Raw genomic sequence first — 72,089 nt, 5'->3', positions numbered from 1 at the left:
ATCCAATGAGTGGGCATGCCTTAAATTCCTGTACATTTTTTATAATGTGTGTAGCTCATATCACCTTCTTGATCCATTACACCCAGTTATAAGTAAAACATATATTTGTACAGTAACTCAGTAAGGCTGACTACAAACGTGTGAAGCAGCTGAAAGGGGTTGAGTGTGGTTGGCAGGGTCATCTTATATATTGGACTGGAGAAATAGGGTCATTTTATTGGCCAGGCTCACTTATACACTATAATTTATGGTATCTGTTACTTTGCAGCTAGCAATAACCAGCTGAGTGCGTTATAATTCCTTGGGGTATCCTTAGCCCTCAGTAACAGAAAAGAGATGAGGGAGTTAGGAGGGAATTCTAGAATGTATAGAGATGCAATGGGAATCAGAGGATGAGTATTACACATCAGCAGTGACTCACTGTTGTTTCTGATCTGGGGTTTTGGGGTCAAGTCCATCTCTGGTGTCTTATGGCCATGAATCTGGGCTAATGTTCCAGTGCTGTTGATGGTGTTGTCTTTTGGATATGTGTTAAACTAAGACCCTGTCTTCTCTCCAAGGTGGATAGAAAAGGTTGAGTGGTGTTCTCTGAAAGAAGAGCAGGAGAATTATCCAGCGTGCCCAGGACAACTTTTATCTCCCACACGTTTAAAAGAACACAGTTGACCTGGTGATTATCATATAACCCTTTGGGGGAGCTTTCTGTGTGCAAATTTTCTACTGTATTTCCTCCATGACTACATTTCAGAAGTACTTAATTGTCTACAAAGGGTTTAAACTGTGCAGATATAATTGCATGTCAATTCTGTTGCACGTTTTTGTCCATCATCCTGTTACCATCTTCCATTTGATTAAAAATAATAGCCAATGCTTAACTTCTAGTAGCATGTCATTCACAGTCTGAAATCATGAGGTCCACAGAAGTACAGTTTCTTTATCAGTGTCAAGGAATAAAATACATGTAGACCTATACTCTGTCTTGCTCACTGCTCCATTCATCCTGTGACCTATATTACAAGGACATTATAATTTCCGTAAGGTTATCGTCACTGCTGTTTCAAGTTTTGATCAGTCACAAGATTCACATGAATACTCTGTGGACTGAGTATTAAATATACCGTGCAAAGTATAAAGTGATCTATGTGAAACTATGTCATATTTAAAAACACTTTTACAGGCAATTTTGCTTGCACATGTCCTCAAGATAATGTTGTAGATCGGTTGATTTGTGCATATGGATTATAGCACAGAATTGCTCAACTAAATTTAAATTCTTGCAACACACAATTATCATTTCTCAGCTTTATTGTTAAGCTTCTGCCTATCACCCTGAAGTTGTTTCCCCTCACTTGTCACAACTATCCAGCTCAAGCACTGAAAAGGACATTTCATTCTGGTATATAAGAAGGAAACTGCATTTAGTTAGGTGTGATGCATGTCCTCGTCTTATCCCAGGGTCACAGAGCTGTCTTTGCAGCTTATCATTGTTGCTTAATGGATCGGAGGCATAGAGCAACTTTGCAATGATGTCACAGAGTGGCACCTCACTGAATATAAATACAGAGTGGGGCAGAGTTAGAATATTCTGTAGGGAACCCCATGGAGGTTACACTTTACAGTCTGAAACTCTGCAGGAAGAATAAAGGAGCTGAATATTATTTAAATAGGTGACTGCAGATACCTGTAACACAGAGGGACACCGGAATCCTTGTACTTGAATTGCAAAAAAGCTGCATCCAAGTTCAATGGGTCTTAGGGAACGTAAATTGAATATTGGTCTTTATTTCAAACTGAGTGGAGTTTAAAAATAAGGAGGGCTTGCTAAAATTATAAAAGGTAGTAATTAGACCACACTTGTAATAGCCTGAACATAGTTGGTTCCATTGTCTAGGGAAAGATATCCTGGCATTGGAGGCAGTCCAGAGAAGGTCCATCAGGATGATCCCAGGTATTGCATCCTGAGGAGAAGTTGAGTTGGATGGGCCTGGAGTTTAGAAGGGTGAGAGGGAACTTTATTGAAACAGGTAAGCCTTATGGGGGCTTGACAGAGAGTTTGTTTCTTTTCATGGGAACCCAGGATCAGACGGCATAATCTGAGAGGTAAGGGTTGTCAATTGAAGGCAGAGGTGAGGAGGATTTTCTTCTCTCAGAATTCTTTGCTGCAGGTGGCTGTATAGGTTGGGTCAAGTATATTCAACGCTGAGTGTCGTGGAAGTTAAACTGACTCGACTCAGATGCTAGCAAGAGCAAAGAAAAAATTTATTAAAAACTGCATGCAGGGCCAATGCACTTGGCAGAAATGCCTCATGTAAGGGCTTCGAACCAGATTCACATATTCTTCTCATACCATTCTTATCACCCGGGGAACATTCGAATCTTTGTTTTTACTATTCCCTTGCTGTGGACATAACTGTCTTTATGTTTTCCTTAGCTCAGATCTGAAATCGACTGCTCACAAGGCCAGTTTAAATGTTTACAAAGTTCCACTGAGACAAGCTGTCTCTCGACTGCAAAGTTGCAAAGTGTCAGAAAAGTTTTAAATTTAGTAAAGCATTCTCTTTCAGATTTCAGAGTAAATGGATTTCAAAGTAAATGTTAATTTTGTTAATTTTCCATTACACTGAGATAGACAATATCTTAAATCAATAAGGGGGGAATTGAGGATTATGGGGAAAAGGCTGGAGAGTGGAGGTGAGGATTATCAGATCAGCCATGATCTCATTGAATGGTGGAGCAGACTCTGTGAGCAGAATGGCTGCCTTCTGCTCCTACATTTTATGGTTTTACGGTTTACCTACTGAGGGGTTACCCACTGTCATTTGGTCAGTATCCTGGAACTCCCTCCTTCAGGGCACCTGCATCACATGGGGATCTGCAGCATCTCAAGATACTGGCTCACCACCAATTGATCAGAGTGATTCGTGCTGAGTAAGAAGTATTCACCTTGTCAGCAATTCTCACATCCCGAGAATTAAATTGTTGCTATCAGGACTTCAGTTGCTTGCTTTGGACAATTGAGACTGACAGGAAGTGGGGTGTGTGTTTGTCTGGGTTCCTGATACAAATTCCTGGCATGTTTCACAACTAGGAGAGGGAATTTGTGAAACTTTCAACTTGACAACATTTCTCACAAGAAAAGATACAAAGCAAAAAATTCTTGCATTTAGAATTATTCCAATTCTAATGCCCCATGGCAAAGACTGTCAGATATTTTCAACAGACTTATGCATCATGTAACGCACAAAACTCTTTGAAGTATAAGACACGTACACTTGGCCTCAGCTGGAGTATTACATCCAGTTCTGAGTACAGCACCTTTGGTTAAATGTAAGGACCTTGGAGAAGGTGGAGAGCAGATTTTTTGAAAATGGCTTCAGGGTTGAGGAACTTCAGTTATGAAAATCGATTGGAGAAATTAGGACTGTTTTCCTTGGAGTACAGACAGCTGTGATGAGGTCTGATAGATCAAACCATGAAGGATCTGGACAGGGTAGACGAGAATGAGAGGGTGCAGGTATAGAGTAATTGACAAAAGAAGCAAAAGTGACAAGAGGAGATAGGATTTCCACACGATGTGCTTTAGACTCTAGAATGCAAAGCTTGACTGTGTGGTAGAGGCAGATTGAATTGAAGCATTCTAACAGGAATTGTGTTGTCGTTTCACAAGGACGAATATGCAGGGTTACAGGGTGGCTTATTGATAAATGCTCACTCGGTTCTGCGTGGGTCAAGGAAATAAAGTTTTTTATTTGAGCTCATACAAGGGAGAAGCTCACCTTGGTCACCCAAAGAGCATTTTAAAAATACAGAGGGCTCAGCACACATTTATAATTCTCAACCTTGCACAGGCACCTATTCCCTCAGCCTTCAGCCTTCAGCCTTGGATCGGCCAGCTTCCATGGTAACTGGACCATCCTGCCTAGCTTTCAGTTCACTTACCTCATGGCTCTGTGGAGCAGCGAATAATATTTACACAGAATGTTTTTGATACATTGTAGCGTAAATTGAGCATAACGACAGCACTTATTTAAAAACTATCATACGCATTAATTTTAACTTGACTAACATTAACTCTCTCATGCCTGCTTCACAGGACTATGGTATGACATGAAGTGTGCATTTTAGAGAGCTTGAAGGATATGATGGGCCCTATTGTTCCCCATTGTAATAACTCTGTGATAGCTTCATAATTAAACACAGGTTTGGACAGATTACAGAACATCTTGGGATGCTTAACAAATGTTATAAAGTTAGGTCAATCAAATAATTGAAAATTGAAAATGCAAAGGGATAGATCTGAGGCTAGAGTTGATCTGCTCTGTCTTGCTGTATATTCACAGGAGGTTTCTTCACTCCCACTTCACTCCTTGCCAAGTTTCCCCGAGAGGTTTCCCACAGATAGCTCATGTTCTATCTGCCGCTGAATGGCCTTGATGATCACTGCCTCATTCTCTTTGCTGACCCTCCAGCTCAGCTGCCCTTTCCAGCCTCTGACAGAAATTGGCCAAGATCAGCCCCTCTTGCTGAAGAAATCTTGACGTGTTTCTTTAAGGAGAATTCAAACCCGTGTCCCATTTCTTACATTTCTGTTCCAAAACTGGTTTTGAAAATTTCACACTTGGAAGGAAAGAAAACATGCTTTATTTTGGAATCATTCCACAGCACAACGAGCATCTTTGATTATCTGTGAAACTGCATGATGGAGAGAAGCAGATAGGCAGCAATGTTTGAAGTCCTTACACAATGATGTTCATATGAAGGACTATACTTCGGATAGCATTTAAGTGATACCGCCAATATTAAATGCCATTCAAGTCACTTTAACAGATTCAGTAATGATCTGTAATTAGTTAAAGGACAATTGTAAATTGCTTATCAGTCTAAGAAAGGATTCAGACACATTGCAATTTCCCATGAGCATTTGTAATTTGTAGTTACCCCTCCTCTGATTGTTTGCCCCCTCACCCTCCTCTGCAAAGCACAGACTCAATACCTCAGGACACCGGCTCCCCATTGTTCTTCACCTCTGGGGCCATTCTTCAAGGTCCAAGCAGGACATGTCAGTCAACTGTATAAGGCTTCACATCCAAATTTCCTTCTCTCCTCATCTAACGTGTGCTAATGGATACTTGCAGACAGAATGACCACTATTGATGGGCAGGGGCTGATTTGCTCCCTTCTTTCTCACATAGATAGTTTCGACTGACTAGTTTTGAGATGTAACCTCACACATTTGGAGCAGCTGAGACTTGAACCCAGATCTTCTGGCCCAGAAGTAGGGGCATTACTATTACTATTAAATGCCACAATTACTATTAAATGCTTACCTTTGAGGTGGAGGAGGAATGGTTGCTAGTGGTGATGACCTTGTGATATTGTGGCTGGATTAGTCATTGAGAGATCCAAGTAATGCCCCTGGGTTTGAATCTTGCAACAGCAGGTGGTAGAATTTGAATTTAATAAGAATGCAGAATCAAAGATCTAATATGGACCTTGAAATTGTTGTCAATTGTTGTAAAACCCACCTAATTCGCAAATGCCTTATAGGGAAGGCAATGTATCATCGTTATCTGGTCTGACCAAATGTGACTCCCACGGCAGTGAGGTTGACTCTGGACTGTCCTCTGAAGTGTTCCAGCAAATCACTTCATTGTATCAATCACTGCAAAGCTAAAAGTAATGAAAGTGCATGGACAACATCTCAGACACCACCATCACCATCCCTGGGTATGTCCCAATAGCAGGTATGGAGACAGGAGGGAGTTACTCTGGGATTCATAGAGTCATAGAATTGCACAGCACAGAAACAGACTTTCTGGTCCAACTCATCCAAACTGATCAAATATCCTAAATTAATCTAATCCCAATCTCCAGCATTTGTCCCAGATCCCTCTAAATCCTCCCTATTCATATACCTGGGCGGCACTGTGGCACAGTGGTTAGCACTGCTGCCTCACAGCGCCAGAGACCCAGGTTCAATTCCTGACTCAGGCGACTGACTGTGTGGAGTTTGCACGTTCTCCCCGTGTCTGCGTGGGTTTCCTCCGGGTGCTCCGGTTTCCTCCCACAGTCCAAAGATGTGTGGGTCAGGTGAATTGGTCAAGCTAAATTGTCCGTAGTGTTAGGTAAAGGGGTAAATGTAGGGGAATGGGTGGGTTGCGCTTCGGCGGGTCGGTGTGGACTTGTTGGACCGAAGGGCCTGTTTCCATACTGTAAGTAATCTAATCTACACATACCCATACAGATGCCGTTTAAATTCTGTAATTGTACCAGAATCCATCACTTCCTCTGGCAGCTCATTCCATAAAGCAGCACCCTCTGCATGAAAAAAGTTGCCCCTTAGGTCCTTTTCGAATCTTTCCCTTCTCACCTTAAACCCATGCTCTCTAGTTTTGGACTCCCTTACCCTGGGGAAAAGCCCTTGGTTATTCACCCAATCCATGCCACTCATGATTTCATGAACCTCTCTAAAGTCATAATACCCCTCAGCCTCTGATGTGTCAGGGAAAATAGCCCCAGCCCACTCAGCCTCTCCCTGTCGGGCCAGTGTCAACTCTCTCAGCCCCATGAAAACTCATGGCATCAGGTTACATGTGGGCTTGGAAATCTCCTGCTGGTACCATGTACCCCTATCCCTTCAGTTGATGAATTAATACATGTCTCTGTATTGACGGTAGCGAAGGTGAATAATACACACTGGGTGACTAACCTCAATGTCCATCACCATGAGTGGCCCAGCAGCACTATTACTGGCCAAGTTGCTTTATTCCAAAGAACATAGCTTTTAGGCTGGGCGTCTGGCAGGCGGAGAGGGAACCAACAGGAGGGAAAATCCTGTTGATCTCTTCCTCACCAATCTGCCTACCTCAAAGTGTTGACTCCATACTGAAAATAACCTCTATTGTGTTGTGTGGCAATACCATGTGATAGATTTCAAACAGATCTAGCAACAGAAGACCAAACATCCATGACCACCAGCAGCAGACTCTCACTCTAACATAATCTTCAATCTCATGGCCTGGCATATCCCCCACAGCACCATTATTATCAAGCCAAGAGACGAATGCTGGTTCAATGGAGAGTGCAGGAGGACGTGTCAGGAGCAGGACGTGTGTACCTAAAAAAGAGGTGTCAACCTGGTGAAGCTACCAAACAGGACTACTCACATGACAAATAGTATAAACAACAAATGGAGAGAAGTGATTCCACAGTCAATGGAGCAGATCTGAGATCTGTGCATCTCTGTCCTTACACATCCAGTGGTGAATGGTGGTGAACAATTATGTAATTCACTGTAGCTGCAGGGGGCAGGCTCCACAGATATCCCCATTCTGGTGAGAGGGTGAGAGTGACTGCCCTTGACACCAAAGCTGCATTTGACCGAGTTTGATATCAAGGAGCTTTAGCTAGAGACAGTGGGACTCAGCGGGAAAACTCTCTGCTATTGGAGTCGTCTTAGGAAGATGGTCATCGTTGTTGATTGTCAGTCATCACATCTCTGCAGGTGGTGTCCTCGGCCTAACATCTTTAGTTACTTCAAAAATGACCTTCTCCCCATCATGAGGTCAGAAGTGGGGATGTTTGCCAATGATTGTACAATGCTCAGCACCATTCACGACTCCTCAGACACTGAAGCAGTCCATTTGCAAACACTACAAGACCTGAACAATACTCATACTTGGGTTAATGAGTGTATGTATGTTACACTTGTGTCAGGCAATGTCCTCTATAACAAGAGAGATTCTACCTACCATCCCTTGAGATTCAAAAGCAATTCTATTGTTGAATTCCCCATTATCAACATCCTGATGTTACCATTGACCAGAAACTGAACTGGATGTGCCTCATAAATGCAGTGATTGTAAGAGCAGTTCAGAGGCTAGTATTACTGCAATGACTAACACAGCTTCTGAATCCTCAAAGCCTACCCAGTATCTACAGGCCTCACATTAGAATTGCGATGGAATACCTCCCACTTGGCTACGATGAAGCCAGTTCCAAAAGAAAGCAAGAAGCTTGACTCCATGCAGGATAAAGTAGCCTACTTGATTGAGTCCAGGTCACAAACATTCAGTCTCTACATCGCTGACGCTCAGTTGCAGCAGTTATTCCTATCCTGAGAAATTCAGGGTCTGTTTTCATACTGTATGACTCGATGACTCATCAAACTCATGCTGCTTTCACCTGAGATGGTTCATCCTGGACACACAACCTGCTGAACCTCAGTACTGCCAGCGTATCTGATGCACTTTCCAATGAATTAATAACAAATGGAGTTCGGCACAGTCTGCACACTCTCCTTTGGCATCCTCTCCTTTGGTATCAGAGTTCAGTTCCAGCTCCCACAGCTCAATTGAGTTTGTCTACTTTGTAAGCTCTCAAATATCTTTTATTCTTCCTTGGAATGTGGCTGTCACTGGAGCAGTGTGACGAAACCATTGTGGGTGATATTTGAGAGGTTTGAAGCTCTGTCCCCAGAACATTAGGGCAAAATACTGTGGAAGCAAGTTCAAAGAATGTTGCTGAAATCTGGCAGGTCTGGCAGCAGCTGTAGTCATGAGGTGGAGGAACCGGTGTTGGACTGGGGTGGACAGAGTTAAAAATGACACAACACCAGCATATAGACCAACAGATTTATTTGGAAGCATTAGCACTGCTCCTTGATCAGATAGCTGTTTTTCTCTCTTATTGCAGTGAGAGACAAACAATGTTAAGGTTTTGAGTCCAGTGTGACCCTTCTGCAGAAAAAAAAATTCAGAAGAAGAGTCATAACAGACTCAAAGCATTAACTCTCCAGCATTCTCTGAGTTTGTCCCCCTGATTTGTCCAGCCCTTTGTCCAGTGATGTTACCATTAAGCCTCCGTTCAGAGAGTTCAGCCCCTGGGGATTGTGTCTGGGGCAGAAACTAGCTCTGAGTTAACAGCTTCTCTGGTATGGAGAGTGGCAATATGCGGAGACATACAACTTTCCATATCAGTGAGACTAACAGACATAACAGCAGCAAGGCTAGGATGAGCCACTCCAGCCCGGAGTCTCCCAGTGAGTGAGGAACAGGTCCCAGTCTGACTCCCCCTGCCCAGACCTACAGGCCAGGCTGAGGGTCTAGGATTGCAGCACCCAAGGAGAGAGAGTGGTCTTGGCATGGTGTGGAGGTCTCCCTGGGTGGTGGTCTTGTCGCCGTATGGAGGTCTTCTTTGTCTTCTGTGCTGAGGTATTCTAGCAGCCCGACAGGTGGTCTCATCCAAGAGTGATGGTCTTGGCCTGGCATGCCGGTATTCTTTGGCGGATGCTTCCGATCTCGTATCCAGTGTCTCAGGATGGTGGCCTCATCCCGGAATGGTGGTCACATCCCGGAATGGCGATCTCATCCCAAAATAGCGGTCTCATCCTGGAATGGCAGTCTTACCCTGGAATAATGGTCTCATACCAGCTGCGTCTTTAGGGTATTCCATCATTCCTAAATCAGCTTTCCCTTAACAGTGATGAACTTTGACTTAATTTTACCTTTTTAAAATTATCTATGACTTCACTGATTGATGTAGGTGCCATGGTGGGACGACTTAGAAAACTTTTCACTGTAGTTTTTATGTAACAATACATGTGACAATAAATTTCTATTCTATTCTATTAATTATTGGAGCAGAGTTGAAGAAGTGACTGACTTGATTTTTTTTCTGACCTTGATGCTGGCAAAAGAATGAAGGGAACTTTTCCATTCATAAAGCACATTTGATGTCTCTGGGCCAATTGTTTCCCAGCCACTGGCAGATATAGTTGCTATTCTGGACACAGCAAAGAGTCATGACCCATACCATTGTTTCTAGGGTTTTGGTATATGGCTAATTGTGGGATCTGGAGTGGGGTGAGGAGGTGGGAGGGGGGAGCGCAGTTGGATACCTGTTCTATTTCAAAAAGTGGCATGCAAGTTTTAACTGTGATGGTGCCGCTGTGGGTAGGGAGATGGTGGGAGCACTCATTTGCCCCAACACTTACAGCTGTCTTCTTTCAGATAGTCTCTCCCACCTTGCTTTGAGCAGATATGGATGTCTGGCACAAACTGTCCACAACTCTGATCTAACTGGCACCCATCAAAGATCTGGAAACAATCCAGGAGGGAGATTGGCCTGGGAAATAGAAATGGATTAGCAAAGCTTTTTAAGCTAAGGCTTAATCACTTTGGATGATATTGGCTTGTCTGTCCTTAATAGGTCACTTGCAGGATCCTTGACATCGCATCAGTTGAACTTGTGGTATATAACTGTGGTGCACATTATGTTCAGCAATTTCAGCTTGACCGAATGCTGGGTCAATGTTTATTCACAATGTCCTCCTCAAACAATGTTGTAACAGGGTGAAATGTTGCATGAGGGCAATGATGAGAATGTTGTTTGGAAGTTCCTTTCTGGGAGAACATCCTTAGTGAATTAACCCAACTGTTTAGTGTCTGCAAGAATGGAAAAATGCTGATGTACTTTTACATGAAGACAGCACACCCTTAAAAATGACAAACTTGTTTTGAAGAATTGAGTTGTAAATCATCTAGCACATCTGCAAGCAGCTGGGGTTAAATGACAGTGCCAGCATGTAATTGCTGAAACACTCTGCAGCATCTAACTGCTACTGCAAACAGTACTGATGGTGCCGGTTCATTCAAAAGGAAGCCCCTAATCTTCCTTAACTTTAATCCTAAACCTAACCCTAACATTAACTCTGACCCTAACCCTAATCCTGACGCCAAAACTAACCCTAACTCTATCTCTGACCCTTACCCTGACCCCAACACTAACCCTAGCCCTATCTCTGATCCTAACCCTAACCCTGACCCCAACACTAACCCTAACTCTATCTCTGATCCTAACCCTAATCCTGACCCCAACACTAACCCTAACCCTATCTCTGATCCTAACCCTAACCCTGACCCCAACACTCACCCTAACCCTATCTCTGACCCTAACCCTAATCCTAACCCCAACATTAACCCTAACCCTATCTCTGACCCTAACCCTAATCCTGACCCCAACACTAACCCTAACCATATCTCTTATCCTAACCCTAAGCCTGACCCCAACACTAACCCTAACCATATCTCTGACCCTAACCCTAAGCCTGACCCTAACCCTATCTCTGACCCTAACCCTAAGCCCGGCCCTAACTCTGGCTCTAACCACAACCCAATTCACAACCCTAAGCCTAACCCTATCTCTGACCCTAACCCTATCGCGGAACATGAGAGGGACATTCTGAATGGGATATCATGAGGATAGACTTCCTTGTTGCTGTTAGAATGAGTGTAAAGGGCACCCTTCCTACAAAGACGGACATCGTTGGCAGCTTTGGCCTCAGAATCTTCTTAAGAAAAACGTTGGTGGATGGTAAAGGAGCCATACTCCTTGGTGTGATTGAATCTATATCCCAGCTTGTTGGTTAATGAGTATATTAACTGCTATAATGTAAGAAAGGTAGTTTCCAGTTTGAGTACAAGACCATCAGACAAATCTAATAAACAACCAGAAATTCTATGCTCTTGTTTGTCTTTGAATAGTGCCATTGGAGCTTTTAGGTCAAACTGAGAAGACAGATGGCACAGGGATTTAACCGCACATCTGAAAGAAGGTACCTCCGGCAGTGCAGCACTCCCTTAGTGTTACATTGGAGTGTCAGTCCGGATTATGAGTTCAGGTTTCCGGACTGGGTGTTGAACCCATGACTTTCTCTCTCAGAATAAATGTTCCCCTACTCCAACCTCCACTTGTGCAATATATGCCCCACGTAAACATTACTTAGAGCTCCAGAGAATTTGTAGCACAGGCCATTCGGCCCTCCAGGGCTAAGCCAGGATTTGTGGATGTGCATTATCCTACTCCTTTCTCCGTCATGTGCTCATCTCATTTCCCCTTAAAGGCTTCTCGGATACTCACCTCAGTCATTCCACATGGAAGCAAGCACCATATCTCAAACTCTCTCTGGGTATAAGAGGTTTTTCCTGAATCCCCCTTTTAGGATCTAAACTTTTAACAGGGCATGAGAGACTAGATGCGTGGAGGATATCTATTCTGGGGTGGGGAGTTTCGAATCGGGGACACAGCATCAGGTTATGGGGTAAGCCATTTCGGACTGAGATGAGGGAATCTTTTTTCCGCTCACAGGGTGGTCAACCTGGGGAATTTTCTACCACAGGAGGCTGTTCAGGCAGGTGCACTGCGCATATTCAAGAAAGAGATCAGTGGTTATTTTAGATAGTAAAGGGATCAAGGGGATTGCAGAGAAAGTGGGACTCTGGTGTTGATATAGAGGTCCACTGTGATCATATTGAATGGTGGAGCAGGCTCAAAGGGCTGAATGGCCAATGTTTAATCTTGGGCATGAATTGAGCGCCCAGCTGAGCTCACAATCGAGTTCCAACCTGGAAAAGTGTGAAGTCATTCACTTTGGAAGGTCAAATTTGCATGCAGGACATAGGGTTAAAGGCAGGATTGTTGGTAGTGTGGAGGAACCAAGGGACCTTGGCATCCATGTCCACAGATCCCTCAAAGTTGCCACCCAAGTTGATAGGGTTATTAAGTAGACATATTAGCATTAGGATCGAATTTAAGAGCTGCAAGATTATGCTGCTGCTCTATAGAGCCCTGGTTAGCCTACACTTGGAATATTGTGTTCATTTCTGGTCGCCTCATTACAGGAAAGATGTGGAAGCTTTCTAGAGAGCGCAGAGGAGATTTACCAGGATGCTACATGGACTGGAGGGCATGTCTTATGAAGAAAGATTGAGGGTGCTAAGGCTTTTCGTATTGATGAGAGGTGACTAGATAGAAGTGTACAAGACGATGAAAGGCATAGATAGAGTGGATAGCCAGAGATTTTTTTCCAAGGGCGGAAATGGCTATCAGAAGGGGGCATAATTTTAGAGTAATTGGAGGGAGGTTTAGTGGAGATGTCAGAGGTAGGTTCTTTACACAGAGAGTGGTGGGTGCGCGAAATGCATTGCCAGCTGTTGTAATAGAATCAGAGACATTAGGGACATTTCAGTGACTCTTGGATAGGCACATGGAAGTTAGTACAATGAAGGGTATGTAGGTTAGTCTGATCTTAGAATAGAATGAAAGGCTGCCACAACATTGAGGGCTGAAGGGCCTGTCCTGTGCTGTAATGTTCTACTTTCTAGGAAGGGGAAGCTTTACATTACATGTTAAAAGTGCAATCCTGTGGCTATAGGAAGTCAAATCAGACATTCTGGAAAGATACAGGAAGTTAGCGAGAGCCTGTGAAGATCAGAGAGAGGCTTCAAACAGTATTAATATCCCAATATAAAACTTGCCTGCTCTTTTCACATATCCTGACTGACCTGCTGTGGTGATTGCAGTATTTTCTGTTTCTATCCAAGTCCTTCACAACTGGGCTATGAATTTTTTTTCTCTCTGCAAGAACCAATACAGCACCATAGCAACACCACCATGCACAGTCCAATTAACTCTTGCTGGGCTGAACACAAAGGGCTCCACGAAGATTGGAATTTCCAGTCTCCTGGCCACATGTGCACAGTTCTGATCAGATTACACAATATCAGAAGAAAGACTGCTGCGTGTACAAAGTAGGTTCATGTCAGGAGGGCAATCCCTCTGTCCTGTGCGGTAATGACTGTACACAACCGTAACCTAGAGACTCCTGTAACATCTCACCGTTGTCAACAGAAACCCCGCTCTGATATTTTAATAATAAAGCAACTTATATGCCCATCTTGTTCCTTTGCAAGTTTCTAGAATTCCTTAACCGATCAGGCTTTCTGCACTCTGATTTGTTTCGCTGTAAATCCTATTTGTAACCAAGTCAATGAAAGGGTTTAGAAAGCAGAATTTTGTTGTTGAGGGCAATGCCAACCCAACATGCCCAGTGTGTTTGCTCAATTCCCCAGCCCATTAAACCCAAACCTTTGGTCAGTTTGTGCAGTTTCACTGCATATCCCAGCTATCTCCAAACAAACCAATCCATCTTTGAACCTTCATAACTAGCTGTTGTTTTAATGGTATTTCTTAAGTAAGCTCAATGATGGCCAATAGGATAATAGTAAATTGCAAATACTATACCTCCATTTCATTCACAGGAGAGGAAGATGTAACAATACCTTGATAATTGATATCAGGAAGTAGGCACATGGGGGATAGAGAAAAGACGAGTGTACAGGGTGGGTAATGGAGAGGGAGCATGGAATGGGAAATGGAGAGAGTGTGCAGGGTGGGGAATGGAGAGGGAGAGTGTACAGGGTGGGGAATGGAGAGGGAGAGTGTGCAGGGTGGGGAATGGAGAGGGAGAGTGTGCAGGGTGGGGAATGGAGAGAGAGAGTGTGCAGGGTGGGGAATGGAGAGGGAGAGTGTACAGGGTGGGGAATGGAGAGGGAGAGTGTACAGGGTGGGGAATGGAGAGAGAGAGTGTGCAGGGTGGGGAATGGAGAGGGAGAGTGTGCAGGGTGGGAATGGAGAGGGAGAGTGTACAGGGTGGGGAATGGAGAGGGAGAGTGTACAGGGTGGGGAATGGAGAGGGAGAGTGTGCAGAGTGGGGAATGGAGAGGGAGAGTGTGCAGGGTGGGGAATGGAGAGACAGAGTGTGCAGGGTGGGGAATGGAGAGAGAGAGTGTGCAGGGTGGGGAATGGAGAGGGAGAGTGTACAGGGTGGGGAATGGAGAGGGAGAGTGTACAGGGTGGGGAATGGAGAGGGAGAGTGTGCAGGGTGGGGAATGGAGAGGGAGAGTGTGCAGGGTGGGGAATGGAGAGACAGAGTGTGCAGGGTGGGGAATGGAGAGGGAGAGTGTACAGGGTGTGGAATGGAGAGGGAGAGTGTACAGGGTGGGGAATGGAGAGGGAGAGTGTGCAGGGTGGGGAATGGAGAGGGAGAGTGTACAGGGTGGGGAATGGAGAGAGAGAGTGTACAGGGTGGGGAATGGAGAGGGAGAGTGTGCAGGGTGGGGAATGGAGAGACAGAGTGTACAGGGTGGGGAATGGAGAGACAGAGTGTGCAGGGTGGGGAATGGAGAGGGAGAGTGTACAGGGTGGGGAATGGAGAGGGAGAGTGTGCAGAGTGGGGAATGGAGAGGGAGAGTGTGCAGGGTGGGGAATGGAGAGGGAGAGTGTACAGGGTGGGGAATGGAGAGGGAGAGTGTACAGGGTGGGGAATGGAGAGGGAGAGTGTGCAGGGTGGGGAATGGAGAGGGAGAGTGTACAGGGTGGAATGGAGAGGGAGAGTGTGCAGGGTGGGGAATGGAGAGACAGAGTGTGCAGGGTGGGGAATGGAGAGGGAGAGTGTGCAGGGTGGGGAATGGAGAGGGAGAGTGTGCAGGGTGGGGAATGGAGAGGGAGAGTGTACAGGGTGGGGAATGGAGAGGGAGAGTGTGCAGAGTGGGGAATGGAGAGGGAGAGTGTACAGGGTGGGGAATGGAGAGGGAGAGTGTGCAGGGTGGGGAATGGAGAGGGAGAGTGTACAGGGTGGGGAATGGAGAGGGAGAGTGTGCAGGGTGGGAATGGAGAGGGAGAGTGTGCAGGGTGGGGAATGGAGAGAGAGAGTGTGCAGGGTGGGGAATGGAGAGGGAGAGTGTACAGAATGGGGAATGGAGAGGGAGAGTGTGCAGGGTGGGGAATGGAGAGAGAGAGTGTGCAGAGTGGGGAATGGAGAGGGAGAGTGTGCAGGGTGGGGAATGGGGTGGGAGAGTGTGCAGAATGGGGAATGGAGAGGGAGAGTGTACAGGGTGGGGAATGGGGTGGGGGAGTGTGCAGAATGGGGAATGGAGAGAGAAAGTGTACAGGGTGGGGAATGGAGAGGGAGAGTGTGCAGGGTGGGGAATGGAGAGGGAAAGTGTACACGGTGATGGATGACTGTGAGTTAGCTGAATATCAATGGGTCTCTGATTCCTAGATTAAGTGAACTAACATTGACATCCCTATCTTATGTTGAAAAGAAATGTTTCTTTAGAGATATCCTGGTTAAAAATACTTTTATTCCCCTCTTGTCTCTACAGTTTCCACCTCAGCATCGCAAACATTAATTTGACATTGTTTGTGTGAAATTGCTTTGCGAAAATGGACTCTACTTACCTTATATTACAACAAAAATTATTTTACTGGCACTAAAGTACTTTGTGATGTCATGAAGCTGTGATGGACACCATCAAAATAATTATTTTTCATCTACTTTACCTGTGCATCACATTGAGACAACTTTGTAAGTTTCTAGGAGAAAGTGAGGACCTCAGATGCTGGAGATCAGAGTTGACAGAGTTGTGCTGAAAAACCACAGCAGGTCAGGGAGCATCTGAGGAGCAGGAGAGTTGATGTTTCAGTATAAGCCCTTCATCAGGAATGAGACTTGTGGGCTGGAAGGCTGAGAGATAAATGGGAGGGGGGTGGGGCAGGCGGAAAGGTAGCTGAGAGTGCAGTCAGTCGATGAAGTTGGGGGCGAAGGTGAGAGGTCGCCACCACCATCACATTTATCTCTCAGCTCCCCCAGCCCACAAGCCTCATTCCTTTTGCCCGAAAAGTTGATTCTCCTGCTCCTTGGGTGCTGCCTGACCTGCTCTACTTCTCCAGTACCACACCCTCAACTTTGTAAGTTTGTAAGTTTCCCTCCAGGAACTTGTGCTAGCTATCTTGAGGTATTTGTGTAAAGTTTTGTGTTTTGGTGCATACACCATCTGCATGTATTCAACAAAAAAATAATGACTTGACAAATGTCTAAGTAGTTGGACCAACGATCAGTCTTCATTTTGAGGTGCTTAATTTTGTCAGAAAAATGGGAAATAAAAAACATGGAGAGGATTGAAATGAAAACTGAGCAGAACAAATTTTCTTATTTTCATCGAAACACAATCTGTATGAAGAGAGGTATTTCAAATAATTGAACAGATATTCTGTCTATGTGATGATAAGATTAGCAGGGACTGAATCAGAGAGTCATACAGCACAGAAACAGACCCTTTGTTCAACCAGTCCATGCTGACCATGTTGCCAAACTGAACCAGTCTGACCTGCTTGTACTTGGTCCATATTCCTCCAAACATTTCCTATTCATGAACTAATCTAAATATCTCTTAAATATACACACACACACACACACACACACACACACACACACACACACACACACACACACACACACACACACACACACACACACTCCTTCTCCCCTCACATTCAAAATCTGACACCAAGCTTTGAATTCTCCCACCCTAGGATAAAGACCTTTGTCATTCACTTATCTATACCCCTCATGATTTTCTAAACTTCTGTGAAGTCACCCCTCAACCTCTGACGCTCCAATGAAAAAAGTCCCAGCCTTTCCAGTCTATTTTTATACATTCCTGCTCTTCTCCGAATAGTGCCTTGTGATATTTAATGTTCAGATGCCTAAGATTGTGCAATAAGTGGTATAGCATTCCTTCAGTATTACCCAAATGTGTTAGCCTGAATTATTGCTCAAATCACTGGATTGGTGCTTGAATTCACAATTTCCTGATTTATGGCAATTACGGAACCAAAGTTGACACTGAACAGGGATTTTTAACCAGAAATTCCTAGGTTTAGAAAACTTTTGATTTTAAGCTTAATAGAAAGTTGTGTCCTTTAATCCATTTACACCCTGGCCACCCACTCCAGTACAACACTGATGGAATGGCACACACTCAGATGTACCACCTTTTGGATGAGAAGCTACCCTAAAGAAACATCTGCTGTCTTGTGGCACCGCTTTGCAGAGGTCCAAACACACTCTCCCTCGTCTCCCAGGTAATCTGCCAACCAGTACCATTATCTGTTCATTGCCACATTGCTGTATTTGGGACTTAGCTATGTGTGAACTGGTTATGGTGTTTACTAATTTATAACAGTGACTCCACCTTAACACATACATTGTTGTTTGGCAAGTGCTTTGGATCATCCTGGGGTTATGCAATGATATCAGATTAAAAATGACACCAGAGTAAAAATGTCCCTTGGTGACAATGAAGAAAACATTTTGCATTCAGTTTGAGGGAGAGTAAAGTGGGATCAAGGCTAAATAATAAGGACAATTGTGAAGTCATGAGAACAGAGCTATCTGAAGTGAATTGGCAAATTAGGTTGAGATATTAGTCAATAGAAATCAAGTGGCAAACTACAAATTCCAAAATACTGGAATAAATACATTCCAATGGGTGAATGGTGTCAAAGTGAAGAAAAAATATTGCACAAAGATGGACGGCAGGTTAGATGATTGAACAGAATACCAAAAATGAGCAAAGAATGACTAAATGATTAATAGGGAGACAAAAAAAAACACTTGAGTGAAAGCTAGTTAGATATATAAATACAGACTTTAAAAGTTTCCATAAAGGGTTATAAAAGCAAAGAGTTAACAAAGTGAGTGTTGGTTCTAGAGAAAGCTAAGTAGGACAGGTGACCATATACAGCAGTCCCATTGTACAAGGTCCAATTGGAGTATGACTTGCGATAGGGCAGTTGAGAACTTACCTGTGAATGGAATTGATTTACTCCTGGGAATGAGTTAGCAGTAGTGAAAGTCATAGCATCACCTATAATCATGGAAAGTCCAGTTGAGGTTAAAAGGTGGAACATTTGCAAGAACAGTTTCTGGGTATTTTTTCATCATGTGTAGGTGACCAGAACATTGACTAAACAAAGTCCAATACCATAGTAAGTGAGTGTTAACAATGAAGTTATTTAAAAAGAAGCATTTGGCACGTCTTCATTAATTGAGAGCTCAGGGAATAGATGTAGAATAAGATAAATAAGTTGGCACAAGCAGCTCACACCGAAGGTATTGTAGAGTGCTCCTATATTTGAAATGGGATTCTGCTGAAGTGTTGGAGATAACCTCACAGACCTGTAGAGGAAGAAGAAATGGATTTTCATCAAATAGTTGGACTGACTTGATAGCATGAAGGGATATTAGAAACAGCACGTGGAATTCTTATGACAGGACATCGAGCAACATGGAAAACACAAGCCTCAATAACCAGATATTTTACAAGGCAAAGTCTTCAGAAAGATGTTGTGCTATTCTGTAAGACATATCATACGCACCAAGTAGTAGGAACAACCTCAACATCTAATTCAACCAGCATCTTTGAAGCCCAGGCCAGTTTTTATTTCTATGTCCAAGGTATCTGCTAACTCTCTTAGTTTAGTCTTAATCAGACTAAAATAATCCAATTTTGCCTTGTACCCCCAAGAAAACTCTCAGCACCATTCAAAGCCATTTTTAAGGTCTAATTTATACACTAAACTTGATATAATATTCTAGCTTTATCTTCAAACTGTCCACATACTTGCCCCTTTAAAAGAGACATAAGCACATCTGAAGTTCAATGAATTCCAATCCTGGAGCAGTCCACACTCTGGTATGATTCCAGCTGATGGTAATATTGGACAAGTAAGATCCCAGAATGGAACTGGCTTGATCGATCATATGTTTAATCTTTCCACTTCATGAAAGAAAAGGTTTGGCAGTGAAATAAAGAGATTCTGCAGATATACTTTAACAACAGAGCTAAGTTCACTAACAAAAGAACAATGACAAATAAAGTGACACACACATAGAACACAGACCTTTACACATGAGTTCTTCTAAGCACACAACTCTAGGTACATGTATTCTTGAATCTGATTTTTTTAGGCCATTGATACCAATTAACTTTCTGGGGAAAAAAAAAGCCCTCACAGAACTGATCCACATCCATCTGCCTTTATTTTGAAAACCAAATCTCAAAGTATAGCTTATTGTGCATTTCATCACAGCAGATACAGCAGGTAAATAGAAAAGAACAAAGAACAACACAGCACAGCAACTGGCCCTTTGGCCCATCAAATCAGGCAATTCCTATTCCTTATGTAGGACCACTACTTACTGTGCATCTACAGTTTCTATCCCTCTCTTCACCTCCCGTTCATGTGTCTACCAAGGTACACCTTAAACATTGCTAATGTGCACCCTCACTGGCAGGCATTCCAGGCACTCATGACCCTCTGGGTGAAAGATTTTCCCAACACTTTTCCCCTAACCTTTTCCCCCTCACCTTGAGCCACTTATGGTTGACCTTGCCACCCTGAGAAAAAGTATCTGAATTGCCATCTTACATGCCTCTCATAATTTGTAGACCTCTATCAGGTCACCCCACAGCCTCTGTCTTTCCAGTGAAAACAATCTGAGTTTATCCAAACTCTCCTCATAAGTAAAATCCTCCAGACCAGGCAAGCCCCTGGTAAACCTTCTCTGCACCCTCTCCAAAGCATCCACGTCCTTCTGGTCGTATGGCGACCAGAGGTGCATGCAATATTCCAGATGTGGCCTAACTGAAGCTGTAACATAACTTGCCAACTTTTACATTTGATGTGCTGGCCGATGAGGGCAAGTGTGCTAATTGCCTTCTTGATCACTTTATCTACCTGTGTTGCCACTTTCAGGGATGCATGGACCTGTATGCCCAGATCCCTCTGTATGTCAATGCTCCTAAGGGTTCTGACATTTGTATGTATTATTTGCACCTGCATTTGATCTTCCAAATTGCATCACTTCGCATCTATCCAGATTAAACACCATCTGCCATTTCTGTGTCCAAATCTATCGATATATCGTTGAATGCTTTGACAATTTTCCTCACTGTCTGTTAATTTCGGTGTCACCTGCAAACTTACTAATCAGAGTAGCTACATTTTCCTCTAGATCATTGTGGGCGGCACAGTGGTGCAGTGGTTAGCACTGCTGCCTCACAGCGCCTGAGACCTGGGTTCAATTCCTGACTCAGGCGACAGACTGTGTGGAGTTTGCACATTCTCCCAGTGTCTGCGTGGGTTTCCTCCGGGTGCTCCGGTTTCCTCCCACAGTCCAAAGATGTGCGGGTCAGGTGAATTGGCCATGCTAAATTGCCCGTAGTGTTAGGTAAGGGGTAATATGTAGGGGTATGGATGGGAGGCAGGTTGGTGTGGACTTGTTGGGCCAAAGGGCCTGTTTCCACACTGTAAGTAATCTAATCTAATCATTGACATATATATTACAAACAACAAGGATCCCGGACTGATCCCTACAGAACACCACTAAGTTACTGATCTTTAATCTGAAAAGCACCCCTACACTGTTTCTTTCTGTCTCCTATGACCAAACCAGTTCTGTGTCCATCTAGTTAGCACACCCCGGATCCATGAGACTTTTGTATCAGCCTGTATTGAGATACTTTATCAAATGTCTTACTAAGGTCCAAGTAGACAACATCCACTGCCCTTCCCTCATCATTCTTATCATCTCCTCAAAAGGAGGTGACACGGTGGCACAGTGGTTAGCACTGCTGCCTCACAGTGCCAGAGACCCAGGTTCAATTCCTGCCTCAGGCAATTGCCTGTATGGAGTTTGCACATTCTCCCGTGTCTGTGTGGGTTTTCTCCAGGTGCTCTGGTTTCCTTCCACGGTGCAAAGATGTGCAGGTTAGGTGAGTTGGCCATGCTAAATTGCCTGCAGTGTTAGGTGAAGGGGCAAATGTAGGGGAACGGGGCTGGGTAGGTTGCTCTTCAGAGTGTCGGTGTGGACTTGTTGGGCTGAAGGGCCTGTTTCCACACTGTAAGTAATCTAAACAAAACTCAATCAAGTTGGTGAGATGTGATCTTCCCTGCACAAATCCATCTGCTATCAAGTCCATTCACTTCCAAATGTGAATAAATCTTGTCTCTCAGGAAGCTAAAGGAATGTTGTAAGTATTAAGAATACTGGACTAGGGAGGTTAAACTTCAATTATATGGACCACTGGTGAGTTCACACATTTATTACTACGTAGACTTTGGTTTCCTTATTTAAGGAAGGATATAAATGGGTTAGAAACTAAAGGCTTGAATGGGTGGGTTGTCCGATGAGGCATGGGGTAAGAAAAGAAAGGGACAATTTGATTGAAATATATGAAATCCTGAGGGGACTTTACAGAGTAGATGTGGAGGGGATGTTTCCTGTTTGGGAGAACACAGAACAAAGTTCTGTCATTTAAAAGAGAGCTGAGAATGTTTTTTTCTCAGAGCAGTTTGCGAGTCTTTAGAAGTTCATTAAAACGCGATGGAATAAAAGTTCTTGGCTACTTTTAAGGCAGCGGTAGATAGGTTCTTGGTAAGCAACAGGGTGAAAGGTTATTGAGGTAGGTGGGAATATGGAGTAGGTTCAAAGGTCAAGTGGCCCTACACTTATGTTTAATTTGGTGCTTTGTAAGTAAATAAGATACAAGCTTTGTCTTTTCAGATACATGACTAGGTATGTTCAAGAGCAACGTGGATGAAGGAAGTCAGAGAACAGTACAAATGTGCTTACAAAGACTTGACCATACAACTTCACTCAGCACTAATTCCTCGATGTGGTGAAGGACTACGGGCCAATAGGATTATGGCTGCTAGACCATTCCACTGATACCTCTTCTGATTTCAGATGCGCGCAAACCAATCTTCCTTCGGGGGAAAACTGAAACCTTTGAACTTCACGAACCTTGACTGAAGTTAATTGAACGATTTTTGCTTTGAAAATATTAAGCGGAAAGGGAATAAGCAGTTGAGAAAATGATACATCGGAAATAATTATTGCAGAGACCATTTTATTTACTGTTACCAAATCAACTTCAATGCTTTATCTCTAAGTGTTTAATTGATTGTGTCCTGCTAAAGAAACACTTGATGCCAAGATACGTTCCCAGCTGGTAGCATTTAGCTGGGCACTCATGAATAGCTTTTTTAGGACGATGCATTTATATCCAATCCCCAGGAGTGCGACAGTGCTTATTGAAACAAACCAGGAAACTGTTAAGGAAAACAGAATGCCAGACAAATATTGAGATCAAAGGCTGCCTAGAGACAGTCTGTCCTCTGCTCATCATGTAAACCACTCACAGTTAAAGGCCATCATCCTTCAAACACCCTCCTAATGTTTTTAATTAAAGCATACTGATTAGTTTTGAATTACAGAATTATAAAGTGAGAGACATTATTTTTGGGAGGTTATTAGCCAAAAATAAATGTTTCTGCCAATTAGGTTTTAAAGTGCATGGCTGTAATGAGGTGCTTTTAGACTATAATGTCAGGAAAACATTGTGTACATTTTAGCGAAAATCAAAGCAGCTGTTGGGGAATTATGAATAAAATACTATCAGCTGGTGGCTGCAAATGCACTCTTGACCAGAGTCAATTAACTTAACCCTTTAACACCTGGGTTCTTATTTGATCTCTTAAATTGGGTGCATATTGCATGCTGGAGGTGTTGTCCCTGTACTGTTGGCCCAGATAGTGCTCTGGGGATCTGAGTTCAAATCTTGCCAGTGTAGGTGGTGAAAATTGGAATTCATTAAATATCTCAGTAAATGAGTCTAATGATGACCATGAAATCATTGCTGGTTGTTGGGAAAGCCTATCTGGTTCATGAATGTTCTTTAGGGAAGGAAGCTGCCATCCTTACTTGGCCTGGCCTACATATGACTCCAGACCCACAGCAATGTGGTTGATTCTTAACTGCCCTCTGGGCAATAAATTCTGTCCCAGTCAGTGATGCTGACATCCCATGAATAAATTTTTAAAAAAGATATATTGGATTCAAGGAAAGCGGGGACAGGAATTTTGGGAATTGTGGGAATGCCAGCGCATGAGATAAACACACAATTTTCCAGTTCAACATCCACCTCTTTCAACATTTCGAGACATGTGTAACAGGACAATGCTGGGTTTCCCAGGAAACTTCTACTGCTTTATTTATATTACTTATACTGCTTTGAGTACAGAAACCTCTACTGCTTATGTTGTCTGTATTGGTTTTTATACAGAAGCTTATACTGACATATGTAGAAAGACTGGATCAACTGGGCTTGTACTCACTGGAATTTAGAAGAATGAAAGGGGATCTCATAGAAACATGTAAAATCCTGATGGGATTGGACAGGCTAGATGCAGGAGAATGTCCCCGCTATTGGGGAATTCCAGAACTAGGGGTCACAGTCTAAGATTAAAGGGTAAGCCATTTAGGACTGGGATGAGGAAGAATTTCTTCACTCAGAGAGTTGTGAACCTTTGGAATTTTCTCCCACAGGAAGCAGTTGGCCCCAGTTGATTTGATATATTCAAGAGGGAGCTGGGTGTGGCCCTTGTGGCTAAAGGGACCAAGGTGATGGAGCGAAAGTGGGAGTAGGACATGATCATGTTGAATGGTGGGACAGGGGTTTGAAGGGCTGAATGGCCTACACCTGCACTTATTTTCCATGTTTCTACATTTGAGTGTGAGAGTTTAACAAAAATCACAAAAACATGCAAATAGAACCACAGTTTACAGTTATACATCACATCTAATACAATAGGATGCCCCAAGGCATCTGACAGGAAGATAATGAGACATTGAGCCAAAGAAGGAGATGTTGCAGGTGAATACACAATTGGTCGCCGAGAGAGGTTTTAAAAAGTATCTTGAAGGAGGGGAAGGAAGACTAACACTTACCAGATTTTTTTACTCATTTTGCATGAATTGCAATATTGTTGGCCTTGATTTTTTGGGGAAAATAACAGCATGCCTGACATGGAATGTACATTATAAATATTTAGACTTTTACAACTATATTGAGACATATAACCCTGGAATATGCTGTGAGCAGACAAGTTAAACTGTATTGCGCATCCTGTAATTTTTAAGTTAAAATGTTTTGCAATGTACTTTTACAAATATTAAGAATAAAGTATATTCCTGGGAAAAAAATAATAGGGAGTGTTTGAGTGGTCAATCTTATTAAAGAATAAATCAGATGCCAACTTTCAGTGTTTGCGTCTGAAGGTGGGAATCAAGATGTGCAAATATAATAATGCCGACCAAGGAAACTTATTTGCTGAAATTACACTTTTATTTTGGCTCACTCTGAATTATGTTGAGTATTTTGTAGGGGCTCCTGCTGTGAAATATAGTGAGATTGCTCACTATATCTTCCCTCATTCATTACACACCCTCAAGTCTGATTCTTGCACAATTTAACATGCAGGAGAATCGACGTGTGTGTATGTGTTTGTGTGTTTGTGTGTATGTGTGCGCGCACGGACGTGTGTGTGTACATGTATGTGTGTGTGTGTCTTTATGTGTGTGTGTGTGTGTGTGTGTACGTGTGTATGCACGTGTGTGTGTCTGTGTGTGTATATGTACCTAAGTGTGTGTACGCGCGTGCGCATGCGCGTGTGTGTGTGTATGCGCATGTGTGTTTGATGTAACAAATAATTTGAAATGTCGATTCTCCTGCTCCTCGGATGCTTCCTGACCTGCTGTGCTTTTCCAGCACCACACTCATCGACTCTGATCTCCAGCATGTGCAGACCTCACTTTCTCCACATTTTGCTATGTGTTATTTCCTGAACAACTCCCCCCCAACCCCCTCAGAGGATATGCTAGAATTCAGTGGCATCCCTTGTGCCCATGACATCCTTAAGGAGCCGCTGTGCTCCCGGACAATCACTGTCATTCCAAGCCTCTCCACATGGTTCCTGACATTTGCCTCAGCCATGGCACACAGGGGCGCCCCTTTTTTGTGGACACTGACTTGAAGGAGATGGTGCAGAGGTGGAACATCCTCTTCCTCAGGACCATCAGTAGATGTCATGACACTAAGCCATACTGTCCTGGTCCTGGGATGCCACCGGGTCAGTGAGGTGCCCATTATCTGGAGAAAGTGTCCAGCAATGTCAGAAGAAGGTCCGTGATCCTCTCCACTCCACCAGCGTTGAGTGCCATCATCCCGTCTCTGATACCTCACACACACTCTATCTCTGCTGCTTTCCCCAGCTCACACCTTCTGCCACTCTCACTAAGACCTGCAAACTCCTCTATCACTTGCTGACACCCACCCTAACTCCTGACTGCACTAACTGTCTGTGCTGCCTACTCACTTGCTCAGGCCACCTCCACCCCAGCAGTAACAGCTGTGCCAATCACTTGCAAGGCCTTTTGTAGCTGCCTCTTCCTCCTTCCAGGAGGAATACAACCCCTCTAAAGGTGGCAGTTTGGGAGGCGATGGCCTAGTGGAATTATCACTCAACTATTAATACAGAAACTCAGAATAATATTCTGGCGGCCTGGGTTCGAATCCAGATCTGGAATTAAGAATCGACTGATAACCATGAATCCATTGCTCATTTAGGGCAAAATGGTGGTTCAGTGGTTAGTACTGCTGCCTCACAGTGTCAGGGACCTGGGTTCAATCCCCACCTCAGGCAACTGTCTATGTGGACTTTGCACATTCTCCCCATGTCAGCGTAGGTTTCCTCCCACAGTCCAAAGATGTGCAGGTTAGGTGAATTGGCCATGCTAAATTGCCCATAGTGTTAGGTGCATTAGTTAGGGGTGAATGTAGGGGAATGGGTCTGGGTAGGTTGCTCTTCAGAGGGTCGGTGTGGACTTGTTGGGCCGAAGGGCCTGTTTCCACATTGCAGGGAATCTAATCAGATGTAAACAAACAGGTGCAGGAGATCTATCGGTCTTTAGCTATATCAGTTTCCCAAGTCAATAGATGTGAAGCTGGGAAAGAACAGCAGGTCAGACAGCATCCAAGGGGCAGGAAAGTTAGGTTTTGGCCTCAAACACTAACCTTCCTGCTCCTCAGATGCTGTTTGACGTGCTGTCTTTTTCCAGCCTCACATGTATTGACTGTGGCTTCCAGCATCTGCAGTCTTTATTGTCTCTCGGCTTCTGAAGTACTTTTATCTCCCATGACAGTTGTTATGCTTACGTATCCCCAAGACCAGTCCAGCCAACTCCACCCTAACTTTCATGTAGGTACCCTTATTTAAGGTCAGCACGGTTGATTCTGACCCAAGTTTCTCACTTTCTAACTAAATGCAAAATTCTGCCATGTCATAGTCACTGTTCCCCAGGCCATTGTGTACTCTGAGGTAATTTATCAAGCCTGTCTCATGATACATTATCAGATCCAAACTCTTCTGGTCACTGGTTGAGTCCACAACATATTGTTCTAAGAAAACGTCTTGAATACACTACATGGATTCTTCGTTATGGCAATCTTCCCAATCTACATGAAGATTAAAGTCAGCCACAATCAGTGTACTATGCTTTTTACATACTCTCACTATCTCAGGGTTTATTCTCTGGCCTGCAGGACCGCTATTTTTCGGGGACCTGTGGACTCCTTGAACCAGTGTCTTCTTATTTCTAACCTCTACCTACGTGGATTCGGTATCATCTAATCATAGATTTTTTTAAATTAGATTCCCTACAGTGCAGAAACAGGTCCTTCGGCCCAACAAGTCCACACAGACCCTCCAAAGCGTAACCCACCCAAACCCCTTTTTCCCCTCTGACTAATGCACCTAACATTACGATAATTTAGCACGGCCAATTCACCTAACCTGCACATCTTTGGACTGTGAGAGGAAACCCATGCAGACACAGAGAGAATGTGCAAACTCCACACAGACAGTTGCCAGAGGTTGAAATCGAATCTGGGACCCTGGAGCTGTGAGGCAGCAGTGCTGACCACTGAGCCACTGTACCACCCTACACTTATTCTGTCTTTTATTAACAGAGCGACCCTACCTGCCTGCCCTTGCTGCTTGTCCTTTTCAAATCTCATGACTTTTGAAGAATTAAAGGCCAGCTTTGATCTTCTAACCATGCCTCCATAATAGCTGTATGATCAGACCTATTACTCTCTATGTGCACCATTAATTCATTTATTTTATTCAGAATACAATGTGTATTTAAATAAAAATCATTTATTTTTCCTTTTTTGCCATATTTTCCGCCTTTGATTCTACTTGTTGCGTTTTTCTAAAATGCTTGTACATGCTCATCCTGTCCCAGTCTGGATATTGTTATCAAATAGTTGTCTTGCAATGTGACCATAGCTTTTTGTTTTGTGAGTCTATATATTCCCACGCCCTGAACCCTAATTACTTTAAAGCTCTCTCCTCAGCTCTCATTGTTTTGATTTGCCAGAATACATTGATATTTGAAATGTTGGTCTGGTAAACTTTCTTCAGCTGGTTGTGTAGTTCTCAAATTAACAGCACTTGCCTGTGTCCAATGACGTATATCTGTGGGATATGTTTTTATTTTTGAGCTAAAGAGGATGTTTATTACATCTCACAGTCGGTATGTGTGTACACCTTGAAGAGATCTGTTCACATTTTAGCATGTGATTTCAGGGCAAAAATCTTACATTTTCCATTATACTTAGGATCATTTGAAGCATGGTACTGTATTAGCAGAATGCTGCTCTGTTGTATAACTTCATATTAGCCCTGATATTTATGGGCCAGGGGAATATAGTATTTGTATTTAACAGCTAGCTGTAATACCACAGTACCCATGCCAATTTTTATATCACAGAAGATTGCATAAGCATTTCAGCATCAGTTAAATCACATAGTAAACTTTTTGCTTGTCTTCAGTTTTTGACCTAGAATTAAATGTTTAAACTGAGTTACACTGAAAATGTTTTCTGAAATGAAGTGATCTGTTGGTGTATCACTTACAGTTTAGTCAGTCAATTGAAATATCCTACTGTGGTCTTTTCTTTTAGTAAAGCAATTTTGAATGCTCAAAATACTTAGGTTTTTTTTCAAAGTTTATTAAAGAAACTAAAGTAACATCTGTTTTAATTGTAGCAATTTAACTTTAAATGTACAAATTCCTTTAAATTTGATATTTTGCCCATTTTTTACATCACCCATTAGACTGACCCCTGTATCAGGTAACGATGAATCAGATTGTGGGCCTAACAACTGAGCCGCAAAGCCTCAATTTAACCTGGAGCGATAAACTAACTTGGATTTTATCAGAAAAAATTGGCGGACTGTTGAGAATCAGATAAGGTTTGTGTGAATACCATGAAGAATGTAATCTATTCATGTATTAGTTTATGTAAGATGTAATTATAACCGCAGGATAACTGCAATTTTATAAGAGTTAGCACCCAACTACTGATGATGCAGTGGAAAAACAGCCCATAGTGCTCAGTTGCCAAGTCATTAAAAGCAGGGGTAATTTGTCCTTTATTGGACAGAAACCATTCTATTCTGATTTGATGGGGAGAGGAGATGGTATAATGGACAACTACCAATGGACAACTGTCAACTACCAATGCTAGGCTTAGACTTGCGTCCCCATCTCTCCATAGCAACTGTTGAAGTTTAAGTTTTAATAAAATCTGGAACATTTGAAACCCCCATTAATTGTAAAATAAAAGCTCATCTGGTTCACTAATGTTCTGGAGGGAAGGAAGTCTGTCATCCTTACCTGGTTATTCCTGCAAGTGACTTCAGAACTATAGCAATGGGGTTGAATCCTAACTGAGCTCTGACCCAGCCAAGGGAAATTAGTAATGGGCAATAAATGCTGGCTTCTCCAGGGATGTCCACATCCTATGAAAGAACAAACTAACTCAGACACATCTGAAATACCTATTCTCAATCCTCTGTTGGATGTTGTCATTACAACAGGACAGCAAGTCCCTCACAGGCTGTTGATTCTTGCAGTTGAGAACAAATGCCTGCAACTTTGAACTGCGCTGTTTCATTTCCACTGCATTCACTTGACTAATACCTTTTTCCTGCCGTCCCTACTGTAGCAATTTTAAATAATATCTGGCAACTGTCAGTTAGAGAACTTTGTTGTCCTCACATCATCTGAGTAGGGAACTGGATGGGATGATGTTCCATGAGGACTCCCAGTAATATTTGAATAACGTCCTAATTAAAAGGTGCATCTCTTTTAGGGACAATAATTGCATCCCTTTTTAAATATCCTTTACTGTTTGGCTGTTTTACTCTACTTGAAGTGTAAGTTGAGCCTCTTTCTACCTTGTCTCACAGTTTGAGTTCCTGAGTCCTGGTATCATTGTTTTTCACAGAATCCCTCCAATGTGAAAGTAGGCCATTCAGCCCATCAGATCCAAAATCAACCTTCTGAAGAAGAGCATCCTAGCTGTCCCTGTATTTCCCATGGCTAATCCACCTAACCAACAAACTGTGGGCAATTTAGCATGGCCAATCCACCTAAATTGCACATCGTTGGACTTTGGGAGGAAACCCATGCAGACACAAGGTGAATGCACAAACTCCACAGAGATAGTTGCCTGATAGTGGAATTGAACCCAGAGCCCTGGGGATTGTGAGGCTGCATTGCTACCCGCTGAGCCACTGTGTCATGAACCATATTGCTTCCTCTGCTGCTTCCTTTCAGCTTGAGAGCTTTTTGAGGGAATGACAGACTAATATTGCAGTCACTCCTATACATGAGATAAAGACTGTATATCACTATATCTTTTGAATTGTATTCTAATTGATTGATAAAGCAGGCTACTGATATCTCTTCTTTCCCAGTGGATGTACATTGGATCAATGGTTTCAGCAGCCTTTTGCAATCCTTTTCACTTTACATTGTGCTTTATGCCTTCTCCATTCAACACATGCACCCAGTTTTGACTCTTATCTCATCTACTAATTATTTTACTTCTGTATGGTTTAAATGCCACCAGATAGATGAACATTGAGCACTGTTGACGCCACTTTGCTGTGATGAATAGGAGAACAACTTTAATCTGAGCCCCACCATTGTCTGCTTTTTAATTGCACTATGTATTGCAAAGGTCGAACCATAAATAACTTTAGAAATTATTTTCGAGGATCATTTATCTCAGAGAACCAGCAGTATTTTCATGTCTTCCAGCTTTTGACACTGGGAGAATGCTTGATGATGTAAGCAATTTGTAAGAAATATACTTCAGGAAAGATACGTTGAGATTTTATCTGCCAATATTCAGTGGAGTCACGAGGTCCATGAGATATGGACACATCACTGTTTGCTGTTGCCATGGCAACAATAACCTATAGTTCGATAACAGGCTAACAGGAGAAAATTAAGGTCAGAAAAATACATCATTTGACTAATGCTAAGCTTTCTGATTACATAAAATGATTGAGTGATAATTTTAATGATATTTAATGATATGTTGTAGAACTAAAGAATAATGGTTTCCCAAATGTCAAAGGTTCTGTACAAAACCAACTTTTGTTTTTATTCATTCATGGGATGTGAGTTTTTTTTCATTTAATCATTTTGTGGGATGCAGGGGTCACTGGCTGGGCCAGCATTTATTGCCCATCCCTAACTGGCCTTGAGTAAGTGAGCTGCCTTCTTGAACTGCTACATTCCACCTGCTGTGGGTTGACCCACAATGACATTAGGGAGGGAATTCCAGGATGTTGACCCAGCGACAGTGAAAGAATGGTGATATATTTCCAAGTGAGTGGCTTGGAGGGGAACTTGAAGGTGGTGGTGTTCCCATCTGGTTAGGCCAGCATTTCCTGTCCATCTCTAATTGTCCTTAAGAAGCATGCTTGTTGTATAATCACTTTGCCTGTCAGAAAGAGAATTCCAGGATATCGTTCCCTGTTTTTGTTTAGAAATTATAGTACAAAAACAGACCACTTGACCCAACCAATCCGTGTTGATGCTCACCTTATGAACACAAAACAAGCAAAATCCTCAATCCACTCTGCAAATTCTAGTTTGGTTATTCTGCTAAACATAGATAGCTAATCAGATTATAAATCAAGGTAAATAGGGATGGCTTCAAATCAATGGGAGGAAAGTAATTGAAAAAACTACAAACTGTTTTTGTGGAAGTACAGTATGGTGCGAGGCATGTGATATAGATATAGATATATATTTCAACATAATTTATTTTAGAGCTTGAATTTTGAACTAGGAGCAAATGGATTTTTGATCCCTATTAATGAGAGAGCTTTAGTGATTAACTTGTCAATATTTCTCAAGCCATTTTTTTTTGAATGAGGGACATTGTCCCTGAAGTGCTATGGGATTTTGTTTGCATTGGGACAGTTTTACAGGTAGACAGAGTAAACCCTGAAGAGCATCAGGTTGCTTTCAGTTAGAAGGTTCGGAAATTGATTCTTTCTGCTTCATCGAAACACCATAAGGGTTTGGTTTCAGTTCGCAGAAGTCCTGGTGGAAGTTCCCTCAGTGTATGGAGTTTAGTTTGTAAGTTGTGGATATTTGGTTAGATCTTGAAGGGTGATTTGAAGCTAATAAAATCAAAGATCACTCATGTGAAAACTCAGGGAAGAGACTGCATAATGTTCAAGATCAATAATTGAAAGAAATAATTAAGTCAAGTGTATTTAAACCATTCATGGGATGTGGGTGTCACAAGCTAACCTGTGGCAGAGAAAGGAATTCTTTCTGTTGTTTGAATACGATGAAGGGGATACTGTTGGGATAAGTTGTATTTTGAGATATTATTTAGAATACTAGAGATATACAGCACAGGAACAGACTCTTTGGTCCAACTCGTGCATGCTGACCAGATATCCAAAATTAATCTAGTCCCATTTGCCAGCATTTGGCCCATATCCCTCTAAACCCCTCCTTTTCCTTTGCCCATCCAAATACCTTCTAGGTGTTGTAATTGTACCAGCCTCCATCACCTCCTCTGGCAGCTCATTCCGTACATGCACCACCCTTAGGTGCCTTTTAAATCTTTTCTTTCTCACCTTAAACCTAAGCCCCCTAGTTCTGGACTCCCCCACCCCAGGGAAAAGACCTTGTCTGTTTATCCTATCCATGCCCCTCAAGATTTAATACATCTCTATAAGGTCACCCTTCAGCCTCCAACGCTCCAGGGAAAACAATCCCAGCCTATTCAGCCTCTCCCTATAGCTCAAATCCTCCAGCCCTGGCAACATCCTTGTAAATCTTTTCTGAACCTTTTCAAGTTTCACAACATCATTCCTATAAGAGGGAGACCAGAATTGCACACCATATTCCAAAAGTGGCCTGAACCAATGTCCTGAACCCGACCTCTCAACTCCTATATTCAATGACCTGTCCAATAAAGGAAAGCATAACAAATGCCTTCTTCGTTATCCTCTCCACCTGCGACTCCACTTTCAATGAATTATGAGTCTGCACTCCAAGGTCACTTTGTTCAGCAACACTTCCCAGGACCTTACCATTAAGTGTATAAGTCCTGTTCTGATATGCCTTTCCAAATTGCAGCACCTCACATTTATCTAAATGAAACTCCATCTGCCACTCCTCAGCCCATTGGCCCATCAGATAAAGATCCCGTTGTAGACTGAGGTAACCTTCTTCGCTGTCCACTACACCTCCAATTTTGTGTCTCCTGCAAACTTACTAACTGTACCTCCTGTGTTCACATTCAAATCGTGTGTTTCAAAACCTTTCAGATTTTGTTATGAGTAAATTGCTCAGTTTATTCTATTTTACCTTCTTTCTTTTGTGTAATTAACTTCAATCTTATTGTTAAAACCAAACCTGCAGCATTGTGTGCTTGTGTTAAAGTGACAGACCACCTCATTAAATTAAAAGAAAACAGAGTATGGTCTATCAAGCTGGATTTCAGTCTGGGATCTGACTTATCCAGTAATGATATCAGCTTGGATCATAACAACAGGTAGCGATTGTTTTAGGACAGGCATTTATAGAGGATTGCCAAAGAATAAGTCATCAGCTGTGGGTTAATGGATATAAGTTATCCGTTGATAGAAACAAAAATATTTTGAAACAATTGTTAAATTACCAGAATGTTGGGTAATGAACCTTTGGAAATCTCAATTGATGCGGGATAACTTACTCAAATGGCTACCAATATATTTTCCTGACCTTTCTGTACATGTGTGAGTGCGCATGTTGAAGAAAGCTTTAATATATACGTGAGAGGTCACGTATTGTCTTGTCTCTGATCTGATCAGTGCCACATCTTTGAAGTTGTACATTTGAATAGATTAATCTCCTTTTTAACCAAGTGATTATTTTAAGGAATTAATCACCCCTCAGTACCTACTGCTGATTTTGGCTTGAAGAGATCTGAATTAATTTATTTTTTTCTCTCAGGCCTTTTGCAAATCTCTCCATAAAAAACAAACGATGATATCTGAGTCTAATGGAAGTTCAGAGTGATAATAGCTTTCTGGAGCCGCTCTCTTGGTATGTTTTGAACTCACAGCTGCTTCCAATTCATTTTAGATTCACAGAACCTTTGAGTCTAAAACCCTAATCCAACCTATCATACAGTTTTTGCATTGTTAGTCCTTTCCACCCCCCCACCAATGCCCCCCTCCCCTCACCATGTCATTCTGCAGCACAGATTTCTAAGCATGTTCCGATCCTAGAAGCTGCATTTGAAAGAATGATTTATATTGTTTTAATTACATTTTTAGCTGGATGATTAAAGTGCTGTTGATCAAGAGGAATTTTACAGCTTACTGCCCCTGGCTGTGGGCAGTGTTCTGATGAAATGTTCCTGTGCCAATTTCCCCTCAAGAGCCTTGGGTAAAACATGCTTTGTAAATAAAACCATGAAAATTATTGGGTGCATTCTCTATTCCCCTCCTTAATTCTTTTGCCTACGGTGAAAAGGCTTCATGTTTATATTCCCCAGTTCCATGTAACTCCTATCCATTTTCTCCATAACATCAGGAGGCTCTTAGGTTTCTCGAAGATTTTTACTTTACTGTACAAAGCATATGAACAGTGTTCAAGGTAAGGTATTTAGAGACTTTACCCTTGTTAGTAGCTTGGTCTGTTGGTTTTAATGCAGCTTTGCCAGAAACATAGAATCCCTACAGTGTAAAAGCAGGCCATTTGGCCCATTGAGTCCACACTGACCCTCCAAAGAACATTCTGCCCAATCCTGGTAACCCTGCATTTCCCATGGCTAATGCACCTATCCTGCACATCTTTAGACTGTGGGAGGAACCCAGAGCAAACCCACGCAGACACAGGGAGAACCGTGTGCCAACTCCACACAGACACCCAAGGGTGGAATTGAAACTGGGCTCCAGGTGCTGTGATTCAGCAGTGCTAGCCACTGAGCCGCCATGTCTCCTCAAATGGTGATAAATAACGTTTGCAAACAAAACAGTGCTCTCTTACTGGAAACATTCTTGACTGTTGATGCTGGTGATTCTTTATTAATGTCAGGAAGAACGATAAAATGACATTTTCAACAAAAAACACATATACATGCCACATATACATTCTACTCCAATAGGTGTACTTACTGAGGAAACAAAAATATTCTGGTTGCCATTCTGGAGGGGTTTAAACCATCGCAGGAGAGAGCTGTCTTAACTTAATGCATTTGCTTAATATAAATTAGGCATCCAGTGAGCTTCCAATACCCATTTCAGTGCTATTTGCCAAATAACCTTTCGCCATGTTTCAACCTGTCTCAAGCAATCACATTGAGACCCATGCCAAGAAAAATCTTCCCAGCTGTGCCTGTGTTGAATCAGTCCCAAAAATCTTTTCCTGGAAACATTTTGCATTTTCGATCCTAAATTACAAAGCGAGTTACCATGGGCATAAATACCAGCTTATTATGAAAACCATTTTGTTAATTCCTTGGAGAATGGGTAACCTAGTGCAGCTCTTAAGTGGAATTTTACATCCCCTGAAATTCCAGGTTCCCAGGGGATTAATATATTTTGAGCTACTTAAAATAGAGGGCTTTTTTTTCAAAAGAAAATTGGTGACTGCAGCAATATTATAAAATTGAGGACTATAATTCTTCTTTGATGATCTTTATTACGCTCCACTACCACACCGTGACTTTTCACCTATTGTTTTATTGGAGGTGTTTGTTGAGACAGCCTGTCTTGCCTGGAATTCTCTTTAATGCTTTTACAGGATTATATCAAATGTTTCTTCATGATTGACCAATGGTTGGTGGGTTTCGCTATGTTGAATATAGCCTTATACTCCCATTCCCTTTCTACCTCTGTGATGGCTGACTTAGATTGGCTGCTGCTCAAGCAAAACCTTGACTTTAAGATTCTCAGCCTTTCACATCCTTGATCCTCTCTTTCTCAGTAATCTCCTCCAACCCCATGGCCCTCTGAGATATCTGAGCTGTTCTAATTCAGGGCCTCTTGGCATGTTCCCAGTTATAACTGCCTGACCACTTGTGGCTGGGCCTTAAATTGCTTAGATCTGAATAGTTTCATTCCACCTCCTGGGGCAGCAATTGGGTGGCATGGTGGCTCAGTGGTTGGCACTGCTGCCTCACAGTGCAAGGAGGTAGGGCTTTATTTCAGCCTCTGGGACAGTCAATTGGAAGCCACAGGTCATGATCCACGCCACCCTAGCCCATTATCTATTTCAGCGTGCTCTTCCTCACTGGTCAATGAAATGTTTCGGCAGACTAAGACAATGGAATGTTGATCAGATGTGCCAATGGGCTGAGGAGTGGCAGATCGAATTTGATTTAAATAAATGATGAGTGGAATAATGAATGGAATAGATAGAGTCAATAGTCAGAGACTTTTCCCCAGGGCAGGATTGACTGGTATGAGGAGTCATAGTTTGAAGATATTAGGAGGAAGGTATAAAGGAGACATCAGAGCTAGGTTCTTTATGCAGAGAGTTGTGAATGCATGGAATGCGCTGCCAGCTGTGTTGGTGGAAGCAGAGTCATTGGGGACATTTAAGCAACTTCTAGACATGCACGTGGATAGCAGTGAGTTGAGGGTGCATAGGTAAACTTACTATATTTTACATTAGGATTAAACCTCTGCAAAACATCATGAGCCAAAGGGACTGTTCTGTGCTGTACTTTTCTATGTTCTATGTTCTAAATGTGAGGTGCTGCATTTTGGAATAGCAAATCAGAGCAGTACTTATACACTTAATGGTAAGGTCCTAGAGAGTGTTGCTGAACCAAGAGACCTTGGAGTGCAGGTTGATAGTTCCTTGAAAGTAGAGTCACTGGTAGTTAGGATAGTGAAGAAGGTGTTTGGTATGCTTCCCTTTATTGGTCAGGGCTTTGAGTACAGGAGTAGGGAGGTCATGTTGTGGCTGTACAGGACATTGGTTAGACTACTTTTTGAATATTGCGTGCAGTTCCTTTGGAATATTGTGTGTATCCAATCGGAAGGATGTTGTGAAACTTGAAAGAGTTCAGAAAAGATCTACAAGGATGTTGCCAGGGTTGGAGTGTTTGAGCTATAGGAAGAGGCTGAATAGGCTGGGGCTGTTTTCCCTGGAGCATCGGAAGCTGAGGGGTAACTTTATAGAGGTTTATAAAATCATGAGGGACATGGATAGGATAAATCGACAAGGTCTTTTCTTTGGGTTGGGGGAGTCCAGAACTAGACAGCATAGATTTAGGGTGAGAGGGAAATGATGTGAAGGGGACCAAAGGGTCAAATTTTTCACGCAGAGGGTGGTGTGTGTATGGAATGAGCTTCTAGAGGAAGTGGTGGAGGCTGGAACAATTACAGCATTTAAAAGGCATCTGGATGGGTGCATGAATAGGAAGGGTTTAGTGGGATATGGGCCGGGTGCTGGCAGGTGGGGCTAGATTGCGTTGGGATATCTGGTCAGCATGGACAGGTTGGACCGAAGGGTTTGCTTCCATGCTGTACATCTCTCTGACTCGATGACTAAAGATAGGGTAGTGCTATGAATTTTAATTTTCTTCTTTCCCTCACATACAATTGCATCTTTACATGTGAGATACATGGAATGCTTTTAACCACTATGTTTCTAGTTAAATTATTGAACTCATTTCTAAATTACTTTCTTATTTGAACTGGTCATATGCTACACTGAGTCACCAAAATAAAAGCAAAAATAAAACTAAATAGCCTCTTGGTAGTATCTGGCCCCGAGATATGCATATCCTAACCTGAAATCCTTTCTCCTGATGGTGGTGTGTGTGTGTGATGAAAGAGAGTGGGTGTGTAAGGTGGGTGGGGGAGTGTTGGGCACACACACACACACACACACACGCACACACGCACACACACTCTCTCTCTCTCTGCATAGACACAAGCATCCCCTTTCTCCTCCCTCAAAGCCACTGGGGCCAGGACTGAAGGAAAGCACAGGCTGAAAGATTAACTGCTTCCAATTCTCACTGCTGGCTTGGAATGTGCACCACCAGAGGTGAACGCAAGGTCAATGTTAGTTAACTCAACTCCTTACCTGACTCCCGTCCTACCTTCCCTGTAAGTTTTCCTGCCACTGTGTAAGTCTCTCAGGTCTGTGTATGGCAGTGATGTCTGGAACCATGAGTCAACCTGTTGGCACATCAATCGGAAAAGAGGTCCTGGAGCTGTAAAGGCTGACCCCCCCAACAACCACAACCATCGTTCTTTGTACCAGTTATAACTCCAACCATCAGAGAGTTTTGTCCTTGTTTTCAGTTTTGCTTGGACTCTTTGATGCCACACTCTTGATGTCAAGGGCTGTCACTCTCACCTCACCTCTGGAATTATGTTCTTTGGTTCATGTTGAACCAAGGCTGTAATGAGGGCAGGAGCTCTGACGAACCCAAATGGAGCATCGGTGAGCATGTTATTCAATCGTAAGTGCTGCTTGCTAACACAGTTGACAACTCCTTCTATCACTTGACTGATAATTGAGAGTAGATTGATAGAGCTTCAATTGGTTGGGTTGGACTTATCCTGGTTATTGAGGACAGGAGACACTTTGGTAATTTTCCACGTTGCTAAGTAGGTGTGAGTGTCATAGCTGTACTGGAGTAGCTTGGTTAGGGGCTGGACCATGTCTCCAATATTATTGCCGGAATATTTTCTGCACTCATAGCACAAATAAACATCACCCCACCAATCTGAAAATTGTTTGAGTGATCCATTAGTATTTATTTTATTTAGGTGTTTAATTAATGTGTACCCATAAAGTAAATTCCTTTTTTAAACAGAATGCTGAGGAATATTTTCTCGAGGGGCAGAAATGCAAGACGATATTGGGGGTGGAGCCCTGGCTAGGTGTAAGTACTGCTGCCTCACAGCACCAGGTACCTAGGTTCAGTTCCACTCTTGGACTACTATCTGCATGTTTCCTCCGGGTGCTCTGGTTTCCTTACACAGTCCAGAGACATGCAGGCCCGGGTAAATTGCCCATAGTGTCCAGGGGAGTGCAGGCTTGGTGGATTAGCCATGGGAAATGCGGTGTGATGGGGTTGGGGGTGTGGATCTGGATGGGATGCTCGTCAGAATGGGCTGAATGGTCTGCTTCCACACTGTCGGGATCCTGTGAGTTGCTTATTCCACTCACACTGTGACAGTATCATGTGCTGTCACATGAATCTCTATGTAGGACAGACTGTCAAAACATTGATATTTAAACGTAAATAAGATTTAATCATGTGCAGTAGTAACAAACCACAACATTTTGGTTAGCCCATAATGTACTTCAGGAAGATGAATTAGCTATACCCATGACTTCTTGCTTTCGTAACTGAATCCTATGTGCATTTAATCTAATTTTCCATGTGTTTCCAAAATAGATCACAATGTATGCTGTTTGATATCTGTTAGAATAGACCTTTAAATTTCAACTGTGAAGTGACTTACTTGGTTCCATGTTGAGATATATATCTCTATGGTTTCCATAGCTGTGAGCACAGGTGTAGTCTGTTGGATTTGACATAATCCATCAGTAGACCCAGACCTATGTGTTTCTGCATCTTATATATCACTTTGTTTCACAATTGATTTGACGATGAGATGTTACTAAATTGAAAACATTTTTGCTTGGGCTTCTGGAGAAAGCAAAATAAGGAAAAAATGCAATTATTCAATAAAGTTAGGTGCTGTGACTTTCTGTGCTATTGGGGTTCTTTTGGGATAGAATAACATGATGGGCTGATTGCCTTCGCCATCTTGTGGCCGCCAACACTTTGCGCTGAATCTCTATTCAGATTTATTTGGAAGTCCTCTAGCCCCACAAAGTCTCGAGTTTTAGAAACGGCAATTTATTGCTGTATACTTATGGCTGATTAATTCTGAGTCATAATGATGCTCATGAACGAACACCTCCAGCCCACCCACAAAATACAATTGAAACTCTCCCTCAGTGATATAGAGGTTCCTGCAAGGTACTGTCACATTGTCAAACATTAGTTTAAAAAATTCTTTGTTGTGTTATGATTCACAGCTACTGTACAAAATACATTTGAAAGACGTCCTCATGATATCAACATTGTATCATAGCAAGTGATGGTATAAAGATCTCTGTCTCCATCTTGCTCCAGGTCACTTGTATCATGACATGTTGAAGGGAGCATACAAAAGCTTGCAAGTAAATTGTTCGCTATTAGCCTGGACACAGCAGTGATTGTAATGTATGTTTATAATAGAAGCAATAATAATAAGTACTGTGTGGCTCATGTACAATTCTTATGTTAGAGGAGTTAACAATAGTGCCAGTTCATCAAGCATGACTACACTACTGAAGATAAAAAGGCCATCACTGTATCCCTGACAGATTATGTGGACAGAATGGGTCTAAATTACTAACGATGGCTGCTTGTAAAGAAATGATTCCCAAATATCAATCATTACTGAATAAGAATCACCCATCAATGAATGATTTTCCCTGGCATAAATTGGACAATGAAGTGTTAACAACTTCCTGCTTTTTTCTGTGATATGATCTTATTGATGAGCTTTCCCATGTTGCTTTAACAAATAAGGGATCAGACTTGTTTGGCGAAACTGAAGTAATATATTTGGTGATAGCGTTCTGTCATGGAATAAATGGTTATTGGACACCTGTCAATAATGAAAGCTAAAAAAAACTAGAAAAGTAGCCATCCACCCGGGAACATGTAGATCCAAGAACTCATTCCCATATGGGTGTGTCACTTCACAGAGGGTGGTGAGCCTATGGAATTCTCTGTTGCAGAAAGCAGTGAGGCTAAAACATTGAGTGCTTATAAAGGGATTGATGTAGTTCTTAGGGCTAAAGGGATCAAAAGATATGGGATGGAAGTGGGAATAGGATACTAAGTTGGGTGATCAGCTCTGATCATATCAAATGGTAAAGCAGGATCTAAGGGCTGAATGGCCGACTTCTGTTCCTATTTGTTATAAATCTACGTTAAAACCTTATAGGTATGTTGGATAGTGCTAACTACGACTCAGTCTGTAATAAACTCAGAGTCAGAAGGTTATGAGTTCAAGACCAATGCCAGGCTTGAGCACAGGCAATGACCCTTCAGTACAGGACTGAGAGAGTGTTGCATTATCTTTCAGAGAATGTGGTGGTGCTGTTGTTGGATTGGGGTGGACAATGCCAGAAATCATAGGACACCAGGTTAGAGTCCAATGGTTTTATTTAAAATCACAAGCCTTTGGAGCTTGTGAAGTCACCTGATGAAGGAGCAGCGCTTTGAAAGCTTGTGATTTCATATAAACCAGTTGGACTTATAACCTTGTTCCCTTCTGACTTTATCTTTCAGGTGACATTGTAAACTGAGTTCCAACTTCTTTCTCTCGAAAACAAAATCCCATGACTCTGCTGGGTCATTAGGGGCTCTGGTAGTGTCCCTATCTTTTGGCCAAAGACTGGGGTTCAAATCCCACATGTTCCAGGTGTTTTTGCAATATGTCTGAAGGGGTTTATTTTAAACAAAACAGGATTCTTCCATAAATAACAAGCTGGGTTCCATGTCCCTGGTGGGTAGTGCTTGTTAACTCTTACCAATTGGTGGTGAATCTTCAAGTGAAAGAGATGGGGGGGGGGTTCTGTTCTGTTCCCATCAAATTCATATTCAATCCCCTCCCTTGTTTCCTCCACTTTTTGTTTTAGTTTTGTTAAAGTTACACTATCTGAGTAGACAGGACTGGTAGTAATTTAGTAAAGGAGTTGTAGGTTTTGAAATCCAACTGGGCAATGGCCTTTTGGGGTTCAGAGCTTCTTAATGTTATCTAATCAACTTGATTAGAATCCCTACAGAATGGAAGCAGGACCTTCAACCCAACAAGTCCACACCGACCTCCAGAAAGTAACCCACCCATTCTCCTATTCTATATTCACCCCAGACTAATGCACCTAACACTATGGGCAATTTAGCATGGCCAATTCACCTAACCTAGGCATCTTTGGATCATGGGAGGAAAACCACACAGACACGGGGAGAACGTGCAGACTCCACACAGACAGTTGCCCGAGATAGGAATTGAACCCAGGTCCCTGGTGCTGTGAGGCAACATGCTAACCACTGAGCCACCATGTCACCCCCGTATTTAGAGACTTCATTATACACCTTCAGAGCAGGATGGAAAATGAATATAGGGCTATTAATCTAGCAATAGGGACAATGCCACCACACTACTAGAGCTTCAGACTTTTATCTGAGCAAGGAGATCTGGGTTCAAGTCCCACCTGCTGTAGAGGTGAGTAATATACAATTCAATTTGAGCCTAGATTAAAACATGCAGTATTCTAATTAATTTCCTGATCAGCCAAATTGGTCTGTCTTTGTAACTAATTCCAGCTACTTTTGAACAGAATGTGATAGAGCACAGAAAAACCTGTGTTTTATTGTGCTGTGGAGTCACATTGCAGTTCGGGGACTCCTAACAGATCCTTCGGCCCAACCAGTCCATGCTGACCATAATTCCAGGCTAAACTAGTCTCTGTGTTGGCCCAGATCCCTCCAAACATTTCTCATTAATAATCATTGTTCCTACCTTATAAAAGTACTACACTTCAAAAATATTTCATTGGCTGTTAAGGCAATTAGACATCTTGATGCCATTAAAGGCTCTATGTAATTCCAACTTCTTCGTTTAGTCTCCAATCAATAACTCCACTTTCTGAAATTTGCTAATGGTAGAATGAAGCACAAATCAAGATTGCTAAGTTTGCAATGGCATCTAAAATTGGCACTTGAGAAGTTACATAGGAAAATAGGATTAGAAGGGTTTGATGGTTGTTTTTGACTGGCACAGATTCAATGGGCCGAAAGGCTTTTTTCTGTGCTCCGGACATCTGTGACTCTCTGTACATCCATTTCTAAAAGAGCTTATACTTTTTATATTAGCTAAGATAAATCAGAGCGACCCCAAATTAACTCTGGTAATTCATTCAAAGCTATACACCATAAATATCATAGAATTTGGAGCAACATGCAGTACCAACATAATACCATAGTTGGGTAAAATAAGGGGCTAGATGATAGTAAGCTCTCCCAGCTTTGATTTTCAGGAGTACCTAAAGCACTATGGTGGGAGTGAAAGTACATAAGATCTTTGTTAATTTGTGAGAACAGAGAAACGTAAAGTGTTCTTCATGGGCCCTCGGTGAAGCTAGCTATTGTTCCCTCAGCAAATACCAATTGAATCATTTCAGGAGATTTCATCAATATGGAATCCCAAGCAACCATTAAAAATGTAAGGCAGATGTTAAGATTCATATCATTATCACTATCTAAACACATGTAGAATGGGATCTTTACATTGCTTCTCAATATTAATTGTTTAGCTCTTTTAATTTGATAATGATTGGAGATAACATGTTTGGGAAATATGGTAATTACCTGGAGTTCATGTGTAATCCTTTATCATGTTTATATGCTGATCTACATAATCAGAGAGCAGGAGATGTGGAATTAACAAGCCTACCTATCACCTGAGACTTGGTGCCTCGACATTAGATATCAGGTTAATCCTGATGAAATCTTTACATGGAAGATTCAAGGTAGGGCTCGATAATCTTCTTTGATGATTTAACCGCTAGTCAGAGGTTGGAAAGTTATCAGAGACGGAACATGTTTTTATTATATCTAATGGTGTAGGCGAGTATTGCAGGAGTGCAAAAAAACTTCCACCCTTTTTATTGTGAGAGGCCATTCATAGTGATTGGCAGCTCACTTGATCATAGAATCATAGAATCTTTACAATGGGCCCATTCGGCCCATTGAGTCTACACTGACCCTCCAAAGAGCAGATCACCCAGACCCACTCCCCTACGCTATCCCTGTAACCCTATATTTCCCGTGGCTAACTCATCCTGCCTGCACATCCCTGGACACTATGGGCAATTGAGCATGGCCAATTGACCTAGCCTGAACATCTTTGGATGCTTCCATTTTTTGTTTCAGACCTCCAGCATCCACAGTTCTCAGTTTGAATTTTAACAATTATTTATTTGGTTTCTCAAACAGAAAAATTGGGCCAAGAGCTCCTCCCAAAGCATTGGCACATAATTTACTCGCAATCACATTCTGCGGTATAACAGTCTCTTTTTTACTAATGCAGCCAGCTAATAACGTTTGTACAGCCTTTCATTGAGGAATAGTTGATAGGAACATTGATGTCTTATTCACTGCAGATGTAACTGACTTCCACATATAACCCAACCCATCCTCATCATCTGAAGGCACTCACTTTGGTGTTACCAAAGGCTCCAGGTGATACGGGAGTATAACATTTCCACAAACAATTATCTTTTATATTAAAAAAAAGCTCTTTGTTACAAGTAATGAGTTCTCCAATTACTAAATCCCACAACTCAAATTTATTTGTATGTTGATAATTTTTTAAATCATCAATTGCGGGAATAAAAAAATTACAGGGACTGTTAAAATAACGAGCAAATTTGGGATGCCCTGTTAATAAGTGAGTAAGAAATAATGGGGAGTGAGATCAAGGATATGGAAAGAGATTGAAAGAAGATGCAGCAAGGCGGGGAACATCACAAGGAATGTTAGAAAGTAACATGAAAGAAAGATCTGGAATGAGACAGGAGACAGCTCCAGGGAGTTAACTCATACAATTAGACCATACCCAGACTTGCTGGCACCTGCCACCTGTGTTGTGGCACCTCTGTGTTACTGCAGTATGTTAAAACCGTTTAGAGATTAAAGATCCAAACCACAAATGGAGGTGTGGCGTTGCGAGCAAGCTATCTGAAGGTATGATTGATACACAGAACCAGAGGAATGGGGGCCTAGGCTCACGATAATGCAGTAACTGTTCCAGTAAGAGTACTGCTGATTTCCCATGCGATCCAAGCAAACCATTTTGTGTGATTTTAATGTTAGTGAAGGTACATTGACAGGCTAATTATTTATTAAGTCATTGAAAAACTATGTGGGCTTGCTCTTGATATTCCTATCTAGTGCTGAAGGAGTGCTGTATCATCATCTCCCACTGACTGGGTGAAGCTGAGGTGCTGTGTGTCTACTCCAAGGCTTTCGTCAGCTGTTGAAAATTTCACTTCATATTCAAAGAGCAGGATGTGTCCACTGCCTCCCAGTAACCCCAGGAACAAGTTAACTGAGGCTCACCTCCATCTTATTTGTGATATTTGCTGACATTACCACTGCCTGATAATTAATTGTGTGAAGTGTGTTGAGATATTCCAACACAAGATGGGATGTAATTGCAAGCATAATTTCCTTGTAATTTAAACAGAGCTTTTCACTTCACTTTTTAAAAATTGCACCATAGAAAGATGCATAACAGCTTGGCATGGCAACTGTTATTCCCAAGACTGCAAGAAACTACGGAGAGTTGTGAACACAGCCCAGTCCATCACACAAACCAGCCTTCCATTCATTGATTCCATTTATATTCCCCACTGCCTCGGGAAAGCAACCAACATAACCAAAGACTCCTCCCTCACCGTTATACTCTCTTGCACTTTCTTCCACCAGGCAGAAGATAAAGAAGTTTGTATATACATACGAACAGATTCAGGAACAGCTTCTTCCCAGCTGTTGTTAGACTTCTGAATGGCCTCCTCAAATTTTAAATTTAACGTTGATCTCACTGCTTGGGTACCATCTTTGCCTGCACTCTGTATGCTATGATCTATCTGCAATGCACAACTTGTCATTGTATTGAGGTACATGTGACAACAATAAAGCAAAGCAAATCAAATCAGAAAGCTGTCTTGCTTCAGAATGGTCCTTGTTTGCAGTGTTATGTTTGAGTGGTCTTTAGCAAGGCTTTCAGAGATTGATTTGTCACTACCACTGGTCAGTTTCTTTTCACGGTGACCTGTGTGGTGTTGAACATGTAAAATTCTTGGACAGTTGGGGTGTTGGGGGGGGGGGATGGGCGGTGGGAGGGTGCAGGGGGGATGGGAGGGTGCAGGGGGAGGGAGGTGTGGGAAATCCTGTCAAGAGAAGCTGAGAGAAGGTTTTCCTTCTGGAACTCAGAGCCACCGTTTCAGAAGAGGAGGCCTGCCATTTCACATGGGACAGAGGAGGGAGGAATTCCTTCTCTTTGAAATTCTCTATCCCGGAGAATTCTAAGACAGTGGTTCACCGAATAGATCCAGGGCTGAGTTAGGCAGATCCTGATCGAACATAAGGCTTACAGGAGGCAGATAGGAAAGTGAAACTGAAACAATAAACGTTTGAAGAGGAAATGGTGGCACTGGACGAGTATTGCAGCCACGTGAGTTAAAGTTCACGGGCGCATGAGATCAATTCCCAGCCACCGCACATGATGAGATTTGAATTGGGTCAAAATCTGGAATGAAAATCCAGCCCCAGTGACTATCAAATTGTCAAAAAAAACTCCCATCTGGTTCTCCAATGTCCTTCAGGGAAGGAAAACTATTGTCCTATCCTGGTCTGGCCTACACATAACTCCAGATCCACAGCAACGTGGTCGACCCTTAACAGGCCCCTGGATAATGAGTACTGACCTTACTGACAATACCCACATCTTGTGAATGAATCCTAAAGAAATTGATTAGATTACTGACAGTGTGGAAACAGGCCCTTCAGCCCAACAAGTCCACACTGACCCGCCAAAGCACAACCCACCCATACCCTTACATTTACCCAACACTACGGGCAATTTAGCATGGCCAATTCACCTGACTTGCACATCTTTGGACTGTGGGAGGAAACCAGAGCACACGGAGGAAACCCACACAGACACTGGAAGAACATGCAAACTCCACACAGTCAGTCACCTGAGTCGGGAATTGAACCCAGGTCTCTGGCGCTGTGAGGCAGCAGTGCTAACCACTGTGCCACTGTGCTGCCCATAAATAATAGGCTATGATTTGAATGAATTGCAGAGCAGGCTTGATGGGCTGAATGGCCTATACCTAAATGCAACGCGGCACGGTTGGCACAGTGGTTAGCACTGCTGCCTCACAGCGCCTGAGACCCGGGTTCAATTCCCGACTCAGGCGACTGACTGTGTGGAGTTTGCATGTTCTCCCCGTGTCTGCGTGGGTTTCCTCCGGGTGCTCCGGTTTCCTCCCACTGTCCAAAGATGTGCGGGTCAGGTGAATTGGCCATGCTAAATTGCCCGTAGTGTTAGGTAAGGGGTAAATGTAGGGGTGTGGGTGGGTTGCGCTTCGGCGGGTCGGTGTGGACTTGTTGGGCCGAAGGGCCTGTTTCCACATTGTAAGTCTAATCTAAAAAAAACGCTTGTCGTCATTGGAATTACAGCAGCACGAGAAACCAAGAGAAACCATTGTCTAACTGAGTGAATGATAGCTGTACCCAACAAACTTAAGCATTTAATTGATTGCACACAATGGCATGTTGCACATCTCTAGTGGCTACATCATCTTGTTTTCTGACGCATCAAATGAGTCATCCCTTTTGATGAAAGACATGTGGGAGTTAATCTCTTGCAGCCTGAAAACTGTATTTCCACTCTGTGCAGTGAGCAACAAAGGATCCTCAGGCCTATTTAGGAATGTCATCAATTGAAAACAGAAGGTTTCAGCAAATCAGGCAGCATCTGCAGATCTGGATTTAATGTTTAAAAGTGATGACTTTTTGTAAGAACTGGATAAAGGTTGCAGTTATGACCAGTTTTCAAACAAATGCACAGATAGGAAAGCAGAAGGAGGTAGAAACAAAAGGGAAACTCTGCAATTAGGTAGGAGGCAGAAGAGATTAAGTAAATTAGAGATAATTAGTCACCCAAAAGTGATTGATAATAAGACAGTTTTTAAAAAAAGGAGGTGAAATGACAGCGCAGAGGCCAGCATCCCATCTCCAAATCACCCTTTGTTTACTTGTGCACAGTACACTGGCTGCGACCAACCACCTCAGAGTCAGTCCACTGAACTGAGAAGATTCTGAATCTCCTGTTTACATCTATTAGCCAGGGCCCCCCGATTACAAGGATCTTGTAGTCAATGATATCCACTTGGTTCCAGTCACAACAGGAGGCATAAATAGAATCCCTATAGTGTGGAAGTGAGGCCTTTGGCCCATTGGAACCACACCAACTCTCTGCACAGCATCCCACCTAGACCCACTCCCTGTAACCTCATGTTCCCCACGCCGAATCCATCTAGCTTGCACATCCCTGGACTTTACGGGGCACTTTCACATGGCCAATCCATCTAACCGGCACATCTTTACACTGTGGGCTGAAACCGGAGCACCCACAGGAATCCCACACAGACATGCGCAAAATCCCACACAGCTGTCCAAAAGTAGAATCGAACCTGGATCCCTGAGGCAGCGATGCTAACCACTGAGCCACCATGCCATGCCAAAATAGAAATAGACATCCCAAACAACTGCAAGAAATGGGAACAATGGTTAAAATGAGACATCACTCAACCTCAATATTAAGTCTGGAAGGCTTTGAATGAGGTTCAGTCAAAAGATTGAGGCTTGTTCTCTGTTAAATTGACCTTTCATTTTCCACTCCACCATTCAAAAAACCTGTGTATAAACTCGAGAACCAAGTCTGGAGAAGTTGGCATCCGTCAGGGTCTCCTGTCTGAGGAGAGCTTGGATTGTAGGCAATTGCTTCAGCAAAGCACCAGAGAGAGAGAGAGAGATACAGGCACGGTTTGTAGCAAAATGATTGGGGCCTTGAAGCAGATTGAAATCCTGTCATGATTTTGCCAGATATTTGGCCTGGGGCGATGTACTGAACATTACACGGAGATATCTGGTAAAAAATGGAGCTGGTCTCATCGTGCCCATCAGGAACAGACCCAGATCTGATCAGAGCTGAGACATTGCGAGGGACATACATGGCCTTACACCAAGGGTTATGCAGTCAGAGATTCTGCTCCAGTGCCTATTCCTGATTGCTGTCCATTAACTACTGCACGAGAAAGAGAGAGAGAGAGAATGTGTGTGTGTGTGTGTGTGTGTGTGTGTGTGTGTATACATGTGGTTATGTGTGTCTGTTTGTGTGTGTGTGTGTGTGTGTGTGTGTGTATAATCACTGAGCATAAGGTGGGGCTTAGCCATTGTATGGGCTCCAGGCATGAGATCGACATCTGACAGCCCCGATTCCACCTGAAGCTCACAAAGAAAAGATTCCATGGCCTTTCTTATCCCTGGATTTAAATCCCAACATGGCTTCACTCCTCCATATCTCCAACTCCACACACACAACCCTCTAAGAACTTTCCATTCCTTCAATTCATCCCTCTTATGTATCCCCAATTTCCTTTGCTCCACTCCTGGCAGCCAACCTTAGTCTAGGGTCTAAGCTCTGAAATTCAATTCTCAAAACCTAACCATTCCCCCTCTCTCTCTCTCGATGTCTCCAAGTTTTAGCTCTTTAAATAAGCTTTCAATCACTTTGTGTTTCTTTACCATTTTAGGTGTGGGAACACTCCTCTGAAGCTCATTTTAAGTTGTTAAAAGATTCCAGAAAAACGGAAGTCTTTTTTTTGTAGGTTACAGTAATTTCTGCCAACGTGAATCAGCACCGTCAAGGGAAGAGACAGGAACTGTGAAATGGAAACTAAAGAAAGAATTACAAGGAGAAACATAGTGAGACAAGGGATGTTGTAATAGTAAACATTGTGGTTCACAGTTAAGATATATCCTCTATGTTGTGCTGGAGGTTTTAAACTTTAACCCATCTATTTTTAAATGTGATGCCAATAGGATTTTGTTTAAACATGCTGCCTTCTGGCACTGAGCTGCTCAGGGAGTGGTTGCAGAAGTTATAAGCCCGATGCAGTTCCATTGTAAGCCAGGTTTGTTACTGAGCCTGTCACTGCGACTCTCAGAGTGTGGGCGCTTCAGCTATGACCAAGTCTAGGACAGAATCCTCAAACAACAAAGCCCCCTTTAATAGAAAACATGTCCCCATGCTTCCGGCTCTAAAAGAGATACAGCAATCGGAAGTTTCAAATGTATTACACATCAGGATATCAAAAGAAAGTTAACACACACTCTCTGACAGTGCAGGAGAAAAATCACAGATTGAGTTTCTTAGTGGGTTGTTTTGCATTTCTGTAGGTGCCTGGAGGGCTCGGATTAGTTATAGCAAAGGACACCAATCAAACCTTTTACTTTGCCGCTGGTAAATCAAAGAGAAGTGAGCCACCCAATCCCCAGCACTACCACCAACCACCTTTGCTATTATCATCCAGTGTAACAGAGCTGTCCCAGCTGATGCATCTGAAGATTGAAGTTTGGATGGGGAGCAGGAAAATGCACTGCAATTGCAAGCACATTATTTCTTTATGCAGAAATGCAGCTTACCTTTATACAGGGCCGTTAAATGAGCAAACTATCCCGAGGCATAGACTCACACTGACCCTTTGGTCCAAACTCAAGCTGTCCCTCCTGCTTGCGCTTGGCCTGTATCTCTCCAAGCATTTCTTATTCATCCAAATGTCTTTAAACATTGTAACTGTACCCGCATGCATCACTCCCACTGGAAGTTCATTCCACATGGGTGGCACAGCTGCCTCATAGCACCGGGGTCCCAGGTTCCATTCCAGCCTCGGGCAACGGTCTGTGTAGAGTTTGCACATTTTCCTGTGTCTTCGTGGGTTTGCTGTGGTTTCTTCCACAGTCCAACGATGTGCAGGTCAGATGAATTGGCCATGCTAAATTACCCATAGTGTTAGGTGCATTCATTAGAGGGTTTGGGTGGGCTACTCCTTGGAGGTTTGGTGTGGACTTTTTGGGCCGAAGGGCCTGTTTCCAAACTGTAGGGAATCTGATCTACTGAAAAAAAAATGAACCGCTCTCTGTATAAAAGAAATTGCCCCTCACGTCTTTTTTAAAATCTTTCTCCTTTCCCTTTAAAAATATGTGCCCTAGTCTTGATATCCCCCACCCCAGGAAAAGACACTTGCCATTCACCTGATCAATGTCCTTGATGATTTTATAAACTAGAAACAGATGGAAACAATGGTTGTGCCCGGGCAGATCTATTTGTGAGTTTCAGGGAGGAGTTAGGAGTGAGTTGTATGGAGTTGCAGGCCTATGAGCTTGGAGGCAGTGGAGGGGGTAGATCACCAGATGAAGTGAGATCAGCGACCGTTGTGGACACAATAGCCTGGTCCTTCATGGTGGGGTCATGGTGCAAGGTGAGATAGGACGTGGTATCTGAGAGCTGGCCTCCACAATATAGGGATCAGTACACCAGGCATAATTGTTAAGTTAGATGAAGTCACTGAAATAGAATTGTTTGAGCCAAAGTTCTTTCAAGCTCCTAGTTTAACGTCTTGTAAACAATCCAACTTTCTGAACATTCAGGAAAGCAGGACTCCTTTTCTCAGAGCTGCAATGACTTATAAATGTTTTTCAACTTAAAGACAGGGGTTAAGGAAATAATGCCACTGAACAATTTATCCTTCACATTGCATGCGTCATGGAGATGGGGATCAATTAGCTCGGACAGCTGCTTTACAATGAGGAGTGATACTAACGATATGTGTTCTATTCCAACTGCCAGCTGAGGTTACCACAAAGGACTCTCCCTCTCAGCCTCTCCCTTTGCCCGAGGGGTACTGACCTTCAGACTAAACCACAACCCATCATCCACCTCCAATGACAAAGCAGGATTATGATGACTATTCCTTTTCATTAGGAAGATATTGAGCATTTCTCAAGCATGGGGAAGATTTAGCAACAAGAATTGCCCTTCCAAACCTGTTTTGCCATTGATTTGGTTCCTGACTGATCTGTACCTCACCGTCAGTTATCCCGAACCCCGCTAGAGGTCAGAACCAAAGCTGAGTGAACTCTCAGACAACCTTGTTGCAGATTCCAACTAAAATCGATTGTTTTCAGTATTGAAAGCCTCAAATGGTGCAATCTTTTGAGTGGTTGTTCAATCCATGTTGTTGTAGATTAGATTAGATTCGCTACAGTATGAAAACAGTACCCTTCAGCCCAAAAAGTCCACACCCACCCTCCGAAGAGCAACCCACCCAGGCCCATTACCCTCTATTTACTTCTGACTAATGCACCTAACACTATGGGCAATTGAGCATGGCCTGACTTACATATCGCTGAACTGTGGGAAGAGATCCGCACAGACAAGGGGATAATGCACAAACGTCACACAGGCAGGCACCTGAGGCATGAATCAAATCTGGGTCCCTGGCGCTGTGAGGCAGCAATGCTAACCACTGAGTGACCGTGCCACCCCATACTGAGCAACATTGTTAGAAAACTGGGATTTCAGTGAGGTGGGCATAATTTGCTCTCACTGCTGTGGACTTGTACTGTGGAAACTGCAATGTCAGTGTTGACTGAGAGATCTGAAGGGTAGGAGATAATGGAAGCTTCAATGCTCTGGCAAGCTATGAGCAATATTCAACTCTGAGCCTATTGCATTCTGTAAAGTAGGGCAGGCCTTTGATTGTAGCCATGTGTATATCTGTAGTCCGTTATGTAAGCCAGTCCTCAGGCACATGACCTGATTGAAGGCTGTAATAGATGGCTTAAAGGAGATGAGAGTCTGTAAACAGCACCTTGAAAATGTGCCTTGCCTGAAGTTTGGCCATCCATGGAAGACTATAATGTTGTCGGATGGCTCACTTTGCTATGACACTGACCTCTGGCATGGTTGGCTTGGCACAAGATGCAGAGCATTAAACCCTGGCGTCCAGTCATGTAGCTGTAGGCTCATTTCAACTTTCAAACAGTTCATTGGCATGCCACCACTTGGTCATGGATGGCCAATTAGTGCCTCCATTTATATCTGCTTCACATTGGTTTTGCCATCCAGTTTTAGCTGGTGATCCATTCAGCCTTCGATAGAACAATTTTATAATAACATCTGTTGGGCTGGTATTTTGATTATAAGAATTTTCCAATCAAAGAGCAACTATGAGCTGAATGCTCACCTCTAGGACGTAACTGCGGCTGGCATTTGGGAAATCTCATGCAGGAATCTGAGTGAGATATCAGTGTACACCACTGAGAACACAGTTCCTTGAAGATGGAGTCACAGGGTGACAGAGTAATGAAGAAGGCATTTAGTACACTTACCTTTATCAGTCACTACATTCAGTGAAGGAGTTGGGGTGTCATTTTGTGGCTTTACAGGGCATTGGTTAGAACACTTTTGAGACACTGTGTTCAGTTCTGGTTTCCCTGGTTCAGCAAAGATGTTGTTAAACTCAAAAGGGTGCAGAAAAGATTTACTCGGCTGTTGCTGGGGGAGGAGGGTTTGAGCCATACAGAGGCTGAATAGGCTGCGTCTGTTTTCCCTGGAGAGTTGAAGGTTGAGAGATGATCTTGTAGAGGTTTATAAAGTCATGAGGGGCATAGTTAGGGTGAATAGCCAATGTCTTTTTTCCCAGGATGGGGATGTCCAAAACTAGAGGGCATGGGTTAAGGCGAAAGGGGAAAGATACAAAAGGGACCTAAGGGGCAACGTTTTCACGCAGAGGGTGGTGCATGTATGGAATGAGCTGCCAGTGGGAGTGATGGAGGCTGGTACAATTACAAGATTTAAAAGGAATCTGGATGGGTACATGAATAGGAAGGGTTTAGAGGGATATAGGCCAAATGCTGGCAAATGGGACTCGATTAATTTAGGATATCTGGCCAGCATGGACGAATTGGACCAAAGGGTCTGGTTCCCTGCTGTACAGCTGCATGACTCTATGAATCCCATTAATGCTCAGATTGGAAAACTGGCATTTCTTCCTAAATCACATTTGTTCCATTCTTATCAGTTACAGGTCCATTGGTGACAGTGAATGGTGCAATGCCATGAGCTACCTGAAAACAGTTTTTGCCTTTGTTATGTTGATGACTACCTTCAGTAAGTACAAGCCAGAAATTTTCTCAAAGTTGTTGCTAGCCTTTCAGCATGAGAAGCCTGGCAAAACTCACTGGGTGAGGGCTTTTCAGGATCCCGGTGGACCCTGTGAATTTTCAGTTGACTCAGGATCAGGCAAGAGCCTCTCCAGGCACTGGTAAGGCCAAAGATGCTACAGGAGTGGATTTGCAATCATGGTGAATGCAATCCCGACATATTCTGGGGCATTTTTTTGAATACCAGCAAATAAATGATCAGTAAATTCAGATCGCATTACACAGTCTGATAATCCTGCTCCAGATGGCAAAAATCGCTACGGATTGTTGTGTTGCATGCAAATCCTTAGCTCACTAATATCATGATTGCTAACTTCTCGACTTTATTCCCTCGGGACACAGCTGCCTTTCATAAAAAGCAGATTGAAGCCTGTATAATTTCCCCCTGTATTCACCCAATGGCCAGTCTTGCAGACCACCTCCCTTCAGTTATAAGCCAGAGTGAGTCAAGGCAGCATTATGCTAATATAAATAATACAAATAAGTAATTATGTGTAATAATTAGGCTTCACTCTTGAACACTGCAATGATTGTGGAAAGTGACACAGCTCCCACTGGAAACCACATTGAATGACAAAATGTCCCATTGAAGCTTGTTTATAATGGATCTCAAAGCCAAGGACAGCTAATAGAATCTGTACAAAACAGCACAGTACAGGAAAGAAAGCTGAGCCACAGACACCATTAGAACACTTCCTGCATCTCTTGAGACTTCACTGCAGCTTGTTCTATAGTGACATGCCGACTTTTCCTACTAATACCCTTTCGTGACTGAATCCTTCCGATGAAGTAATAAAGAAAGTAGGATTTGTATTTACATAGCACCTTTTATAACTTCCTGATATCCCAAAGTGCTTTACAGTCAAATACAACAACTCCTGTCATGTAGGTAGCGTGGCAGCAAATTTGTACACAGCAATCTCCCACAAACTGGAATGCGACAATGATCTGCTTTTGTAATGTTGATTGAGAAATAAACATTGACCAATACTTTAATCCCACCTGGTTGAGATCTGGGCAAGTCAGATCCCAGAATGAAATCTGGCCTGATAGATCATACATGTCATTATTTTGTTCAGTAAGTTAATGTGGTGGGCAGTCACTGATACATGTTCACACACGGCTGCGACTATTGCTTTACAGCAGAATATAAATTTATTACAAAAAGAAAGAGAAAACAAAACATGCTAAATATAAGATAAGGCTTAATGCAAACATTGAACAAATTTTCAATTTGTTTCCCAATACTACCTGTTACAAAGACTCAAGTCCGGAGAAATTATACTCCTATGAAATGGGATATCATGTTGAGGTTGTACAGGATGTTGGTGAGGCCTCATCTGGTCAGTCTTTTGTAGGAAGGATGTTATTAAACTGGAGAGAGTTCAGAAAAAAGTTTACCAGGATGTTGCCAAAAATGGAGAGTTTGAGGTTTAAAAATAGATTGGGACTGTTTTTAGTGGAAGGCTGGGGGGGTGACCTTATTGAGCTTTATAAAATCATGAGGGACGGGGTATCTAAGATGGCGGCGATCTGAGAAGATCACACTGCAGAGCTTAGCATCACAGCAGGAGCAGGATGGTCCTTTAACCCACCCAACCCAGGCCATCAGGATTTCTTGGGGCATTGGAAAGATTGTGGAGCCCCAAGAAACATTTAAAAATTGACTTACCTGTATTTTCAGCTGTCCAGAAATGCCTAAAAAGGGAAGAAGAGCATCTGAGGCCGGGCCTTCAGCTCAGCCTGCAGCAGCCTCAGAGCAGATTACTCTCCAGGACCTGGTAAACCAGCTCTCGAAATCTCGAGAGATGTTGGAAAAACAGATTGAAGAGAAGCTGGCTCCAGTCTCTGTCATGCAAAAGCATGAGCAGCAGCTGGGAGACCTGGAGAAGAGGACGGATGAGGTGGAGCACAGGGTCACAGAGGTGGAAGCTGATGCCAGTTCATTCAAGGAAGAGATCCAAGCCCTGAAGACGCAGGTTCGTAATTTGCGTGACCAAGTGGATGATCTTGAAAACAGGGGCAGGAGAAAAAACATTCAGATCATCGATCTGCCTGAGGGTAAGCAAGGTGAGTGGCCTGCGGAATTTGTTGAAGATTGGCTTCCGAAATTCCTTGACTTGGAAACCGGCATGAGAGGATTGAAGATAGAGAGGGCTCACTGGGTCGCAGCACAGAGGTCGGGTCTGGGTCAACGCCTTCGTTCAATCCTGGTGCGGTTCCATCATTACCGGGATAAGGAGAGAGTCATGGAGGCTTCCAGACTCCAGGGGAAGGATCCAAAGGCCCTAATTTATGACGGGTCTAAGATCATGTTTTTTCAGGACTTTTCAGCTGCGGTGATCCAGAAACGAAAATCGTATGATGGTGTCAAGAGAAGATTGAAGGAGCTTGGGATTCAGTACTCCCTGAGATATCCGGCAGTGCTTCGGATCACCTTAGATGGATCCATGCATCTCTTTGACACATCGGAGAGGGCAACAGACTTTGTGGACAAACTAACCTAATTTAAACAATTGTAGTATGCATAAATATTGTTGGGTATGCGTTTATCATTCTGTAAAAGAAACGGAGGAAATCCGGTTGGACCTTTGTTTTTCCCCTTTTTTTTCCTCTTTTGATAATAATTTGGTTCAAACTATGCCTGGCGGTGGTTAAGATGTACATTTTAAATTTCTAAGTTAGGACATACCAAAGGATGGGTGGGGTATTTATTCCCCTTTTTTTTATAAAAGATTTTTTTTTATTCATATTGATATTCTATGGGGTGTTTATTCTTTTTAGCTTGTGCTTGCGATGCGGCTCTAGCTGGGAGAAGTGAAGGTGGTTGAGATGGTTAGATGCCTATTTATGGGCAGTTCGGGATGGGTAGTTGCCCCCTCCGGGCAGGGAATGAGTTCCCCTACTCAGCGCTATTGGCGCTTTATATGTTGGTTTGTTTTCTGTTTTTTGTTGTTTTTTATTTTTAATAATTTCATATATTTGTTAAATGTAGTGGTTTTAGTTTATGTAGTTTTTATATTTGGTGGACCATGCGACACTAAGGCTCAGCAATTTGTGGTTCGGGTTCTTCCTCTCTAGAATTTAAATGTAATTGCATAAGATTATGGCTAATGATTAGATTAAATGGTGTACCTGGAATATCAAGGGAAGTCACTCACCAATTAAGAGGAAGAAGGTACTTCTTGAGTCTTAGAAAGGAGAAGGTGGATATTGCTTTGTTACAGGAGACACATTTGATGACAAGGAGCATCTGAAATTACAGCAGAATGGCTTTGACTGAGCTTATTTTTCATCATTTAATACCAGAAGTAGGGGAGTGGCTATATTAGTAAGGAAAATCTCTCATTTAAATTGTTGGAATGTGTTAAAGACACATACAAGAGGTTTGTAATTCTTAAAGCCTTGATAAATGGGGAAGAATATGGCTTTTTAAATGTTTATTGTCCCCCAGCACATCCTCTTAAATTCTTGGTAGATGCTTTTTCTAAACTGATAAGTCTTAAGTCTCGGCACATCATTGTCGGGGGAGATTTTAACTGCCTCATGGACCACACAGTAGACAGGTTGCCTAAAGGTCCCATGATACCCTCTGCACAAACTAAACAGTTATTGGGTCTGTGTGGGGAATTAGGGTTGGTGGATGTCTGGAGGTGTCTCCACCCTACAGGTAGGGATTTCACGTTTTTCTCCAATCCGCATAGATGTCACATGAGGATTGATTTTTTTTCTGACCCCTGCGGTAACCCTGGATTTGGTGGCATCCTGTACGATTGGTAATATTGCCATCTCTGATCATGCTCCAGTGTACCTCATGGTTAAAATTAAGGATGTTACAGTGGATTCAAGGCACTGGCGAATAGACCCCTTTATTCTCATGGACAGCAAGTTTGTGGAGTATTTCTCTAGAGAATTTCAGGCATTCCTTGACATCAACATAGGCTCGGTTGATAGCTCATCTGTTCTCTGGGAAACTGCCAAAGCTTATGCCAGAAGGTTAGTTATTTCATATTCCACCAGTAGGAAGTGGCAGAAGGGTGAGCAGCAACGTCTCCTTGAAGCACAGTTGAAGGCAGCCGAGAAGGCCTATACTGACAGACCCTCGTTGGTCAAACTACAGAGGATTACGGTACCTGCGGTCTGCACTAAATTCCATGCTCACGCAGACGGCAAAGAAGGAGCTGGCTTTTGCAAAGCAAAGGTTATACGAGCATGGTGACAAGCCAGGCAAATACTCAGCATACCTTGCCAGAAAGAGAAGTGCCCCACAAATCATTACAGCGATTAGGCAAGGGTCTGTGAACCTAACATGTGATTCTAAAAAGATTAATGTGGCGTTCTAGCGATTCTACTCTAATTTATATCAGTCTAAGAATTGTGAGGAGGGGCAGGCCAAAATAGAATCCTTTTTTAGAGATCTGAAGCTTCAGAGTGGAAAGGCGCCCGGTCCTGATGGACTTCCCAGTGAATTCTACAAGGGATTTATAAGTATACTGTCAGGCCCGATGCTGAATATGTTTAATGATTCATACAGTCATGTTTGTCTCCCGCCATCTCTGAGAGAGGCCAATATTTCACTCATCCTTAAAAAAGGGAAGGATCCGGAAGACTATGCTTCATACAGGCCCATCTCGCTCTTAAATGTGGACTTTAAGATCCTCTCTAAGGCTCTTGTGTTAAGGCTGGAGACTGTGTTACTCTCTATTATTGAAGAGGATCAAATGGGCTTCATAAAGGGTCGCAGATCCTCCAATAATGTTCGGAGGCTGCTTAATGTAATTCAAGCATGCCAACAGCAGTCAATACAGGGATTGGTGATTTCTTTAGATGCAGAGAAGGCATTTGACCGAGTTGAGTGGCCGTATCTTTTCTATACTCTAGACCAGTTTGGTCTGGGCGAAGTTTTCATAAGATGGGTAAAGGTTCTCTACAGTGTACCTCTCGCTGCAGTCATTACCAATGGTGTACAATCAAGCAATTTTAATATTTCTAGGGGTAGCCGGCAGGGCTGTCCCCTTTCACCATTACTTTTTACATTGGCGATTGAACCGTTGGCAGAGGCTATTCGTGGGGATCTCAACATATCAGCTCCAGAAGTGGGGTCAAAATTACATAAGATCTCGCTGTATGCAGATAATGTTCTAATTTTCTTGACAAATCCAGCAGTCTCAGTGCCTTGCCTGATACAATGCATTCACCCGTTTGGTGCTTTTTCAGGGTATAAGATTAATTTTGCTAAATCAGAGGCTATGCCAATGGGTGGTCTTATGAAAGAGTTGGCTCTTGAGAGTGACTATAGATTCCCATTTAGGTGGTCACAGGGGGGTTTTGTGTATTTGGGCATATTCATTACTCCAGTTCTGGATTGGCTGTTCAAAGTCAATTTTACTCAATTATTTGAAAAAAATTAAACAAGATCTCCAAAGATGGGAGGCACTTCCAGTCTCATGGTTGGGTCGGATAGCGCTTATAAAGATGAATATTCTCCCTCGTTTGCTCTACCCTATACGGATGCTCCCCCTGATTTTCAATAAACAAATACTCAGAAGACTGAACAGTTGGTTCAGTTCCTTTATCTGGCATCGTAAATGGCCCCTCATTAAATTAGCCAAACTGCAGTTGCCTCTCAGATTGGGGGGAGTAAATCTTCTGGACATTAAAAATTACCAATTAAGCTCGCTTTTGACCTACGTAAGTGATTGGGTTTGTGGGGATTCTCTTTCAATATGGCTAGATATCGAAGCCTCCCAGGCAAGGTGCTCCTTACCAGTTTGCTGTTTTTGGACGAAGTGAGGACAGTTAGGGAATATTGCCATAACCCAATAGTCATCAATACTGTTAAAGCATGGAGGGCAATTCGGCAGAGGGAAGGTAATATTGGCAAAACATCTTTGTTTATACCTTTAGTGGGTATGCTAAGTATTCAATCAGGTATGATATATTCAGGATTTAAACGTTGGGCAGCTAGGGGTATATCTTGCATGGGTGATTTATTTGAGGGAGATATAATGATGTCCTTCGATCAGTTAGTACAGAAGTACGAGTTACCTAATAGAGACCTCTTTCGTTTTTTTCAAGTTAGGGATTGTATTCAAAAAGAAGATCACACTTTTGACTGATCCCTACAAATCTGACATAGAAAGAGGGGTACTAAGGGCTAAGAGTACACTCTCTGTCAATACTCTATATCACCAATTGGGGGATGCCACCTCAGGTGAGTCTGATTGACTCTGCAAGATGTGGGAAAGAGAGCTGGGTGTTGAAGTTTCTTCAGAGGCATGGGAGGATATTTGGGAGAATGCAAGGAAGATGTCAATTTGCAATAAGGCCCATGCTTTACAGTTGAAGGTTCTCCACAGGGTCCACTTAGCTCCAGACTGTTTGTCAAAATTTAAACCAGGGATATCTTCAGCATGCCCCAAGTGCAAGGTCTGTATGGGTACTCTTACCCATTGTCTTTGGTCTTGTGACAGGCTTCAAACATATTGGAGCGCTGTGGTGGGTGCAATGGAGAGGAGTTTAGGTGTGGGGGTGGGGAAGGACCCTATTTCGCTCCTGTTGGGCCTATCCATTGCACTTCCTGCAGACTTGCATAAGGAAAAACTTTTCAATATTCTTACATTCTGTGCAAGGAAGAATATCTTACTAGGTTGGATATCAGAAAACCCCCCAGGCTGTCAGGTTGGCGGAAGATTGTTATGGAGCATATTCCTCTGGATTTTCTCACAAATATGGTACACTACAAAACTGAGAACTTTTAAAAGACATGGCAACCCTTTTTGAAATACCTGGACACCGATTTATCTGCCACACTAACAAGGGCTTTTATATAGCCATAACGATTGTGTTCCATGAATCCAATATCCAGGGAGGAGGAACTGTGAATGTATGAGTGTTTTGTTTGGCTGGGCTGAGTTATTACTATTTATTTGTTTGTTGTTAGGTATTTATTTAGTTAGTTAAATAGCTAGTTTAGGTTTTTTTTAAATTTTATACTTCTCTATATATGTTTATACATTCGTAAAGGAGGGTGGGTTGGGGATTTATTTTATTATTTGGGTTTAGTTTTGTACTATTTTTGTACTGTATTGAATTGCATTGTTTTGTATTTGTTGTAATATTTAAATATCTATTTTTTCTTGACAAAATATATTATTTAAAAAAATCATGAGGGACATTGATAAGGTGAATGACAAGGTTTTTTCCCCTAGGGTGGGGGGGAAGCTCAAAACTAAACGGCATATTTTTAAGGTGAGAGGAAAAAGATTTAAAAAGAGCATGAGGAGCAACGTTTTTTACACAGAGAGTGGTTCGTATGTGGAATGAACTGCCAGAGAAAGCGGTGGATGCAGGTACAGTTACGACTTTTAAAAGATATTTGGATAAGTTCAAGAATAGGAGACGTTTGGAGGGACATGGACCAAGCACAGCCAGGAGGGACTAGTTTAGTTTGGCATTATGGTCGACATGAACTATTTGTAACAAAGGGTCTGTTTATCTGCTGTATGACTTTATCTCAATGCTTTAGGTTGGTGTTAAACTGACTCTTTCTCCTTCTTGAATTTTAAATACATTTTTATGGTTTCTCCCCAAATCTGTTGGCAAAATTAAAATTCTGACAATTAAACTAGAATTCTGACATATTCTAAAATTACTGAAAATTTCAATTTCAAGCTTTCCTGGCTTTTAAATTTCACAAGTCAGAAAAATAAATCATAACTGCTTTAATGAGTGGTTTCCATTGAATTGAACTGAACTGAAACCTGCTGGGAGAGAAACTAAAAACCTGCCACTAAATGCTTCTTCTCAACTGAACACTGAGTTCCCTGATCACAAAGCAAAACTAATGGCTTAGAGTGTTGACACTAGTTGTCATTTACCCATATTGTCTGTCAGTAATAGTCCAGGCTTTCTCCAAAGTCCTTGGTTGCAGAATTATGCCTTCTTAGTCCGGTCCTTTTTGGTCACTGTTCCAGAACGAATTACTGATCTTCTGTCCACATAAAGCAGCACTTACCCACACTCATTGGCCTTTTTTATTTCAACAGTTCCAAATCCATCTATTTAGCAATGACCTTTCTTCCATCATAAGGTCAGATACCCGCTGATGATTGCACAATATTCAGCACCATTCATTGCTCTTCAGATTCTGAAGCTGTTCTTTAGCAAATGCAGCAAAATCCAGGCTTTGGGCTGACAAGTGGCAAGTAACATTCATGCCACACAAGTACCAGGCAATGGCCATCTCCAGGACAAGTGAATCTCAGCATTGGCCCTTGATGTTCAATGGCATTTTCATCACTGAATTCTCCACTATAAACATTTAAGGGGTTAACATTGACCAGAAATTGAATGAGATAAGCCATTCACATATAACTGAAGCTACATGAATTAAGGAAACCTGTTGATCCCTGACTCCCCAGAGCATGTCCACCATCTACAGGGCACAAGTCAAGGATGCGATGGAATACTCTCCACTTGCTTGGATGATTGGAGCTCTAACAACACTCACAGAACCATCCACAGTTAAGTAGACCATTTGGGTGGCATGGTAGCACAGTGGTTAGCACTGCTGCCTCACAGTGCCAGAGACCCGGGTTCAATTCCTGCCTCAGGCAACTGTCTGTGTGGAGTTTGCACATTCTCCTGGTGTCTGTGTGGGTTTCCTCCGGTTGCTCTGGTTACATCCAAAAATGTGCAGGTTTGGTAAATTGGCCATGCTAAATTGCCTGTAGTGTTAGGTGTAAGGGAATGGGTCTGGGTGGGTGGTTCTTCGGAGGGTCGGTGTGGGTTGAAGGGCCTGTTTCCTCACTGTGAGTAATCTAATCTTAATTGGCACCACATCCTCAAACATTCACCCCCTCCACCTCTAACACTTGGTAACTGCAGTGTGTACAAGATGCACTGTCGAAATTCACCAAGACTCCTTAGGCAGCATCTTCCAAACACATGACCACTTCCGCCTAGAAGAACAGATACATAGATCTCCATCATGTGTAAGCTCCGCTCTAAGCCACTCACCAACCTGACTTGGAAATATATCGCTGTTCCCTCACTGTCACTGGGTCAAAATCCTAGAATGCTCTTTCTAGTAATGTTTTGGGACTGTCTACACCAAATGGACAGCAGTAATTCAAGAAGGTGGCTCACAACCACCTTCTCAAAGGCAACTAGGGATGGGTAATGAATACTGATTCAACCAGTGACATGCACAGACGTTGAGTGAAGAGAGAAATATGAACAGATTTCACACATAAGGGATGTAGAGAACTCCTCTTCTTTTCTATAAAGTAGAGCCCTGAGAATTTTTACATGCACCTGAGAGGGCTGATAATGTTTAACTTCTCATTGAGAGATGGATCTCCAACAGGTCACACCCTCACAGTCCTTCACTGGAGTGTCAGCCTGGATTGGTGTGTTCATACGACTTGAACAACAGCTGTTTTGTTCTCAGAGGTGAACGGAAACTAAATCGATGGAGCACCAGCTCATCTCATTGCTTAATCACTTTCCCAGAACTGGCAGGATCATCAGCCTTAACTCTGGTAAGCTAGCTCCCTTTTCTTTAAAAAAATGAATACGGTCTTAACTCAGCTGGGGAGGCAATAGTGGTATTATCAATGGACTGTTAATCCAAAGGCCCAGATAATGTTTTGGGATTCAGGATCAAATCCTGCCACAATAGGTGGAGTAAACATAAATCTGGAATTAAGAGTCTAATGATGATCATGAACTGATTGTCGGAAAAGCTTTCCAGAAAGTGGCGGTAGACTGAGCCTCCAGTATGTTTGGAAGCGTAGTTTGGATTGTCCTCTCTGCCAGTTGTGTGAGTAGATTATGACCCAGATGAGTCAAACTGTCTCTCAGGCATCATTTTGTGCTTCGGTGTGTCTGGAAATGGGTTCGCTTGTCACCTTTGCTTCTGTTATGTGTTAACAAGCTGTCTGCTGGGGAAACCTGAGGAGCTAACATAGTTTGTGAGGTATCTTCCTGCAGCCAAAACCCTCAGATAAGCCTGGAATGTGTCATGGAGAATGGGGGCAGGGTTGGACATGCTTTTGGGCGGCGGTAGAGGGATGGGTTCAGAAGGTAAGTAACTCTCCATAGGTTTCCTTACTTCATGTAGCCTCAGTTTTATATATATATGGCTTATCTCAATCAATTTCTCGTCAAAGTGGGGGATTCAGTGATGAAAATGCCATTGAATGAAGGGGCAATGGTTAGATTCTACTGGAGATGGCCATTACCTGGCAGTTGTGTGCCATGAATGTTACTTGCCACTTGTCAGCCCAAAGCCTGGACTTTGCTGTATTTACTCATTTGTTGGAGAGAAAGCTGCCATCCTTACCTGGTCAGGCTGATATGTGATTCCAGACCCATAGCAATGTGGTTGACTCTTAACTGGCCTCTGGGCCAATAAGAGGGGTGATAAGTGCTGGTGTGGCCAGTGATCCCCTCAACCCATGAATGAATTAAAATACTGTCAGTCCTATGCACTGACGTCCTCTTCTCTAGCATTCGATATCTATCAACATCAATTATTCCATCAACTCGCTCAATAATCCCCTGCCAGTACTTTCTATGTCCTTTTCCTCAGTAGATTTTAGCATGGAAAATCTTGCTTTCTTCAGTATGAAGTCAAAAATCACACAACACCAGGTTATAATCCAACAGGTTTAATTGGAAGCACTAACTTTCAAAGTGCTTCGAAAGCTAGTGCTTCCAAACAAACCTGTAGGACTATAACCTGGTGTTGTGTGATTTTTAACTTTGTCCACCCCAGTCCAACACCAACATCTCCAAATTGTTTATTCAGTATAGAGGTTAGGTTTGCAGACTATGCAGTTTAATGCGTATGTGGGGTATGACTCCTGATACTTACGAATTATTCAAGAAGGCAGCTTACCACCACCTTCTGGCGGGCAACTAGAGATGGACAATAAGTGACACCCACATCCCATGAATGAAGCAAAGGAAGTACTTTCTTATACATGGTCATAGTTTCCTATTAGCCCAGTATGAACCTGGAGGACTTAGACATTACTAAACCATTGTTCACAATTGAATGGACTCACAAACTTTCAACATTTGCCTGTACCTGTGTTTTTGTTTTTGCTGCTATTTACCTATTATTTACTTACCTATGCTACTTAACTCTGTGATCTGCCTGTATTGCTTGCAAGACAAAGCTTTTCACTGTGCCTTGGTACATGTGACAATAAATTCAATTCAATTCAATTCACTTCAATTAGTAACCTTTCCTCAGTATAAATTCTGAGGAGTTCATGGAGTTTTACCTTACCTCTTCTGTGTCCCCTTAGTTCCCCACTGACTCCTCACAGGACAGCTCCTCAAATCTCAGCTGCTTTTTCTCCTTGTCCTCTCTGCTGGCCTCACTGGTCTCATTTCTTTCATGGTGCTGCGACATATTCTCATCAGTCAGGTCCTGACAACCAAACATTTGCTTCTTTTCCTCATACTTTCTCAATATTGTCATCTCTCCCTTCCTTTAGGCATGGTTAAACCTTGGGAAGTCTGGATTAATCCTTAATGGCCTCCAGCATAAATTCCATCCCTTTCCCTCAGATTCCATTCTCTTTCCTGGGCAATTTCTCCACCATCTAGAGATGTGATCAACTTCCCAGCTCAGCGAACATATCCACAACCGTCACCTGGATTACTAATCTTTAAATAAATCTTGAATTGTGTTTACTGCTGACCACCAGCGGGTTCCCAATTACTCGGGTAAGACCTAATTCAATGGTTCCTTTTTTGGTCTTTGTTCTGGTAGGAAGAATGCACCAAGTCCCCGACAGTTCCTTCCAAACCCCCAAACCTCCACCGCCTGGAAGGATGAAGAAAGCTGAACATTGCAAACCCTTTAAGCTGCACACCATGTTGAATTGCAGCGATACCTGCCGATACTCCATTGTTGTTGTGCTGAATTGCCCTAATCCTAACCTTAACCTTAACCCAAAGCTTCCTAACACTCTTGTAGGTATATCTACAATGGTTCAAGGAGGCAGTTCACCACCACATTCTCAAGAGATGTTGGGATGGGTAAAGAGCACTGGCATTGCCTTTGATGTCCATGTTCCAACAGGAAATTTAATAAATCCCTTTGCGGCATTAAGTTTGCATCCCAAATGGCGCCAGAATAATTTGTACCTCAGTCATTGTAAAACAACAAAGTAATTAATGCTTCTGAAGACAGTCATTTCTCTCTCAGCTTTTCTTGACATCTCTCAACCATGAAGTTCTGAGGTGAATATTTATGAGTGAACAATTTTGTTTCTTTGTAGTTTGGACGAAAAGTTTAATTTCCAGATGTCAATTTATCCTTGGAAGAAATGCTTTGAATAAAGTGTCATTAGTAAGTGAAAATTTATTAGCTATGACCTGAGGTCTACTTCTCCCATGTGAACCCTGGACCCATTTCAACACCTCACACCACCAGAACTTAACTTCTCAATCATCTTGACCTCTATTACCTCCATCGGGGAATGTTTGATAAAATTTCCTTGGAGTCTAATCCCATTCTGGATCACCATAACCTACGTCAGTTAGAATTAACAAACTGTGGTGTATTTCTGTGCAAGTGATAGTTCAAAAATGGTGAATGTTTGTGGTGTGGCCTGCCCAGCAGTAAACACAATTCAAGATTTATTTAAAGATTAGTAATCCAGGTGACGGTTGTGGATATGTTCGCTGAGCTGGGAAGTTGATTTGCAGATGTTTCCTCCTCAGTCTAGGTGACATCTTCAGTCTTTGGAGCTCCTGTGAAGCACTGCTGTACTGTGTCTTCTGGAATTTGTTTGGCTCCATCCCTGTTGCTTTCGATTGCTGGTTCCGTTAGTTCACTGTAGTGGCCGCTATATTGGGTCTCGGTCTATGTGTTTGTTGACGGAGTCTGTATTTGAGTGCCATGCATTCAGAAATTCTCTGGCCAACCTCTGTTTAGCTTGTTCTATGATCGTTGCATTGTCCCAGTCGAATTTGTGGTCCTTGTCATCTGTGCGTGTAGCTACTAGGGACAGCTGGTTATGGCGTTTAGTGGCTAGTTGGTGTTTGTGGATGCGGGTTGCTAGTCGTCTGCCTGTTTGTCCTTTATTGTCCGTTATTGTCTTTTGTTCAGTCTTTCCATTGAATCTTGCAAATTACATTAGGCTTGCACATGATCGGGTCTTTTGCCCTGGTGGGTTGTTGTCTGAGCGTGACTCCAATGATTGGCTCCAGTGGCATTAGCTAACTCCTTCTGGAGAAAAATACCTCAGCTCCAAGGCTTCAACTGCTTTTTAGTACAGTCATTTTGGGATGTCTGGCAAGGTAGGGATATCATGGTTGAAAATCCCTAGAATTCAGTTTCTTGGTTGAATTGAAAACCAGCTTGACTTACAGCATCATAGAACCTTCCAGGAAATTAGGCCCATTCTTGTTGTCCACTAGTGTTGGGAAGTATGAACATTTGCTTCCCTCAGAGATTTTTAAACACAGCTAGAATGAAATACTGACACTTAAACAATAGCCAAGCACATTAGCACTGTCGGTATTTCAAAAGCACATAGAAAGTGGGCTCCAGTAACTTTAAACTTCAAGAATAAGGAAAAGGCTGACCTCTTGGCACTCAAATAGTCACCTGTTTGTTCAGATAAATTCAATCATTATGTGAACAGTTGGAATACATCAAAGTCCTGCCTTAACAGACATAAATGTTTATGGTGTCTATAAAATCAAAATGCAGAAAAATGAGCGAACATGAAACAAACAATCTTCAGATCCATAACTCACCGTCAGACACAGCAACCTCTTCACTCACCCTCAGAGAGACTGATCCTGTAACTCATCATTAGAGAGATCAATGTCTTAAATCATCCTCAGAGAGAACAATCCGGTAACTTACCTCAGAGAGATTAGTTTAGATTCCCTACATTGTAGAAACAAGCCATTCGGCCCAACAGGTCCACACTGACCCTCCAAAGAGTAACCCACCCATTCCCCTACCCTATATTTCCACCTGACTAACACTATGAACAATTTAGCATGGCCAATTTAACTAACCTGCACATTTTTGGACTGTGGGAGGAAACCAGAGCACCCGGAGGAAACCTACACAGACATGGGGAGAATGTGCAAACTCCACACAGACAGTCACCCGAGGTGGGACTCGAACCCGAGTCACTGGCACTATGAGGCAGCAGTGCTAACCACTGAGCCACCATGCTGTCCCCAAGACTGGTCCTATAACTCACCCTCAGAGAGACTGGTGTGCCCTGTCCTGTTTACCCAGTCAAGAAAGGGCACAATTCTGTGGGCTTCAGGGAGCATTATCCCACTTGTTTCCTGCACACACTGTCCAGCAGGATTCCCTCAGGAACAGGAAATCTGGAGCAACACTTCTTTCCCTCAGCAATGGAGCTCTGAGCCTAATGGCTACACCTTCTGCAGATAAAAAGAGATGAAACCTTTCCATTTGGAGCTTTCCTGTTTTGGTATCAGGTCCAGCGACTGTTTCTCAAAAGAGGTTTGCACCCTTGGTTTCCTTTCTGCATTCATTTGTGATGTAAATGCCAAGTGGTCTGCCATTGGTTTGTCAGCTCCCCTCACCAAACGCCTCTCCAGAGCTGGAAGGGAAATGTATGGAAAGGGAATAAGAAGACCATCAGTTTGGATTGGATGTGGAATGAACTTGTTACAATGTTTAAAAGACATTTAGATAGATACATGAATAAGAAGTGTTTGGAGGGATATAGGCAAAGCACAGGTAGGTGGGACTAGTTTAGTTTGGGATTCTGGTCAGCATGGACTGGTTGGACCAAAGGGTCTGTTTTTGTGCTGTATGACTCCAAGAGTTTGGCTTGCGCATTTAATTCCATGATGGCCTTACTGCAGACTTGTTGAACAGGCAGGTATCTGCTGCTGATGTGAGTTCCTGACATTAACATTGATGTGCTTTTTTTCACACAGCCTAACACACAACTTTCTAGAACTTTCTTTTCTGCGTTGTTAATAGTGCTAGGTTCCTCAAACATTGGGTTTTGATTTTATTTCAGCAAAACTATTTTTCTCAATGTACGTTTGAAACATTGAGTTCGGCCTAATATTCTGGATCAATTTTTTGGCACTTTCCTTTGGTTTATAACCCTCAGTCTGATTATCAGAAAGAATTGTCCTCTCCAGTTTACAAAATGAAAGCAACTTATGGACAAGATAGGCTGCTAAAGAAATTGACTGTTGTCAGTTATTTGAATCATACATGGAATCTCAAAGAGCAAATGTGATCTCCACATGTTGAAAATGCTTTACATCTAATGTATGGACAGACTTTTAGTTTTGCTGGTGTCTTCCACTGCAGCGATTTCAGCTGTGTCAATCACACCATCTAAAGATTAGATTACTTACAGTGTGGAAACAGGCCTTTGGGCCAACAAGTCCACACCGACCCTCCAAAGAGCAACCCACCCTCTACATTTACCCCCTTCATCTAACACTATGGGCAATTTAGCATAGCCAATTCACCTGACCTGCACATCTTTGTGACTGTGGGCAGAAACCAGAGCACGGGGAGAATGTGCAAACTCCACACAGACAGTTGCCTGAGGTGGGAATTGAACCTGGGTCTCTGGTTCTATGAGGCAGCTGTGCTAACCACTGTGCCACTGTGCCACCCAAGACATTGGAAATAGGAATGAACAACATTACCTTTCAGACTTGCCTCATTCAACGGAATCATGAGTCTTGAGTCCGGATTACTGCTCATTCCTCATATCTCCTGTTGGGCTGAAAGGTCAAAAGCCTATCAATCAATCACAGTCTTAAATGAATTCAATCATGGAGCGTACAGGCCCCTCGGGTAAACAGTTCAGAAGATTCAAAGATGGTCAGACCTTTAGTGTTTATGACATGGTTGGCACCTTGTGATAAGCTTTTTTACAAATTTCAAAAACATGATTATTACCTAAAAATATTGTTATATATCTACAGAGTTGCCCAAAGATGTGCAGGTCAGGTGAATTGCACAAAGTGTTAGTCGCATTAGTCAGAGGGAAATGGGTCTGGGTGGGTTACTCTTTGGAGGGTCAGTGTGGACTTGTTAGGACAAATGGCCTGTTTCCACACTGTAGGGAATCTAATCTAATGTAAAGCAATCCGGTTCGGTACCGTAGCCAATGAAGAAAAAACATGGGAATTTGACTCTACCCAGCAAACAAACCAAAGGCATTTCTTACTTGTACAAGATTATATTTACACAAATTTGAGGCAATGGGAAGGTGTGATGACTGAATGGACTCCAAATTAACTTTGGCAGAATGACCTCAGACAGTGGCCTTTCCCCACTGTGCCTTGGCAACAGCTGCCCATGCTTTAGTGTGTCCCTCAGCACATAATTCTGGACCTTGGAATGTGCCAGTCTGCAACACGAGGTCAAGGTCAACTCCTTACTCTGGAAGACCAACAAGTTTCAGGCAGACCAAAGAGCACCTTTCACCAAGCTGATGGTCCTCCAGGTGCACTCAATGTTTGTCTTGGTGTGCATCCCAGGGAAGACACTGTAGAGCACAGAGTCCTACGTCAGGGAGCTGCTTGGGACGAACCTCAACAAAAACCGCTGCATCTCCCTCCACACTTCCTTTGCAAAGGCACATTCCAGAAGGAGATGTGTGTGCCAGTTTCTTTCCCCTGGCAGCCGCTTCGAGGGCAGCATGCAGGGGTGCAGAGAATCTGGGGATACATGAAGGAACTTCTCACCACCTTCTCACCACCAGTCAAGCAATGTCTTGATGCTTGTTGGAAAGCTCTGGTGATGACGCATTCTGCCAAATGACTTTGACTGTTTGCTCAGGGAACCATGTGATAGGATCCACCCTCTCCTTTTCCTACGTGCTGACCACGTCCTGATGGACTTGTGGGCAAAGGTGGTTTTCTTTACAAATTTCTCCACTTTGATAAAAACAGGATTGAAGATACTTTCAGTTGTGTGCAAGGAATTTAAGCGGTCATTACAAAATCTCTGTGCTTCCAGGTTTCAATACCAGGTCTCTTGTTGAGAACAAATAATAATTGTCATTTATCTAATGTTAACAACACTGTTAGAACATTTCTGAGCTCTGTGTATGTTTATCCGGTAACTTATGTGATTACAGAAGTAGGTTCTCACTAAAAATGGAGTGCCTTACCATTATTGCATTCCTACTTGTGGTAGCTTACTGTGTGCTAATTGGCTGCCCCATTTCTGATGTCACACAGGGAATACACTTCAAAAGGAGTTTATTGGCTGGAAAGAATTTTGTGATGTACTGGGGCTGTGAGAGGCGCTACATCAATGCAAATCTTTCTCTCTTCTGCAAACCTTAAAGAAAAGACAGTATTTAAAGGGGGAAAAATACCTTTGGACATGATCTTGAGATGAAACCACCTGTTTCGGTCACAACAGTTTTCTCGAGCCTGTCCATACACGGTATCGTTCTCCAATGCGTGGCCTGGTTCAAGAAGCACAACGTTGGACTTGAACAGGCCGTAATGTTATTGTGAAGATTTTGTTCCTTAACAGAAACAACATCAAATGGATATGCATCCAGAGAACCACTTAGTGACCCTAACATTGTACTCAAGCAGCATTAAGCCATAAAAGGGACAGCAGTGTTTAATTCAGAGGTTTGTATTTAGAGCTGCCAATCCTTACCAAGTTCAAATAATGGACACAATTGAGTTCTGATAAACAGTGATTGTAAGCTTGAAGAACCTCAATAACCAATGCCTCCACATCAGAATGTTTAACCAATGAAGCCTTTTCTCTTCAATGAATTGTTTACTTCACAGATACTGCTTGTTCGAAAGGAACCATCCCACTGGGCAGCAGGAAAATGCCTGTCCCGGATGCAGTGTGGAGCATTTTCCCGGTATATTCACTTTCCCAGGGGACCATCATGATAAAGTTCTACTTTCTGAAAGCTTGCTGTCAGTCCAGAACCTCACAGGATGTCACAGCTATCAGGCCTCTGGAGATGCTGCATCCTGTGAGTTTTTCTAATGGATAAAAATTCCCAAGGCGCAATCCCAGCATATCCTGATCGTGATTCTAGGTACTTGCTCAGCAACTTGGCTTCGTAGGAACAGTACGGCCATTCAGCCCCTCTCGACTGTTCCACCTGTTCATTGACATCACTTTCTAGAATTAGAATTAGGTTTTATTGCCTCATGTACTTGAGTTACAAGAAGTACAGG

This window comes from Hemiscyllium ocellatum, chromosome 43 (assembly GCF_020745735.1).
Source record: "Hemiscyllium ocellatum isolate sHemOce1 chromosome 43, sHemOce1.pat.X.cur, whole genome shotgun sequence".
Taxonomy (NCBI): domain Eukaryota; kingdom Metazoa; phylum Chordata; class Chondrichthyes; order Orectolobiformes; family Hemiscylliidae; genus Hemiscyllium; species Hemiscyllium ocellatum.
Note: the sequence above shows the minus strand (reverse complement) of the source record.